General features: G+C 51.0%; 1 protein-coding gene across 1 annotated transcript; it reads right to left on the bottom strand.

The window, feature by feature from the left end:
• Positions 1–22,217: 22,217 nt before the first annotated feature.
• Positions 22,218–65,640, bottom strand: ADCYAP1R1 (ADCYAP receptor type I; the record flags this gene model as incomplete). The annotated part of the gene is made up of 13 exons (XM_080818784.1): positions 22,218–22,650; positions 24,168–24,209; positions 25,567–25,696; positions 35,936–36,027; positions 40,297–40,366; positions 40,899–40,959; positions 41,380–41,533; positions 42,498–42,630; positions 43,113–43,210; positions 43,869–43,981; positions 49,762–49,869; positions 64,586–64,691; positions 65,590–65,640. 13 exons carry the CDS (start codon positions 65,638–65,640, stop codon positions 22,462–22,464), a joined length of 1,347 nt encoding a protein of 448 aa, XP_080674910.1. The 3' UTR covers positions 22,218–22,461.
• Positions 65,641–71,607: the final 5,967 nt, after the last annotated feature.

Raw genomic sequence — 71,607 nt, 5'->3', positions numbered from 1 at the left:
TATTATCAAATATCTATATAACTCTCAAGAGATTTGTATACAGAAAATATTTTTAAAACATTTCCAAATCAATACAAAAAAAGACTGTCAACTCAATAGAAAAACGGACAAGAGATTTTAGCAGGCACTTGACAAAAGAGAATATCCAAATGTCCTAGTAAACCTGTAAGATGCTCAGTGTCATTATTTAACAGAGGAATAAATACTGAAACCATAATGTAATACACGGTTCCACATTCACAAGAATAACTAAAATTTAAGAGATTGATAGTACCCACTCTTGGTGAGGAAACAAAGCAGCTTTAAATTTCATACAAAACCAGGGGAAGCATAAAGTTATACAGTAAGCACTTTTGGAAAAGCTTTTGGCCCCATCTCCTAAAGCTTAACATAATAAGGATCAACTGAGCACTGTGGTCCAGTCATGTTGACGCATTAATCATCACACTTCCTAGTTGTAAAAAAAAAATCCTAACATTTTTGGAATAAATCTGTATTAGTTGTTGAATATTATTGGCACAAATCTGCTACTGAATTCTCTTTACTCTTTTGTTTCCCAATATTCGAAATAAAAATCAGTCTATAATTTTCACTTTTATCTTTGACAGTCTTGATACTGAAACTTTTCACATCATAAAATAAATGTGGAGATTTTCTTGTTTCCTATTCTAGAAGTTTAAACAACATTGGAGTTTCAAGTTCTTCAAAGATACAGTAAACTATTTCCATGAACCCATCTGGGTCTGGAGCTTTTTGTGGGAACTGATAGTACCCCTTTGGGAAATTTCTCTATTTCTTCTATTGTACATGAGCTATATATTCTCCTTCTAGGATTGGCTTTGTTACTAGATATGTTTCTAGAATATCAACTAATTTCATATCACTGCTCAAATGTAGTTCCATAATATTAAGCAAAAATAGTATTCTTCTGATTCTTTTAATTTCCTCTGGTTTTGCAATTAGTACTACCTTATCTTTTCTAATATGTGATTTTATGTTCTCTTTTTTAAAAATTAGATTGTTTAACAGTTTATCTATGTCTCTAGTTTTTCAAATAACAAAATTTAGAATTTCCAAAGATTTTTGTATTCCAATTTATTAATTTCTGCTTTTAATTATTTTTTTCTGCTTTTCTTGGGTTTTATCATTTCCTGACTTTTGAAACAATGCTTAACTCATTTGTTCTCATCATTTATTTTGAAGACCATAAGTGTTTGGGGTATGTGAAATTTTTTCCCAATTCTTTTAAGATATTAATGGATTATAGTATTTAAAAATAAATACACATATGCAAAGTTGTCCAAGAAAGAACATGAAACCCGTGTGTTATTTTTCAAGACTACTGGAAATATACAAAAGGTGAATGACTACTGACTTCTCATTTCTCTTTGGAAATATGGCAAAATCGTACAATGACAACATAACTTCTGGTTAAGAACCTGAACTGTGTCTTGCAGCTCTGGGTGAAAATCTTGAACTTACTACCAACCTGCTATGTGACATTTGGAAGATGATTTATCCTCTCACGGCTTCTGTGTTCCAGTCTGAAAAAAAGCAAGGATTTAAAAGCAAAATTTACAAGGTCCTTATTGTATAAGGGTGTTGGGAGGATAAAAGGTAAAAACCTTTATGAAACTTAGAACAGTGCTTTAATATATAAATTCAATTCATCTATTTGTTTAGTGAAATAAATGAATATAATTACTTCCAGTTTACTTCAGAAGGATCATGGCATTCCAATATTTATTCTACAGAAGTCTGGACAAGGATGCCTTGTTGACACCAGTGACTGAAACTGTGCCTTTTCATTCACTATTTCCAAGGCTCCAGTGGCTCTCAATGACCCTTAGAATAAAGTGTGTGGCTCCAGTAGCTGTAGGGAGTCTCTGGTCTTCTGAGGACAGAGTCTACACTCCTGAGTGCAACTCTGCACACTCAGGTCACTAGCTGTATCTCCCCACCCTGCCTTCCCACCATAACAAGACTATCTAGTTCCTCAAAAAACAAGCCATATTCCCTCACTCCTGTGCTGCTTCCTCTGGGGGAGTTCCTCAACCCAGCACTATTGACATTTGGGGCCTGAATAATTCTTCATTGTGGGGGTTGTCCTGGGTGCTGTGGGATATTTACCAGCCTTCCTGGACTCTACCCACTGGATCCCAGTACACCTACCCCTGGTTGTAACAACCAAAAGTGTCTACAGACATTGCCAAAAGTCCCCTGCGGGCAAAATCCAGGGGCCCCGGGTTAGGAACCACTGTTCTGTGGAGAATGTTTTTACCTGGCTAACTTCAACTCACCCCTAAGATTTTTCTTTTCTTTCTTTCTTTCTTTCTTTCTTTCTTTCTTTTTTTTAAGATTTTATTTAATTATTTGACAGAGAGAGAGAGAGATCACAAGTAGGCAGAGAGGCAGGCAGAGAGAGAGAGAGGAGGAAGCAGGCTCCCCGCTGAGCAGAGAGCCTGATGCGGGGCTCGATCCCCAGACTCTGGGATCATGACCTGAGCCAAAGGCTGAGCCACCCAGGCGCCCAGCCCACCCTTAAGATTTCAGGTTAAATGTCGCTGCTGTGGCCCCAGTGTCAACACCACTGCTATGTTCCAATACGCCGCTGTGTTGGGGCACAGGGACGGGAACGGAAGGACGGCACAGGTAGCCGTCAAGTGGGTACGCATTAACCGGACCGGGAAAGCTAGATAGGCCGCTGGACGGCTTTTCGGGGCAATGACTGGGTTACACGGCTGTAATGAAGGAGGAGGGGCCTCCACAAAGAAAGAGCAGACGGGGGTGCGACAGGAGGGAGAGAAGGAAGGAATGGGTTCAGACTCTGAAATGGTAGTAAGCTAAGGTGCCTGCGGGGCAGCCCCAGGGGGACACTCGAGAGAGAAGAGGAAGCAGTTGCCGTACCTTCTTTCTCGCCCGGAGTTAAAGCTGTGCCTTCAGAGAGGCCGTCCAAAGATCTGGTGGACCCTGCAGATCCCCTCTCCCTCCCCACTCTGCGCCATTCCACACCAAACACGCACGCACGCGCGCGCGCGCGCGCACGCACGCGCGCACTTGTTTCCTCTGCTTCGAAATCACGCGTGCACAAGCTGCTGCCGGGAGAAAGGATTTTCTTCATGGGGTGGGGAATAGGTGAGAAAGTGGAGAGAGAGGGAAGTGGGAGACTGAGAAGGACAGTGGCAGAACGGAGAAGCCACCCTCAGACCTTGCGTTCTCAGCTAGGACCTGCGGAGCTAGCGAAGGAAAGCACTGGAATCTGAGCAGCTGGCGCCATCTAGTGGCTGATTCTTATAACGCGTGGAACTATGGTCTGCGGTGAGGACCAAAGCCAGCACAAGCAGACAGAGGGGAGGAGTGGGGGAGTTAGGGACGCAAGGGAAGGAGAGAGAGAATGATTGAAAAGGCACATGCAACCTGTCCTTCTGGGACCCAGGAATCACAAATCCGGCTTGGAACAGGGCACCTGAACTACATTCAGGCTGCCCGTTGGCGGTCCTCCATCTGCAGGAGCCCCTCTCCTGGGAGGCTGGCTTCTCAGAACCATATCATTCCCCCTACAATCCTCTCCAGATCCTGGCCCCTTTTCTTGGGCTGACCAGAAGATCCCTCACGTCTGGTTAATGTCGTCCCTTGCTGACGTTTTTCTCCTAATTATTAGCAGTCTTTATTGCTAGTGCCGTATATAGTATTTCTTATTTGGAAATCCAACAAGCTTTTAATTAGAGAAGCGACAGGAAGAGATATTAAGCTGTATTAATGCATCTGAAAACCCAGCACAGTTAAAAGAAAGACAATCTCATAGATAACAGCACTATTGAAAATTACAGGAACAGCTTCCAGTAAATAACTAAATGGAAAATCCCAGAGAGGGTCAATTGCTGTTAGTTAATATTTGTAGCAAAGTACAGCACTTAATAATGCGGCTGTTTCTTATCCTTATGGGAGGCAAATAACAAGAATTGGGATTTCCACATTAGATTGTAATTCTGGCTCATTTTTAAGGGCCCCAGATTTTGCAATAATGAATCCAATGAAAGTTGGTTTTAGAAATAATCCCTTCACCTTCAACTCTCAGACAAAGGGTCTCTAAAAATGCTTTTCTTTCCAAAAAAATTGACAAAATGACCCTAGGTCGGGTCAGAAGACAGACTCTGAAATAGCTTGTAAAAACGGCCACAATTACTCTCCTCCCTGCATTTACTCCTTGAATGGCCTGGGTTTGACTTGTTTTTCTTTTTTGTTTTTGTTTTTTCCCTAATAAAATGCAATGGAAAACACTTACCAATTCTGAGCCTGGATCCCAAGAGACCTTGCATACTTCAGCTCAATCTCTTGGAACACTGCCAGCTGCCAACAGCCCTAAGCAAACAACCCCAAACCAGCCTTGTGGAACATGCAAGGACATATGGAGCAGAGACACCATTGTAGCAGGGCACTGAGAGATGAGGGAGAGCCCAACCGAGATAAGCAAAGCCAGCCACAGAGGTGTGAGAGGACCCAGCGGGAACCGCAAGAACCACCCAGCTGATCCCAGCCCATACTGCTGGTCTTCCCAATCATGAGCTAAATAAAATCTAAGTTTTGGGTTGGTTTGTGATACAGTAATAGGTAACCGATATAAACATCATGGTTAAAACACATATAGAAAATATATTTCCTGACTGCATAGGAAATCATGATACAAAAAAAAGAGGAGGAGGGGGAGTACATTTGAGCGACAAGTCTGATGGAATTAAGAAGGACATTGATCCTTCTCATGTTGCCAGTCAGAGGACTCGATCTCCTTCTGGACGATCTAACCCGGACTGAAACTAACTCTGTTCCATCATTAGTACATTCTAGTTAAGCAGAGGTGAAATTTTAATAAACTGCAATTCCGTTACCACATTGCTTAAGTCCTCATTTATTTCACACCTTATTTATTATAACAGCTGGTTTTTCTTACTCTAAATTTATTTCTACTCTGATTCATATTGTTGTCTTCAATCGGATCAAATGGTTTTTTTTTATCTTTTTCTATATGTTGCTCCCCTGCTCGAAATGCTTCAAAATCTTTCTGTTTCTTATTGCCTAAAAAGTCTCTGAAAACAGAAGTAGCAAAATAAATTTTGAAAAATTAAAAAAATGATAAATCAAAACTTATAAAAATTTTTAAAAGTCTGTTCTTCTACTGACACTGTTAAGAAAATGAAGACGAGTTGCAGACTAGGAGAAAATACGTGTCAAACACACATCCGGTGAAGAACTTGTATGAAGATTCTTTTCAAGAAACTCTCAGAACTCAATAGGAAGGAAAAAAAATCACCCAATTGTTTTTGAAAAATGGGTTACATGAGCAGGCATTTAACTGAAGCAATGATACGAGTGGCAAATAAACACGTGAAAAAAATATTCATCAACATAATTCATTAGGAAAATACAGATTAAAACTGCAACTTTAGTTGCACTACGTGCCTATTAGAAAGACTCAAAAAGGAAAAAAAACTATCACATGCTGGTGAGGATGGAGGGCAACTAGAACTCCCATCGGTTCCCACTGGCTATGCAAAAGAGCCCAGAGCCTTTGGAAAACAGTTTGATGATTTCTTACAAAGGGTAGGGAGAATTATGACCTAAACTTCAGCATATTTGCACCTTAAAATTGCACACAGCTTTTTAAAAAAACTAATCACAAAAGCTAATATGAAATATTCTTTTTAAAAATGCTGAAGACAGATCAAGCATAAAAATCTATGATCATATTTATTTACACAGAACAAGTACAGCTTAAGTTGAGTAAAGTTAAGAAAAACTAAGCTTCTACTATTTCCATTTATTGGTAGTAGTAGTAGTAGTTAAGCTTGAATTTACAGATCCACCCAAATATGTCTGATCAAATGTAGTCAAAGCTACTTAGAGCAATGTTTCTCTTTTATAGTGGTGTTTCATTTTTTAACTTAAAAAAAAAGTTTTATTGAGATGTAAGGCACATACCAAGTAATTCACCTATTTAAAGTGTACCATTCAGTGATTTTTTTAGTGTATTGACAGACATTTGCAACAATCACTACAGTTTTAGAACATTTGCCTCGTTTCAAACAAACAAACACCTCCAAGTGTTTTCACTATCGTCCTTCTGTGCTCGCAATCCTTCCCCAGCCCCAAAAGTAAGCATCATCTCTTTATGTCCCCACAGATTTCTGTGTTCTGGACATCTCATATGAATGGAGCCAGGTCATCTGGGTCTTTTGTGATTGGCTTCTTTCACTGGGCATGTTTTCAAGGTCCATCCACATTGTAGCATGTATCAGTACTTCATTCCTTTCTAAGGCCAAATAAGGTCCCATGATATGGTTATACCACATTTTGTTTACCTATTCATCAGTTGCTGAACATTTTGGGGGGGGATGTCCATCTTTTTGTGGTTGTAAATAACGTTGCTAGAAACAATCACGTATAAGGCTTTTTAAATCTGCTCTTTCTCAATATAGAAATTTATAGCGATAAGTTCTCTAAGCCTTGCTTAGCTGCATAATATAAGTTTTTGGCATTTTGTATCTTCGTTTTCATTCATCTCGAAGTAGTTTCTGACTTCTTTTGATTTCTTCTTTGACCCATAGGTTATCTAGGAGTATGCTGTTGAATTTCCACAAATTTGTGAGTTTCCCAATTGTTTTCCTGCTATTGATTTCTGATTTCATTCCACCAGTGGCTGGAGAGCACCCTTTGTACTATTTCTCTCTTTTTACATTTATTGAGGTGTATTTGATGGCCTAACAGATGGTGTCCTGTGCACTTGAAGAGAATGTATATTCTCTTGTGTGGTGGAGGGTTCTATACATGTTAGGTCTAGTTTGGTTTATTGTGTCATTCAAGTCTTCCATTCCCTTATTGATCTTCTGTCTAGTTGCTCTGTCCATTATTGAAAGTAGGGTATTGGGGCGCCTTGGTGGCTCAGTGGGTTAAAACATCTGCCTTAGACTCAGGTCATGATCCCAGAGTCCTGAGATCCAGCCCCGCATCCGGCTTTCTGCTCAGTGGGGAGCCTGCTTCCCTTCCTCTCTCTCTGTCTGCCACTCTTTCTACTTGGGACCTCGCTCTCTGTCAAATAAATAAATAAAATCTTAAAAAAAAAAAAAAAAAGAAGAAAGAAAGAAAGTAGGGGTATTGACGTCTCCAACTATTGTTGTTGAAATATTTCTCTCTGCATTTCAGTCCTTTCTACCTCAGGCCTTTTAGTGTTCTACTGTTAGATGCATATCTTCTTGATCAATAGACCCTTGTATCATTATAAAACCTTTATGTCCATGTTGTCTGATATCAACAGAGCCACTCCAGCTTTCCCGTGGTAGCTGCTCACATGACGTCCCTTTGCTCATCGTTTACTTCCCATCTACTTATTGCCTAGAATCTGAAGTGTCTCCAGGAGGCAGAATAGAGCTGGATCATGTTTTTTAATCCAATCTGTTAACCTCTGCCTTTTGATGGAATTGTTTATTCTGACTTTTTTATTGTAAGATAAATACAGATACAGAAATGATACAAAAATGTACAAATTATAAGGTGAAAACTCTCATTGCCACCACCCAGAACTTTTCTTAGCTTCTTCAGAAGCACCCCCCCCCACCATGTGGCATTCCAATCACGGTCTTGTCCCTGCCCCCCAAATTAATGACTATCTTGACTTTTATAGTAATCGTTTCCCTGACTTCTTTAAAGTTTTATTACACCGATGTATATCCACAGATACTATAGTTTAGCTTCTGTTTCTTTTCATCTGGTAAGTTTCTTCTTGAAAGCTATACGCTTTGGTTCAAGCTGGCCTATCTGAATGAGAATGGAAGCAGGATTCAGCCTTGTTAAGAGGAATCAGAGAATCAAACACCTTGTAGAACCACAAAAGCTAAATGTCTGCCACGTGTATACTAAATCCTGTTTGAACAGAGGCAGAAAATTGAAAAGTGGCAGAAGGAAAGATTCAGGCCAGGGAAGAATCCAAGAAATGGGGGACACGATATTCTCAGTCCCCTCCTGCCCCCTGCTGTCCGCCTGAGGTAATGCCTGTTGCCATCTGGGAGCACCCGCTGGAAATGGGGTCTGGAGGCGGGAACGGATGGGTTCTACTCTCCCCCACAACCCACAAACATATTTCCTAACCTTTGGGGGCAGAGATCAGGAAAGTAGCCACCAAGCTGAGACCTAACACAGAGCGAGAGCCTGTGCTGGGAGACAGGAACCCGACAAGATGCTGAGTGGGGGCCACTGTCCATGATTTAGGACATTGGAGAGCAGAGCACAGCCTTTCCAAGAATCAGATGGTCCATCAGCCTTTCATCAGTTCCCCAAAACTGGTAAATGGGGGTCAGGGATTACTAATCCCCAAGACCATCAGACAAAGCATTTACTATCTAATTACAGTGAAAGGAAAAAAGGTGCATCTCCTATCCCCCCTTTCCTTCTTTTGGCTCGTTCTCTTCCTCCTGACACCCAGCGGCCCTGGCAGAGGAGAATCCTCCCGGAGCTTGCTTTCCAAGGTAGCTGTGGAAAGCAAAGCAGGAGGGAAATCCTTCCAGGGTGAAGATGAGGACAGGGGAATGGAGAATGGTGGGTCGGGAAAGGAGGGCACAGAGAACCACAAGAATCCGGGAGCACCATAATTTCCAGAAGAGCTGAGAGCATGTGCTGCCTGCAGTGGATGTGAACAGCTAGTTTCCGCTCAGCCGGTCCCACCCAAGTACTACTATCTCCTGCACCAAGGCTGGACCATTCAATACTGGGAAGGCACTGGAATGGGGTAAAAATGCCAGACAGCCTCCTGGGAGGTGTGGAAATGAGTAAAAGGCCCGGATGTTCCAGGAACGTCCCTGGCATTTGGCGGTGCTGGCCAGGAAGTTATGGCGTACCCAGCCCTCTGGGCAGCAGTGTGCTGCCCTATGACCCCGTTCCTAGTGCTGCCGTTAGACAGAGTCCTGGAAGATCTGGCCCTAGGAGCAGTCCTTCAGTATGCGCTAATAAGAAAAACTCAGTTTAACAGAATCAGCTTTAGAAAATCAACTCAACGGAGTCAGCAAGCTACCCTTGATCTATCTCAGTGCTGGGTGGTATTAGGTCACCTGAAGAAGTTAGAGCAGGATCCTTCTTTAGAAAGACAGGAGAGCTTTCAAGGAAGGAAAAACCCAGTCTTGAAGTCTACTTTGGAAATTTCAGGGGGCATTTTTGATCATCACGATGATGAGAGCTGGAGTACAACCGGCACCGCTTGGGCAGGGGCCAAGAACAGCCCTGGGATATACAGGGCTGGTCCACACCCTGAACCCCTGCCCCACACTCCTCAGAGCTTTCCAACATCCTAACAGGCCTTTGTGTAGGCAAAACATGCAGGTTTTTACTTAAAACCTGGGCCAAAAGAGTTTGACATCTAAACCTGGACTGAGAACTCAACTCCTGTTTATACTTACACTTAAATGAAAAGTATTAGGGATATAGTTTTAAAATATGTTGCATTTCCTGGAAATTTTTTTAATCAAGGGAGAAGTAAACCCTTGTCAAAAACCCTACTGAGACTGGGGCACCTGGGTGGCTCAGTCATTTAAGCGTCTGACTCTTGATTTCAGCTCAGGTCACAATCTTGGGGCCCTGGGAAGGAACCCCCAGTTGGGCTCTGTGCTCAGCTGGAAATCTGCTTGATGATTTCTCTTCCTCTGCCCCTTCCCCTGCTTGTGCTTGTCAAGCACACAATCTCTCTCTAAAAACAAAACAACAAAACAAAACAAAACAAAAACCCTACCGAGATGCATTCCTAATCTTAGATAATCTTGCAATGGCTGTATTCTACTTTTGTACGACTGCTAGTGTTGTCAGCTAAGGGCATTTGCTTATTGAATATATATCATTACACTTCAGTGCCCCTTTCTTTCTTCTTTATATAGCAGTTAGACCATTCTATTGCTTCTTAAAAATGTAAGTAAATATAGATGCACAAACATATAGACATATACATACTATGGATTTCATTTTAGGAAAGTAAACTGCATCCATCAGTCATAACACACTTATTAGGCCACAGAAATCAACAACGCTGTGCTAATCTCTGCGATTTAAAACAACCAAGGTTTCTTTCTGGCACAAAGGGCGTGTCCACATTGATCTTCCCTCCAGCAGAGGGAACAAGAACATGACAAATCCCCCACGGCTCTTGAATGCTTCAGGAGCAAAGTGGCCCAGCTCAGTTGTGTTCATGGGTCGTTGGCTAGTGCGTGTCACATGGCCATGCCTGACGTCAAGGACTGGGGTGAAAGCCATCCATTTTCTTTTCCATAAAGAGAAGGATCAAAATATTTAGGAAAGCCTTAATAGCCCCCCAAAGCATGACGAGAAAAGAATGTTGGATTTCATAGGATTGGTAACCGCTGCATTAGGGAGATCCTATCCCATGCAAATTATAGAAGACGAGAAAACAATTAGTTCTAAGATCAGTCTGCCATCCCAACGATCATGAGAACCTCTGTGGAAGAGGTGACACTGGAAAGGTGGGTGCCTTTTGGTTATTGGGAACAGAGGAGAATATTTCAAAAGCAGACTGGGTGGAAGATGGGAGCTGGAGAAAGAAATATGTCAAGATCTACTCCGTACAGACAAGAGTGGGACGCTCTATTTAAGATTCCTGTGTAGAAGCCATTTGCCCTAAGTCACATGCTCTGGGAATCCAGTGCAGGCCAGAGGTAATTCCCCAGGCAGCCACTGAACGGGAGAACAGGTTGAGCAAAGGCATCGTGCTGGAAAGGCCATGGGACTTGTCAAATGGAGAAAGGACTGTAATCTGGCCTTTGGGAATCATGAGTCAGGCAGGCAAGCAGGGATTAAAAAGTGTCCTGGATGTCACTTAGTTCCACGAATGTCAGTGGTTAACTCCTGTGCAGTAAGATTTGTTTTGTGCCCATCAGGCATAGAAAGATGATTGAAACACACCCTGCCTGGGAGAGCTTCCAAGCCAGTAGGAGATTTTAGCTCCTAAGTCTATGTGTTTATGGAATGAATGGTCATCTCTAACGTGCTTGACTTTAACCTAACCTTCCAGGCACGTTTTCCTGATCCAGAGAACAGACATCGTCTTTCCTGAGCCTTTATGATGGCCTCTGTTTTTCTCTGGATTCTATAAAAGCAGAGCCTAAAATGGAGAATCTGGAGCAAGTAATTTATCAAGGGGGTACCCTCGGAGAAATCGTAGGGGAATGAGGAAAGCAGGGAGCAGCAGAGGAAGGGGCTGGGCAGAGATGTCTTTTCAGCTGAATCGGTCTCCTCCCACTCCTGCAGGGAGCTCTGGCATGTACCCCACCCCACGGAGCTTGTCCCACCCAGAGGTTAGGGGCTCGTGCTCTCCTACCCCTCCATCAGTAGGTCGCTGGCCATAGGCCACCCTAGATGGGAAGTGTGGAGGGAGGGTGATGTTACCCCTTGGGTATCCCTCAACGATCATCTGGGGAAGGGGGCAGATGAGCGCCATGAACAGCCCACACCTGCAGCTGCTGAACCTGGGTAGGCAGAAATAACACCTGCGCAGGGCACATCTCCCTGGGTGCCTTCCTCCGGCAGATTTATTAACTTCCTCACAACCAGCAAGCTCCTAGCAGTCAGAGTCCTTATCTCTTTCACGCTGGTGTCCTTGAGGGACGACGTAGCAAACACCTCAGTGGCAATCTGAGGAACGGATGAATGAGTAAATGAGTACATTCATGTTTACGACTGAGTGTGAAAACCCTCAGGCCCATATTCACTTCCTAAGGGACACCAAACGTATGTTTCTTATATTTATGTGGTTTTCAGAAATAAACTTTCTGTATGATGGGGAGTGGGCGGGGGGTTGGGGGGTAGACGGGGGCGTGGGGGTAAGCTAATACTTCACAACTGAAAATGCAAAAGGCGAAACCCACTGCCAAATCTTCTTTGGGCTACATTCTCTCCACAGGCGATTTAAGATGTAAGTTTTTCCGCCTGATGTTAATTATAGTAAATATTTTAGCTTGCTCTTGCCCCTCATTATCTCATTTATGAGTCACTGTGTGGAAACAAGCCGGGATGACTGAGAAATAGGCGCTGGGAAGGGTTCCTGCAAGTTCCAAAAGGGAGCACTGCGCTGCCTTGTTGATAATTGAGTGACCAGCAGGGGGCAGTGCAGACCCACGCACTGATTTTCCCCTCGCCATTTTGGCTGGAAGAGTTGGTTCTCAGTGCCTGGACTTTTTATATTTGCTGTTGCCTCACCTGCTCATTCAGGACATGACAGGTTGGGTCATAACTTGTTTTAAGTATTTCTCTATTCGAGATGCAGACATATGAGGAGGCAGGGCCACCCACCGGGCCATTTGTAGAGCCCAGGACACCTATCTTCTGTGCTCTGTGCTTCCATGTTGCCCGCTCTGTAGGCCAGGGCCCAGTCTTGGATTCTGTTGTTGCTGGGGGGGGGGGGGCTCAGTCCAGCCTGGATCTCACTCTTCCAGCCTTTCCAATGGTTCTATGAGCCTCTAATGCCCCCTGTTAAAACTCCTCATGCTTGTAATACCCACAATAGCTTCTCTTTTCCTGGCTCCCAAACAATGGCCAGTGACATTAAAAGTTGACCCTTCCGTACAAGAACTCTTCAAGACTCCTCCCCAGTCTGCCCACCGGTCCTCCTCATCTCCATGAATGGCAACCCCACCCCAGCCATTGCTCCAGCCAAGAACCTGATCATTGTCTTTCCCTCATCATGCCCAACCCAAAAGCAACTCCCGTCGGTTTGAGCTCTGAATGCCCCGATTCAGTCGTTTCTCACCGTGTCCAGCGTTACAGCTCCACTCCAAACTACAAGATCATCCTTTGCATCTGGACAATGGCAGCAAGACTCTGGATCAGCCCACATTCCGTTCTCTACAAGGCATCCAGAGTGATTTGAACATATAAACTGCACAACCTAACTCTCCAGCTTAAAACTCTCTCAAGACACTCCATTGCACTTAAGAAATATTCCAGATTTTTTTTTTTTTATCATGGTCTACAAGATGCTACTTGACCTGGTCACTGCCTGCTTCTCAAACAGCATGACCCTCCCCCTGACTTGCTGTACTCGTTGCTTTATCTTTTAGATCTCTCCTTATTTCCATCACGTGGAGATCTCCTTTTCTTATATTGGTTCTGCTAGATTTCTAAAGATACACATATGCGTGTGTGTGTGTGTGTGTGTGTGTGTGTATAATATAACACAATTCATCCAGAATTTCTATGTATTTGAAATTGAAGTTTGCTTAACAGTCTTTTTGACCAGACATTCTAGCCACACATTCTTTTTTCTGTTTCTAGAAACACCACTTATTCTGCACCTACATCAGGATTTTTGCACCTTTCAGAATATTGCTCTTTTGATATTTGAATGACCATATCCTTGCCTTTATGTCTCAACTCAAATGTCACCTTCTTGAGAGGCCTATCTGGAGCATCCTATTAAAATCTTCTCTATCCCATTACCTTCTTTTGTTTTCTATATGCTATATAGAAATTATTTTATTTTTTGGCTTATAGACTTTCTGCTTTCCTGATTAGGATGTATTCCCTGCAAAAACAAATCTTATTCTTCACTCACGGTTTTATCCCAGGCATCTAAAGCACATCGAATTTAACAGGCTTGCCATTAATATTTCTCGCATGAGTGCTCAAAGTCAGTGTGACTTCAGTACAAAATTCTATGAGAAGGGGCGCCTGGGTGGCTCAGTGGGTTAAGCCTCTGCCTTTGGCTCAGGTCATGATCTCAGGGTCCTGGGATCGAGTCCTGCATCGGGCTCTCTGCTCTGCGGGGAGCCTGCTTCCTCCTCTCTCTCTCTTTGCCTGCCTCTCTGCCTACTTGTGATCTCTGTCTGTCAAATAAATAAAAAATATATATATATTCAAAATTCTATGAGAAATTATCAGAGAGGCATTTCACCAGATTTGGGATCATGGGAAGCTTTCAGAAGAAAGTGAAGCAGTCTTTGCTAATACTATTTTCTCTGCTTCTAATGGCTTCCCCCCACCCCCCACTCTCTCTTCATAGCCATTTGTTTGTCAATACTTGGGCTTAAGAGCAATTCTTTTGGAAAAGTTTACTTACCAAACCCCTCCCCCAACTATTATCAGGTGCCTCTAACAGTCAAGATAATATATGTTACAAAAGACGGAAAACCTGACACCATCTCACATATTGGGGAGACTGTGAGAATTTGGGGGATCTAGCTAAAGGCAAGTTAGGTTAGAGATACATTCAGTTTGGCTTACAATTAAGTAGCATATTGTTGCTTCATTATATAGATTATTACTAAGTCATCTAGGAATGTTCCTATATTTCATTCAGCATTACATGTAAAAACAGAGGACTAGAGATCACATCATAATATGAAAGTGTCTGGCATTGTGATTAATTGTGGAGAAACAAAGTTTGACATGTATGGAGCCAGGCACTAGTCTATGAAAGTAATCTTCCAATTATCAGGTATGTAAAATTTAAAGTGGGAGATTCTGTTCTCATTGGTACTGAGTACAAATTATCAATACGAAAACACAAATTTTGATGAACCATGTGACTGAATTATATTTCAATTATCTGTATAGAGAATGATAGAAAAAATTATTATCCAATAAAGACAGAATCAAAGAGTGAATCGCCAAAAAAAAAAAAAAAGACAGAAGGTCATAGAGTAATTAATACATATATTATAAAAATTTTTTTGGATTTTGAAACATTTGTGATAGTTGTCAACTTTTCTCATTCTCAAAAGAAAAAGTCATTTTTATACCAGTTTTAATTTAAATCTTTGTATTTTTTTCTTTTTTATTTTTTAATTAACATATAATGTATTATTTGCCCCAGGGGTACAGGTCTATGAATCATCAAAAATCTTTGCATTTTTTATTAAAGAGGACCCCCTCCCCAAAATTTTGTGTGTTTCACACCCTATAAATCCTAGATCTGCCTTTGTTCAAGTTGGATAAATTGGCCACGCAAAGATTTGGCTCTCAAGTAGGTATTGTATCTTGGAACTGTCTGCAGTGCTGGACCTGAGGTTCACTCAGCTTTCCCCATGGTACTTATTGCACAAACCCTGCCCTCCTCCCCTGTCCCCCACAGGCCTATGCCAATAGATTGTGCCTGGAAATGAAGAATCAGGACTATCAACTGAGGTCATGGTTAATGAATATGATGAGTGCTTTTGCCCATGGAGAGAGTGTCTAAAAATAAGAGGGTTGAGGAGGAAACCACAGATGACTCTCAAGTGTCAAGGAAACACAAAGGACCAAAGGACAGGGACACCAAGAGGGTTATCAGGTCAAGGAAAACACTGAGCACCAAGCCATGCCTGAATCTAGATCAAGGGCAGAGAGGAGGGACCCAGAGTGAAGGAAAAGTAAAGAGAATAGAATCAATCAGGGGTTGGACTATCTGGAAGGGGAACAAGAGAGTGACTGAGAGGGGTGGCCTGAGAGAAAGCCTGGAAGGCCAGAACAAAGACCTTTTCCAATGAGTTGGTGGGACTTCACTCCCAAATCTCCATGTGGAGGTCTGTAGGAGTTGGAATAGATGTAAATGATGGTTTTGTACATGTCTTCTGGCATCCATGAGTATGTGTAGCTGACTATCAGAATATTTTTTCAGTTTGCCTTTGCTTCTGCTTTGGAAAGGAGACTCAGTGTCTTTGGATTCTGGGGTTATTTGGAGAATGAAAGAAGGTCAATGTCTAGCCTTCCTCAATGGATTTCATCCAGCTTTACCTGCTGAGACTGGGCCCCCTAAGCATTTGGATGCTGCTGTGGGAATTGTGATCTGGAAGGCAGAGGAATCCTAGAAGCCAGCCAATTTCCACGGGGAAACATGAGAAATGCTCAAAAAAGGACCAGACCAGGGCTGGCTGGGCCAGCACTGATGCACTTTTATTACAGTGGCCTGGGAAGAAAAGACAATGGCCTGGGAAGAAAAGTCAATTAAAGCTTATGGTGCTGATGTCTGTGCTTGTCCCCCCACCCCCCTTAGGAAGTTAATCATTGTCCAACTCCAAGGTTCACAAAAAGAGACTGCGATGTCCAGCCAGTGTCCTCAGTAGAATATCCAGAACAGCGGTTCCTAAAGTATTGTCTCCAGACCAAAACAGTCACAGCAGCAGCACCTGGGAACTTTTTAGAAACGCAAATTATCAGGCAGGCCTTACCTCAGACCTACTGGACCAGAAATTTTGGTCCAGCAATCTGTGTTTTAACCACACCTCGGTGATTCTCACGCACCCTAATGCTTGCGAACCACAGGGAACCCGAGAGGGATTGCTCACACGACCATTAGCAAAGAGCATCATCAGGAGTAACCAGGGTTGAAGGCATTCTTTTAGGAGGCTTGGGAGAAAAGGGGACTGGCATAGTTGAGAGACGTGGTGGAAGGGATAAGATAGGATTTAGTAAGTGTTCATAGACTGAGCAGTTTGATAACCTTCACAGCTGCAGGTGCCAAGAAATTCAAGTCTAATACAGAATTCAAGGCTTTCAGCTTGCTTTTGGCTCCTTACCTTTGCTTCTTGAATGGGACCTCCCTCTAAGAATGAAACCTATGGAACCTCAATGCATCATGGTCAAACCAGTGAGGATATTTTTCTAGACACTAGAGAAGTCTTCCGCCTGAGCAGTCAGCCGTCTGACACGCAGAGAGATCAGTTTCCCCCTGTTGAGGGTAGGTTCCATTTTGGAAGCAGCTCAAGGTACCTGCTAACTGAGTTGAGTGATATAGCTGGTAATAGCCTTTAGGGTTCAAAGAAGAGGTGGTCCTGGAGAGGAAAGAGCAGGGGCAATCGCAGGAAAGAGAAACACCTGGGGAACAGCCCCACTAGACACCTGGTGCCTTTGGCAAGTGGCCTATCAAGTTGTAGGGCTCCCATGTTATCTGGTTGGGATTTATCTTTTCATTGGCTTGACTTTGTCCTCGTGGCCCACCTGATCACGGGTGGGAGCTGGCTCTACAACAGGCCTGCTGGGACAGGCGTTTGTCATTTTAAGGCTTTTTAGTACTATTGTTAAGTTCCGAACATCTCCAGATTTAGGAGCCTGACTTCCCCATGGTAGAATCTGGAAATGTCAAATTTGTAGCCTCCTTGGCAACCAGAACACAGCTAACCTAACGGACTCGTGTGGGCTGCTGGCCGCAGCAGACAATAGCTTCGTCACCAGCTCTGCAGCATGCTCGGGCTTGAGCCACCTTTGCTGGTTTCTGCAGCCCTGAGAGAGTTCTAGGAGATGTCCAGCATCTTTCCCCTAAACCCCATCTTTGCTCTGTCAGCCAAAATTACCTTCTGTTGCTAGCAATTGTAAATTCCGATGAATACAAGAATGGGCACTGGAGGTTACGACCATCAGTAGAAACTCGAGGAAATGGAGGTTACCTGGAATTGGTTAACTGGTCTGGCATGGGCTGATGGCTCAGAATATCCAGATGACGGGGTGGGACTCTGGCAGCCAAGATACATCTGTGCTTACCTGGGATGAAGTTCTCACTGTAGATCAGCTCCGAGATATCTTGTAACCATGCTCATAAACAACATCAGGCCATAGGGCATCGAAAACCTGGGATGAGCTACTTCCATTTCTAGGAACTCAAAACATCCAACAGGCCTTGTTTCCACTCAGTTTGCATGAGGCTTGGAGGTCCTTTTGAGGCCACGACTTTGCTTTTCCAAGCCCATAGTTCTAAGCTCATTCGTGCTTGTTCTCACACCTCTCCCTCGGAATCCAGAAAGCCACAGGACTGTGTGGACTGGATCACTTGGGGTGATCAGATTTCCTCCCCTTCCACCTCCTCTCCTCCCTGCCCTCCACTTCTGCCAAGTTACAGCCACCAGGAAAAATGAAAAGACATTTATTGAGTCATCTACAGCACGGTGACATCCTTAAAATCCTGGACAAGATCGTGAGCACAGCGTTAACGGCAGCAGCAGTAGCAGTGAGGTCTTCGGGGCTTATCTTTATTGTGGGAGATGAAATATGGGAGCGGGGGTCTGGTTCCATAAGTGAGCCTAGAGCCACATCTGGGATGCTGGGGACTGGCCCACTTCAGCCCTCGGCAGGGGCAAACCACACAACACAGACATAAGACAAGACACAAATGGCCAAGCACAGACACATCCCAGGACCTCACATTTAGGGAAAGAATAAAAGAGCCGATAGCCCACTTGAGGAATGTCCCAGATCCTTGAAGGATTCCCATGGAGGTGACAGGGAAGTCACCACCCACGTGAAATATTCCCCATCCTAAGCCCAAGAGCAAACTGAATCCGTTGACAGAGATAAGCCTGGAACCCTGTGTCTCTCACAGCCCACTGGCCTCCCTCTTGCCCCCAGTGCTGGTGGTTTTACAAATGGGGCAAAGGTTAACCCAGGATGGCTCAAAGCAGTTGACAAATAGCGCAGGGTCCCTTTCAGGGGTCTTCACCCCAGCACCAGCCCATAGCTGTGTAGTTTCCAAAGCCATTTTACACACAAGAATGTCTCACTTCAACCTCATCTCTGGGCTGGGGAGTAGACTGCAAATCATGTCCTCCCATTTCTCGGATTAGAAAGCAGAGGCTCAGAGAGGCTGTCTTGGGACACAAGACTCCAAGAAAACCCCAGGCTAGAACACGGTTCTTCCCATCCCACACTGACTCTATTGCTTTTCCTGCGATTTGAAATCCTAAACACTTCGGTAGCCAGAGCCACTTTCTTGCACGTGACTGAATGTTTTCTGTATGGATGCTCTCGGACTTACATGCAGGGCTGGGCACATGCTGGTGGGCCCCTTGCCTCGTTCAGGCTTGTGAAGCATCTTGGATCCCAGCACAGTGCAGGCACTGTGCTAAGCCTGCCAGTAAGAGATTTCTCATCAGCCCAATGGGGAGGTTTGACCTGCAGATCTCTGTTTTTCTTCCCAGCTCTAGTGCTTTGTGAGTCTCCCTAAAGAAATATGGGGAAGGGGTCAAGGCCAAACTGGAGGTCACTGGCAAAGCTGAGAGAAGTCCAGGTTCCCCACTCCTTGCTCAGAGACCTCCTGGCAGGCTTCCATGGTCACTGAGCTCAAGGAGGAATCTATGATGGCAAAGCACTCACTGCTTTCACTTTGGAGTGGTCTTGAGGGGATCAAGGGTACTCACAGAATCACAAAGGAAGCTTCTGCTAGCTTTCCTTTCTGGAAGAGCAATGGTCAGAGGGAGGAGGTGAGTCAGAACACTTGGTGGGTGATGATGTGTATTTCAAGCCTTGGGCCCGGCTCCAGCTCCCTGGCCCTGTTCCCCGAAGAAGCTGGTTTGGGGAGGGGTGAGGGTAAGAAGAGGAATCACTGCAGACCACTGGACAGGTCAAGGAGAGTCACAGGGCCACCCACTGAGACAGAAAATGTGGGCTAGCCTCACGTATGGTAGGGAGTTAAGAAGTCCCCAGTGCGGGGACCACCAAGAAGCTACTGAACCCCCTCCCACCCCCAAATCGCACACTCTGTCCTCTCACAGGTTCCTTGGCAGCCTCAGCATCCCTAACTTGGATTCCCACTTCCCCCGGGGTTGGAGACTCTCTTCTAACATGGCCTGTCCCATGGCAGAGCATTCATAGAAAATCTGAAAAATCTCTTCATTCCAAGAAGAACTCAGCCTCCCCTGGGTGACTGTTGACCTTTAGGATTGCATAAAACTAGAAAAAACCCCTCCTGGTAATGATCTTCTAGAGTCATGAAGATGGAGAACTCTGTTCCTCTCCATCATGACCATTCCCGAAGACCTCAAACCCCTCCCAGCTCACAACTCTTTCTTACCCCTTCCCAGGGAGGCAAATGTAACTCTGCCTGGAGCCCATTCCCAGTAAGTAGATGGCTGGTGTTTAGACAGAGAATTCCAGAGATGCAATGGGCTCTACAGATCACCTAGTCCTACTGCCCATTTTACAGATTTGAAAACAAAGACTCAGAGAGGGAAAGGTTTTGTCCAGACCTTATGCTATCCATCCCCCCTCACCCACTGCCTATGACCCTGCAGGCCAGCTGCTTAACCTTCTGGAACATTCAAAATACATGGGGTATATCTGTTCACAAGATGGACAGTATTTCGTTCAGATAGAAAAATAAACCAACAAACCAACAGGAACCCGGACCTCTACAAGGATGCACCCCAGGGCTCAGGTGGCAACACAGCCCATAGGATTCTAAGCTGATGATATCTTTGCTGTTTTGTGAGGATATCTGTATAAAATCAAAGTCTCTTTTTCCACAGTGAAGCAGAGCTACTGGCGGGGACTGGGACGAAGAAATGAGGTCCACTCAGGGCACCGCTCCTAGGATCTGGAGGTAGCCACTGTCCAAGCAGCCTTGGCACCCTGCCCAGGCTAGGGACACGGCTGGATCTACACATCATGCCCGAGGCCCCTGTCCAACTGTCCCTGGCATGATCCCTCCCTCCAGCCCACCAGCTTCCACTATGGTGTCCCAGTGGAAGAGACAGATGTTTCCTTTCTAAGAAAGGGAAAATAAACGGTGTTCTCCTCTCCCACCACATATACACGAACACATACACTTAAAAGCCTTAGATGATACATATTAACAATGATGCATGCCCTTTTATCTGCTTAGCTTTGAAAGCAACAATTGCTGAAGTACACAGCTTGGAGAAGCTTTTGAAGCCACTGCATCTCACATATGGAACAACTGAGACCCTGAACAGGGAGCTCTGTGTCCATAGTCTGAGCAGTAGAGGCCCAGTGGGGGGCAGATTCTAGGTTTGCCAAAGACCCAGGGGTCTACAGTGCTTCACTGGCCAAGGACACAGGGCTCATCTCTAAACCATGCAACTAAGTCCTTTTCCAGTCATCTAGAGGATCTCTCCAAACACGGACCCCCAGGCCCCCCAGACCCTGTGCTCTTTATAAAAACAAGTTAAGCAACATTCCCTCTCCACCCAAGTTCCCCAAGCATTCCAGAACATGATCACGAAACAAGTCTGCAAACACACTTGGACAGGAACAACACCAAAAGTTGACATGGAATGAAATGGGCCCCCCACATGGGCCACAGCACTCTAGCACTTTCTCCCACCTTCCCTCACAATCTGGTTCTATACCATTTTGAATTCTTAGACTGTGGCCAAGCAACTTGCAACTGGAGAACCACAACAGGAGCTGGGGAGCTGCCATGCCTTCCATCTGCGGCTTCTTCTAATAGGCATGGTGGGTGTGGTTCTCCTCCCAACATCCTAGGCCACTCTAGCATCTGTGGTGATTCAATGTCAAGAATACACAGAGGGAAGTCTTTGCAAAGGTCTCAGAGATAGTTCAGTAGCTGAGCCCAAGCCCAAGGAGCTGATGGCCAGAGCTCCTTATTGTCCATGAGGGTGGGGGGAAGGGGAGTTATGAGGGCCCTGACTCGGGCACAAGGAAGTAAGGTGATTCAGGATTCATTGACATCACAGGAAGGCGGCTGGTTCATCCTATTCATGGCTTTGACTCGAGAAGAAATGAGGAGGGGGAGGGCTTAGGGGCTCCTTGTGGTAGGTGGGGGTGGGGAGCAGTCTCTCTGAGGCATGAGTCTCTCACTTCCCGCAGCTAATGCCTAGGGATGAGAAGGGTAGAAGGGAGGCTACCCGAGGAACCCCCGCCCACCTCGAGTCGGGAGCGAAGTAATGGAGCCAGTGAAGGTCTTCTTCCACAGGCCCCCAAACTCTTTCCATCTCCTTTCCCATCACATCCACATCGCTGGATCTTGGCAATTTTTCTTCTACCAAATGAAGAGCACCAGAACATGCCGGGACCCTGAGCCCCACACCCAAAATGAAGTCTCTGACTGGAAGAGCCCTGGAGCTGTCCACTGCCCTGACACCCAGGAGCTGGGCACCTGGACACCGAGATGCTGGGGGCGGAGGATGGGGGAGTCTCGGCTCAGGTCTCACTAAAGGATGCTCAGAGCACCGAAGCCGGATCTCTGGCAGGCCTCAGGGGCTGGGCCAGGCCTGAGAAGAGCCTCAGGTGGTGAGCAGACTCAAGGAGTCCACACTGAAAGTCAGACACCGTGGGGGCTCTCGGGCAGGCCCCTCCCCAATCCCCCCTCCAAGCAAGGTTGTCAGCCTCAGTTCACAAGGGCAAGGAGATCACTAAGGCTGGTGGAAACAGGATAGGGTGAAGCTGGGGACTTGCCTGAGGTGAGCAGGGACAGGGGGTCAAGGGGTAGGGATAAGACGACTTTTCAAAATTGGTGGAGTATTTACAGGTTGGGATCAGGGCCCAGGGGCCCATTGGGGTGGGGGGACAGTGCCAGATGGGGAGGGGCAATACCCGGGTTCGCCCTGCATCCTTCTCCCACCTCGGGGAGCCCGGCCTCCAGCCCAGGGCCTGCCCGAAGTGAGAAAAGGAGCTGAACATGCGTGGGCCGGCGCCCGCCTGCGGCCCCAGCCTGTGTACTACGGAGGAGAGAAGGAGGGGAGGACGGGCTCAGGTGGCCAGGTTGTCAGCCGGGAGTCCGGACATGCGGATCTGGGAGCTGCTCTTGCTCAGGATGGAGAGTTGGGTGCCCCCGTTCACCCCGCTGCTGGCCAGGGACGGGTGCCGGTGCTTGAAGTCCACGGCGAAGTAGCGGTTCACCTTCCAGCTCCGCCACTTACGCTTGATCTCCGCCTGCACCTGCAGGGAGCAACTGGGATGGTCACTTCCAGACAGCCTCTTCTACCTGACTGCTCTGCCGGGGCCCTTCCCTGGCACCCACGGCCGCCTCCTGCAATACCCACAGACTCAGACGAAGGCTTGCAGCCCTCCAGGCCAGCAGCGGGGAAAGGAATGCCTCTGAGGAGCTGACTTGAGCTCCTTTCCCAAGGCACTGCCTGAGCAAGACGCTCGAATGGCTACTTGTTCTCTGTGGGCTTCTAGTCCTGGGCCTTGGCATTCCCCAGGCCGTCGCAGGCTCACAGGGTCTTTCAGGGAATCTTAAAAAGCAGTCACTTGGGGCAGACAGACCAGGGAAGGAGCCCCTCTCTCTCAGACCAGTAACAGTAGGCTGCGCATCAGAATTACCCAGAGAGCTTTACAAATCCAGATGCCGCGACCACAGCCCAAAACGACAACATCAAAATCTCTGGGGTAAGGCATCTGTATGTTGTAAAGTTCCCCAGGGATTCCAATATGCAGTCAGGCTCAAGAACCCCTAACTAAGGTGCTGAGTGAACACACCCCCCATGTTGCCCCTAGCCTGGTATGCACAGGGCATGGCCAGCTTCAGCCTCTCTACGCCCTCCCCAGTTCAGCACCTCTGTGTGGAGCACAGACTGCACGCCTGCAAGTGAGTGGTCCCAGCACCCAGCCCTCCAGTTCCAGCTCCCACCTTCCCCACCGGTCTCCTGGTCAGCTCCCTGTGCTCCCTGCCTCCCCTAGCCGCTTGCTGCCGGGCGCTGTGGCCTCTCCTTATCTGACCTTGCCGGAGGCTGTCTTGGCAATCTCCGAACCCAATCTTCGTGTTTCTCAGGTGCAAAAAGGGGAAGAGCCTGCTGTGCTGAGCCAAGAACCAAGCACAGGTACAATGACTCCTGGTCACTCCACACACCCATCCCACCCATTCAGCCCCCATTCCTGTCCCCGTACCTCTGTTCTGGGCTCTGTTCAAAAGCATCACCTTAACAAACTGGAGCAGGAGGCCCTGAGACCATAGCTCTGGAAATGACATGCTATGAGAAGGTTCCAGGCCTCTCCCAGGGTTTCTCGCAAGTTCCCAGAGTCCCCACTCTACGGGGGATGGGTTTGGGCAGGCAGGCAGGCCTGCTGGGGGCAGTGCTGAACTTTGGGTAGCTCCCCACTTGGCACCCCTGCCTGACACAGCCTCATAAACTATAGGTACCATTTTTTGCGCCTTCCTCTTTCCATTTCTCTTTACTAAGGTGTGTCTTATAAGCAGGGTTGTGCTCAGCAGGGGACGCCTTTACAAGTTCAGATGATGCCTTGCACAGAAGGCGAAGTGAGAGATATTCTGGCTCAGGACAGAGGCTTCCAGGAAACTCTAGCACCACTGCCTTCCCCCTCCTCCAGGTGCTGGGAGCCTGGCATGGCCTTGGTCAGGAGCATCAGCTCTGGTGGGCTGCAGGCTATGCCCCTGTCTGCTCCCCAGCAATTCCCACCTGCATTGCTAAGAAGCCAGAGGGCCAGAATCTTACCTCCCCATTCAGAAAACAGTAGAGAACAGCCACCACAAAGCCCTATGGAGAGAAAGGAAAGATAACCTGAGAATGCTAACAAGGGATCTTGGGCACAGCGAGCGTAGGAGGCAGCAGAAATGTGGAATGACCCCAGGAAGCAGAAACATACAATGACCAGGATGGGGGCCCCTTGCCCAGGAATCTGAGGTAAGATGGGAGAGGTTCTGCTGCACCATGATGGCCATGCCCAGGAGGCCAAGTGGCTACAACCTGGCTTTGGATCTCACATTCCCTAGGTCAGATCCTTCCCATTCCCAACGGCCAGCTCCATGCCATATGCTGCAAGAAGCCTTTCATGGATGTCCCCACGATGTTCTCGGGGTCCCTAACCAGCCTGCAGGACCCTGAGGGTGGCACCCCTCCAGGATAGAACGGACCCATGTCTTCATCCCCACCCCCTCCCCATCCCACACTTCTTGGCCAGATACTCTTAACAGCACACAAAACACCATGACTAATTGCCAGACACAGAGGAGGCAGCCGGCTACCCTGCATATGGCCTTTACATGTACTCTTTGCATTTAGAATTCCTGTGCTAAGACGGGTACCCTGGGCTCTGACTCCGAGGCTGGGGCTGCGACCACACAGCTCCCAGCCACGCCAGGCTAAGAACCATTAACAGGGAAAATGTCCTTGAATTAAAACTGGGGGAGGGAGAGATTAAGTCAGATGCACAGAGTAAGCTCCTGACCCTCAAGAAGCTGGGGCAAACAGCTGGTTAGGGCGAGGTGCTTTATCGGGGGACACTCAAGTTTGCCCCTGGCACACCTTCACGGACCCACTTGTGCAGCCGTCCATTAATTTACTCACTAGGCATCTTCACACCCACTCGCTCCCTCCTTCATTCACACGTTGACAACCCCATCCACTTATGCCTTCAGGGATGGAGTCATGGTCCCTCTCTCACTATTCTCTGGATATCTGTATCTCTCTTTGCTCATCCACCTCTTTGGTTCTCTTTGGCCAGGTCCTGTGCTGGGGACACCAGAGTAGGTAAGACAGAGCTCCAGGGCTCCTAAGAGGCGTGGTCTACAGGCTGGAGTCAGGGTGTGGACACAGAGGTCTCTGGAGAGCACCCCGCTCCCCCCATCAGGCTGAAGGGGAGGGATGGGGTACCCAAGGGAGGCCTTGCTCAGAACCCCCAGATGCAGCCGCGGGAAGATACCAGCACCTGTTCTCACAGGAGCCCACAGGTAGACAGCAGAACGGGCTCTCCCAGCTCCCTTCTTTCTACTGCTATTCTAGACATGGAAACACAAGGCTGAATCTAGGTTACAGAACTTAGAACCACCAGCAGATTAGAGACCAGGGCCCTGGCTCCCCACAAGCCCCCACCTGCCCTACCCACCACACCTACCTGGAAGGAGCCCAGCCCCAGCTCAAACACAAGTCTCTCCCTCTTGCTGACATTCTCCGGGGAGAAGGCGAATACCGTGTAGTGGATTCCAAACAGTGGGATGAGCAGCAGGGTGGACCGGGCTAGCCGTCTGTCGGGAGAGAGCGAGAGAGTGCTCTTAGGGTGGCCAGGTCTTGACACTGGAGCCACGGAAGGCAGAGACGCTAAGTCCCAGCTCCCTGCTCTCCCCCAGAGCTGGGGCTCCTGTCCACAGACTCTCTCAGGATTCTCTCCCAGTGCATGGGGGCCTGGGGGAGAGGGTGGCCAACCCAGCAGGGCTTCCAGAACCCCCTGAGACGTTCTGGGCGGACATCCCATTCTTCTAGGCCATGTCAGAGTCCTATAGAACCACTAAATATCCACATGTGAGTGTGGGGTTTAGTGACACCCCTTGTGGGAGGTACAAAACCCTTGGTAAAAGGGAGATGGGGACCAATGCGGGATTCGGAAGTTTTGTGACGTCATGGACCCTCAAGCAAAGCCAACTGTCCCCTGCTCTGGATGGAAGCTCCACGTGCTTGGAAAGAGCAGCCCCTGGGGGGCCATGGAGGCAGCAGGCTTTTCTGAGCCTGGGGTTGCCACACGCATGGGGAGTGATGGGGAAGTGCTGATGAGGGACGGGGTGGGGGGCACCGGCGGTGGACCACAGAAGGAGAGACCCAGGAGGGATCCAAGGAAGGACTGACTGCCTCTGGGAATAAGCAAGCACCGGCTAAGCCGGAGGAATCCACCACCTGGGCAACAGTCAAGGGGGAGGAGGCTGCCTGCTTGGAACTTGAGGGGGAAGAGAGAGATGGAGCCCAAGGGCCCTCCTTGCATCCTGAGGCTGCTCTTCTGGGATTCCTCTGCTTGCCACTGGTTACTAGGCCCAGTGAGGTGGGGCTCTGCTCTGAGGGGCAGGGGCACAGAAGCCACAATATGATGTCCAAAGGGTCCACACTGCATGTACTTGTGGGTCCTATTCTGTCAGAAGGAGTGTTCCCAGAGGGTATCCAAGTGGGACCCCAGCTTTGCCCACCGCCGGGTACTGGCTCCCTCTGGATCTCCTGGATGACCCAGCCCTGCCCTTGTTAGGTGTGGTCTGCCCCCTGAGCCATCAGAGTGGGGGTGGTAAGTGGGAGGTCTGGCTCCCCTCCCTCTCAGTTCCTGTCCACAGGGGAGGACATTGGGGGGTGAGGAGGGTAGCCCTTTGATTTGGGGGCATTGCATGTGCCCTGCCCTCTTCCCCATCCCAGACTTTCTGGGAGAAAATGTTCTGTTGAATGTGGGGGCTCCAGATTTCAGGAGGTGAATCCATGGGGCCTTGGCTTCCCAACTAAGAAGGAAGGAGGGAGAGGGAAGGGAAGAAAGAGAAGCAGAGAAGGAGACACAGAGGAAGGGGGGGAGTACCCTGAGAAAACCTTCCGGTGGACAAAGGCTGAGCCATGGAAGCAAGAAGCCCCACGCGTGCAGATGCCCAACCCGTCCACCCCTGGCCATAGGCAGCCAGTTCTGCAGGGCCCGGGTGCCCTGGACCAGAGCTGGTGCCAACAGGATGGGAGTAGGTCCCACCCTGAGCCCAGGTGTCCTCGAGTGGACTGTCCTCTCTCAGACTGTGGATCCTTGAAGATGCTCTTGGCGCTTCCCTTATCAGTTAGCTTCCGTGGCCAGCTCGTGCCAGGCTGGGGGCTCACACTCAGAAGGTTCCTGCCCAGGAAGGGACAAACGAACACACAGGCCATGGGAAAGCCTCAGAGTTCTGAAACCTGAATGCGACCTGGGGCTCAGGTCCTGCTCATCTCTGTGTCCCCCGTGGTAAGGGGCGACACATGGCTGAAGGACAAAAGCCTGAAAAGAAGTGGCAGGTAGCCTGGAAACTCAGGCACGTGGGCACTTGTGGGCCCCTTTATGACCCTGCCCAAAGTGGGGGTACCTCACAAGCAAAGTTTAAGTGAAGGGGCTTGGGAGGAAAGGTGGCCCTCAGACATACCTGTGGTTTGTGCCCTCTTCCTCCCTCCCTCCGTGGGCCTGTTTGCAGGAATTCATCCCTGCAGTTTGAAAGTTCTTAGAAACCAAAAGGCCAAACCTCTTCCGCTTTCACATGGCAGTGGTTGGATGGTTCCATGTGTGAGAAGCAGGGACCTTCCAGACATGAGCTCAGGCCCTTCCCAGTCCCTGGCCAGGTGGCAAATGGCAGCAAGGGTGACACTGGTGGCCCAGCAGCACCCCTGCAATGGTTGGGGACTTCCGCCAGGGCAGATGATCACCCTTTTGGTAGAGAGAGAAGTGGGGCACAGACAAGGAGGCCACGAGGGCCCAAAGTTCTGGGACCTCTATACTTCAGAGTAGACCAGAGGCCTTGGAACGGGGACACATGGTGTGAGCCTAGGGAACCCTCTGAAGACAGTCACAGAATCACCCTATCTGATTAAGCCACAGAGACTGTGACACAAGCCTCAGCCTCTGTCCTTCTGCCCCCAAGGGGGCATCGATGGACAGAAGATCCCTAAAAAAAACACAAGGAACAATTTCTAATGGTCAGAGCTGCCCAAATTACGGTGGGCTCCCCCACATCAAGGGATTTCCAAAGGAAGACTGATCTTCAGTTAGAAATGCCCTGGGGCCTTCGTGCTGAGGACTCCCTGGGTTCAAACCCTCACCCTACCAGGGATGGGAACTTGAGTGAGTACTTCCCCTCTCTGTGTTCAGTTCTCTCATCTGTAAAATGAGGTTATTACAAGGACCCACCTCATAGGGTCACTGTGGGGATTAAGCCTCTTAGCACAGGAAGTGTGAGCAAGGTTCCTCGGGGGTGAGGGTCCAGTGTATAGGAACTCAGGCTCTAAGACTCTTAGAACTAATTTGGCGGGTGCAAAGACTGAAGCCCAGAAGAGTGGGGGATTCAAGGGAAAACCACGTACCGTGGCAGCAGCAAGGAGGCTCCTCCCACAGGGCCCACAGCTCCGTCCCCACAGCACCCCCCCCACCCGCCCCGATGGCTTGAGGTTGCAGAGAATTCACAAGACACATAGACACCAACATGCAACAGCGGAGAAACCGCTGGGCTGGAGGCACAGGCTCGCTCTCCATCCTCGGCCAGCCAGCAGGTGCAAAGCTCCGGGCGGCAGCGGCAGCATGCGGCCCCCTCCCCTCCGGGACCCCCGGCCGCAGCCACGCCGCGCACACTTACAGAGTTATGGTGGACAGTTCTGACATCTTGCAGGAGTGCTGCTGAGCCCGCTGTGGCTTGCAGTAGCATTTCTGCACGCAGCTGCTGGGTGTGACAAGATCAGCACTTCTGTCAGCTGGGGGCATTGGGCAATGAAGGAACTGAGGGGAACCTAGAGCGACGCGCGGCTCAAGGGAGGGCAGAGGAGCCCAGGTGCAGAGCCAGGGTGGGGGCAGTGGCACGGAAGAGAATGAGGAAGCCAGGGGCCAAGATGTGGTCAGCTCTGGACATAGAAAGGCATGCCCAGACGTGGACAGGTGTGTGCACGGAGACATACACACACAACGAGCACTCACACCAGGTCCGCAGCAGGTGAGGGGAGCTGGAGGGCATGGGTGTTCTGAAGGCGGGGGCGGGCCTGGATCTCAAGCAGGGCCCCCCACCCCAGAAGCTGTCTGCTGAGTCAGCGCCAGGCCCGGAGCACGGCCTTGCCAGAGGTCACGCAGCAAGACAGACAGCTGGAAACCCATGCTGTGGACCTCGTGCCGCCCAGCCTGGGCCGACCCAGCCCAAATCAGGCCCGTTCTGGGCTTGGGTGTCCACTGGTCTTCTTCCTCTACACCTCTCCCTCTTCTGCCTGGACCTCCTCCTCTCTGAGCTCCCGGGCAGCTCGGCGTGGGCATACAGGGGCAACAGAAGTGGGATGGATGGAAGAGACGGCTAATTAACCTAACTCTGCACTATCCAAAAGGACAGCCATGACCCATCTGCAGCTATTTGAATTAAAATTAAATCAAGCTAGAAATCCACCTTCCTCAGTTACTCTAGCCATCTCGCAAGGGCTCAAGAGCCACACGTAGCTAGTGCCTCCCATATTCCACAGCATAGTCCAGGGCATGTCCACTCCTGCTGAGGGTTTCACAGCACAATGCTGGGCTAGGCTTCCTGATCAAAGTTCCGCAGGCAGGGGCTGAAGGCTGGAGGGGCATCTTTTGGGCACTTGCCCACGGCCTGCAGAAACAAGTCATCTTAAAGGAGGCGTCCACAGGGGAGCCCTGGGGGTCAGGTTTGCTCTATATTTTGCTGGGTAGGGCACAGAATTTCCACCTTCTCAGAGAGGTCAGGCTGAATTTCCTTCTGTCCCAGCTCTTTACGGTCCCACTTGCACTTGGGTGGGGACAAGCCTTAGGCACTTCTTTTCCTTCTCTGATAAACATATAAGACTCAGGTCAAGCACTGTGTCACCTCATCAGACAGCAAAAGAGGGGCCTCCTCCACAAACCCTCCTCAGGCACCACATGGCACGGAGCCCCTAGTACCTGCCGGTGACCTGAGCTGAGGGGCTCTGATGCACATGAGAACAGAGACACATGACAAGACCAGACCTTGGGCATTCACCGATTCATAATTTGTGATTCCAGCTCCTTGAGAGGAAGTCTAAAGGTCCTTGACCTGAGCAGACATGTCATTTTGCTGAGGCAAGAATCAGAGTCACATACTTAAAAGATAAGGCAAGCCGAGGTCACCCCAGGACACTTGCCTCTGTCAGGTGTGTGGTTCTCATTTAATAACCAGCACCTCTCGGTCCACACCACATGGCAGGGTGGAAACCACCACTGGCCCACCTGACAGACGTGGGATGTGAGGGACGGCACAATGCTCGGTGCTGCCCAGACCAGTGGCATCAGCATCGCCTGCAAGCTTCTTAGAGATGCAGAATCTTAGGTGCCCCCCCCCACCCCCAGCACTGCTGGCTCAGAATCTGCCTTTTCACAAGACCTGGAGGTGATCCACAGACAGCTCAAAGCCTGAGAAGCACTGTCGTGAGGAAGTCATGTATTTGAGAAGTTTCTTCATGTGTCCTCAGTGAATGTCAAAGGTCTGCTTCGTATACATACAAAGAGACGGATAGACACACAGAGGTATGTTTTTCTCACAACTTAAAAGAGCTTAATTGGACATTCAGGAATGGGAGCCCTCCTCATCTCCAGATTTATCTCTGCCTGGCCCAGACTGGAAGGCTAGCTACTTTCTCCTACAGCCAGTGGCCTGGTTGGTGCCCAGGAGCCTGAGAGCCCAAACCTCAGATGTGGCCCCCTACGTGCCCGTCTTAAGCCCTCACCCCGAATTCTAAAGCTTCAGCTGCTCTCCTCTGAGACCACTCCTCCTTGAACTCCCAAAGGGTTATGCCCTTCGTGGGTCCTGGCCACAGTAAATACAGACTCCTCGGATTTCTCCTTCTCCGATTTCTTACACTAAAGGCCACTTAGTGGCAAGTTAGCTGGGATCTCAGACCCCTGGTCAAGATGTGGGTCTCTGCTGGGAGGGGCAGAACAAAGTGGGGGGGCCTGATGCCTGGGAGGGCTCTCAGGAGAAGAATCTAGGGACAAAACTAAGTGTCTTTCTTCCCAAACACCATGTTTCCCAAAACCTCCCTGGTTCTGCACAAAAGGACCCATGGAAAAGCATATGAAAGGGTGGCAGAAAAGCCAGAGACAGGTGTGAGAAAGAAAGAGATGTCACAACCTCTCAGGAGTTACTACAGTTGGTGAAAAAGGGGAAAGGAATCAAGAGGAAGATGTAACCCCAGACTGGCTGGTGAGCTCAGTTCTGATTTGGACCTGAAGGAAGATAAGAGACGGGCCAGGGTGCCGGGTAGGAATGGATCAGAAGGCTGGAGAGCCCCATAGCAGGTACAGGGTCCACGCCTCTTTCTGGAAACCAGGGAGCCCTGGCCTATAACTCAGGGAGGCAGCACATGGATTTTGGAGGCCTGCTGTGGTCACAGGCTAATCTCCATGGAAGCTCTGGTGCCTTTGTGTGCAGTGTGCCCTGGGCTATGCGGCCCCAGGGAACACCCCACAGAAAGCTGGAGTCCCCCCCACCCCCAAGGGCAGCACCATGTCTATTCCACCCTGCTCCTGGCCAGCAGTGTGGTGCTGGGTCACTGGGCAGGCCCGTGGAACATCTCAGCCTGAGCCAAACACTCTCCATAGTGTCCCTCGTGGCCCTGAGATGCCATATCCCCCCGGAACCCTGGCCCAGCACCTGGAGAAGCACTGCACACCACGCCCGCACTCCAGCCAGAAGCTCAGCTCAGCAGATCTTGGAGCTCCCCTGCCTGCTCCTACCTTCTTCCCCATCACTGAGGACAAGGTCAGGCTCTGTGCCCCTCCCCAGCCTGGGGGGCAGGCAGGGAGTGAGGGCTCCTGAGCCCAAGGCTTTGTCTAGACAGTGACTTGCTGGGTGGTCTCAGGCCTCAGTTTCTCCATCTGCAAAATGGGAGTAACCATTCCCGCTGTTGATCCTTAACAGGAATTATGAGGAGGGGGTGCTCCCCGATAGGGAAGGGGTGCTTTGGATGTGGAAAATGGACCTCCATGTGAACTGGGAGCCTTAGGCTGTGGGCTGAGTTCCTGGGCTGACGGCTTCCTGGTTGCATTTCTACCATGACAGAGCCTGTCTTTAGAGTCGGTGCCATCCTTCAGACACTGGGTATGACACAGCCCTGCTGACTAGCAACATCACTAGTGACAACCTCCTTCCTTTACCTCAAGAGGCCATGCAGACTGGCTCTGCGAGGTCCCCAAGGGAAGTACGTGTGGGGTTTTCCTCCCCCACCTCAGACCTGAGAGGCAGCTTCTAACACCCGCTGGGAGCAGACCTGTGGAGCCCGCTGGGAGGACAGCCAGCTCCTGGAGGCGGTCTCAGCACAACTGGTGCCTGTGCGGGGACCTCACCCTTCCCTTTCTGAGCCAGCTGGCACCTCACAGAGCTCAGGGCAGGAAAAGGCAGACTAACCTTGACCCCAGCCTCAGGCTGAGCCCTAGCCCCAACCCCAGACCAAAGGGAACCAGAGCACATGCCAAGCCTGACCCAGGCCCACACTCCACGCCTGGCCATTGCCCAAGGTCTGAGGCCAGCCCCTCATTCCATCAGAAGCCTCAGGTGAGAGTGTGGGTGGCTCAGTGTCGCCGCCCTCTGCGGGCCTCCAAGCCCCCAACAGAAGCCATGTCTCAAACCCTTATCATCTGAGCAGCTGGAACCAACCTACAGGAAAGGGAGTGAATGCTGGTCTGAGGGCACAGGCAGGGGGTCCTCTTGGGCTTTCTTGGGGACTCTCAGGCTTAAATTTGTTCTGGAAACAGAGGAAAAAACCGGAAAGCTGTTGTGGGCAGATCGGAAGGGGCTTCTCAGCCCCACTCATACCTCTGGTGGACCAAGGGGACTCGGGCACAGCCCTGAAATCTCCTCTCCCACCAGGTCCTGGCCCTTCCCCTCCCTCCGCCACCCCCGTAGTCTCCCCTCCCCAACAGCAGACACCTCCCGGGCCCAAAGCACTCCAGGTGGGGATGTTCTCTACAAGGCTAGATCCCACTGGGGCCTCTTCTTCCAGGAACCCTTGTTTATCCCCTTATTTAGGGACCATCTCTCGTCTGTAACTTCCTGGAGAACAGGACAGACAGTGCAGTCAAGCTTAGAGTCAAGGGCCCCTGCTGTCCCAGAGCCATGGCTCCACTCGTTTCTACTGGATTCATTTCACTTCACTGACAACTATTTCCCTCAGCTGTAAAATGCAGATTATTCTGAACAGCTGGCAACTCAGCCCATCACGTTCACTGGGTGTCTGTGAGCATGAATTGTGCATGGTCAGAGCAGCAAGTGTTGCTAGGAGCTCTGCAGTCCCCAGCAGCACCGTCACTTTGCTTGTCCCTCCCTGGGTCTCCCTGACCCTGCAAATGCTCAGAAATGTTGCTAAATTTCATAGGATCAAACTGATCCCTTATCCCGCGTCAGCTTGCAGACCACATCTGAGTTTTCCATCTCTGGGGCTGGAGATGAGTATAGGTTTTCTCTAAGAAGAGGATGTATGGAGATAGCAAGAGGATTTTTTTTTTTTTTCCAGAACGGAAGCAAACCAACCAGCTGGTTCTTTCAACATGGGCACTTAAATGTAGAAACCACTTTGAGAAACAGTCATCTACACATCAGGAAGGCCCAAAGACTATAGCTCCCAGTCTGTGGTAACTTGAGGGCTCCCCCCAGCCCCACCTTTCTCTCCACCAGACCCTGGGGCTTCCTACTGCCTGGGACAAGAGGTCTGAGCTGAAGTGTGGGGTTGGGGTCCGTGGAGTGTCCTTATTTAGGCTGCAGCTGGGCCCTTGTGTGCGTCCCTGCACAGGCAGGGTGAGGGGAAGTGGGGAGAGCCTCCCAGAGAAGAGATCCCAGGAACCGAAGAAGGGAAAACACTTCCTACCAGGAAGCAAAGTGGGGGGAATGAAAGATACAGCTCAAAGGAGAGAAGAGGCCCCCTTCACTACTGCTAGCCTCCTATGTCTGAAATAACCGTGTGAGAGCAGACACGAGGGCATGGGTGCCGACAGCAGAGGGGAGGTGAGGGGAGCAGGAGGGCCCTGTTTTGTGGGTCCTGGAGACTAAGACAGGGATGACCCCTCAAGGGCACTTAGTTGCAGGGAGCCAGCCCCACAGACGATCCCCCAGTACAAGGCCTTAGAAACTTTATGATTTATGTATAATTTTTGACGACATAACACATACACATAAGCATGGGTTGGCAAAAACATGAAAAAAAAAAAGACAGTAAATGCATAGCAAAAAAAAAAAAAAAGGGGGGGGGTCTTTTCTAATGTAATGTAATCATCCTAAACGCAGGGAAAACAAGGCTGACAAACTCAGGCCCTGGGCAGAGCCCCCACCCCCACAGGAAGGACTTCCACAAGGTGAAGTGCCCAAGTTAAACCTACAGACCAAGGGCAAGCTCCACCTCCCCGGGGAAGCCCCAAGGAGCGGAAGGATCTGGGGCTGGTCTCTGGGTAGTTCCTGCCTCCCCTTCTATGCAGGACAATGGTCAGCTGCGGAGAACCCTCTACTGGGTCTCTCTGTGCTGTCCCACTTGTCCACTGGTAGCCATCAGGGTTCTGAGCCTGGGGTTGGGGTGGCTGATGAAGGCAGGACCAATCCCCCACCGATGCCCTGAGAAGACCTCGGCTCCTTCTAACTTGCCCTCTTCTTAAAAAACCAAGGAGGCAACACATTTTCTACCTTGCCTATGGACAGACCATTAGACTGCCCTCCAATGTTCTGTGCCCATCTGGCCCTTCCAGCCAACCACAGGGGATCGACCTTCCTCATCAGCATCAGAAATGTCCCCAAACCCCATACACCCAGCTGGTCAGTCTCGGGATCATCAGGCAAGATGGGTGAAATAGAAGATGTTTAGGGGCGCCTGGGTGGCTCAGTGGGTTAAGCCCCTGCCTTCGACTCAGGTCATGATCTCAGGGTCCTGGGATCGAGCCCCACATTGGGCTCTCTGTTCAGCAGGGAGCCTGCTTCCCTCTCTCTCTCTCTCTGCCTGCCTCTCTGCTACTTGTGATCTCTGTCAAATAAATAAATAAAATCTTAAAAAAAAAAAAAAAAGAAGAAGAAGATGCTTAGACTCAGAGCAGGTGGCGGAAGGCTGGGGGAAGGCTGACAGAACAAGTGAGACAAGCTGTTAGTGACTCCAAAAATACCTGTAGAAAGCAAGCCAAATGGCCATGGAAGTGGAGAAAACCCATGCTCAATGGTAAGGGTTGCCCCCAACCCCCCTAGGTCTCAAACGTATCAGTGTACCTCTGCTCAGGGATGGGGAGGGGGAGCTGCAGAAGGAAGACCAGACCCAGAGATAAAGCTGCCCTGAAAGAAGGTAGAGAAAAGAAAGGACTCCCCCGCTTCCAATACCCAGACCAGCAAAAATGTCCACCCGGCTCGCTAGTCAGGCATGAGCAACTTGCACACACTGGGCTGGTGGTGGGGACATCAGGCAACGGTGCATCCAGCGGCGTTCATGAACTTCCCACAGACCCCAGATCCCCACAGGAAATCCAACTGCTAAACAACGAAGACCCTAATTACCCTAAGGAATCTGGTGTTTTCCACCTTGATTTTCCTAGTGTGACACAGGATCTGACCATCTCATCCTCTCTTTCTTCCCTCCCACCACGCAGATTAGCAGCTGGGTTGGCTGAAGGATAGGCAGGCAACTACATTTTAATGGCACTTTAATCAGAAAGAAATCTTGCAAATACCGTGTCAGCAAAACCTAGGCCTTCTCCTGTGACTCGCATGCAGGGCCCACACAGCTGTTGGAAGTGACAATGGCATTCACATGAAGGTACTTACAAGTAGATGCTAGACTCATTGCCTCCCATGTCCGGAGACTGAAGTTTCTGCACAAGGATAACGATGATGCCAATGAAGAGAACAAAGTTAACCTGAAGAGCAAAAGAAAAACAGAACTGATTCCGGGCCAAGACTTTCCACAGCCCTGCCTCTGCATGGCCCGTTACAGCCCCAACCCTCCCTGATCCAGTCAAAATCCCATCTAGACTTATAACTCAAGATGATGGCAGGAGAACACGCATTTACCTCACCACTTACTAGTGCTAAAATGACAGAAAAGATCGAAGAGCAAGAATTTCATAGGAATCATGAGGAATAGGAAAGATTATCTGGAGTGAGCCAGAAAAGCAGGCAATGTCTGGTAGAGAAAGAGCAAACAGGATCAGGGTGATGGAAAACAACACCCAACAGATAGAGAAGAGGCTCCTGCAGAGGTGGGAACTGTCCTCTGGAGAAACTCCAAGTTCAAAGAATGGAACATGGGGAACCAGAATGGACGGCCATAAGCATTATTAATTAAAGGGATGCCCGGGAATAGCAATAATAGCCTTTACCTTCAGAGAAAGATCAGGCACAAAAATCTCTCTAAACGGTGAGAAAGCGGTGGGGGTGTGCGGGGAGCAAATAGATGGAAACAAGACACAAAGAGAGGATCACAACAGCCTCTGAAAGTAGCCAAAGCAGCTACAGCCGGAGAAAAAAAATGTAGAGCTTGACACTAAAAAATGTAGAGCTTGACATTATCTTAACACTAACTTGACACTAAAAATAATAAATACTGAAGATAAAATAATTAAACATTCAAATCAAAAGCTAAAGGGAAAGTGCCATACTTTTAACTGATACAAGAAGGAAATTAATAAAGATAAAAATTCATTATAAAAAGTTGGGGAAAAGTAGACTTGATCAATAAAAACTTTATTTGGGGGTCTGGTTTTGTTGGTTTGTTTCCACCTTCTCCACGAAGGTAGTTCTCTCAGTCTTCTCCCCAACTCCAAGCCCAGGGCCCCAACAGTCCTGGGAATTCAGCACAGAACCTGCTGCTCCCTGCAAAGGTTAGTCAGTCCAGAAGGAGAAAATACAAGTAAACAAATTTAGGGATGAGGAGGACAAGACAACAGATGTATAGAATATTTTGAATCGTAAGAGAAAATCAGACAAAATGGGAAAGTAGAAAATAACAAAATCAAATCAAGGAGGTGTAGAAAATCTGAGTAGAGAAATGACCTGAGGAGAAATTTTAAAAAGTAATCAAAGACATAAGCATTAAAAGACTTTGGGGCCAGCTAACTTTACAGACCAGTTTCATAATACCTTTAGGGAAGATGTCATTTACAGACCATGTCATTGTTTAAAAGCAAATAAAAAGACAACCTCACAAGTTGCTTATTAGGCTAACAAAACTCCACTACAAATCCCAGACAACGGGGCCCCTCAGTGGCTCAGTAGTCAAGCATCTGACTTTGGCTCAGGTCATGATCTCAGGGTCCCGGGATTGAGCCCCGCATCAGGCTCCCTGTTCAGTGGGAAGCCTGCTTCTCCCCCTCCTACTCCCCCTCCTGTGTTCCCTCTCTCGCTGTGTCTCCTTCTATCAAATACATAAAATCTTACAAAATACAAAAAACAAATACAAAATACAAAAAAACAAAACAAAACAAAAAAACAAATCCCAGACAACAAAGAAAGCATACAGATACACACACACACACACACACACACACACACACACAGACCCAGAGAACTTACAAAGAGTAATGCAAAAACTATAAATAAGATACTAACAAATAGAATTTATCATTGCATTAAAAGAACAAACAGATCATGGCCTAAAGGTTTTATACCAGAAATGCAAAAAAACTCAAAAAACAAAACCAAAAAAGTCAAAATCTACTAATATTTCTTACATTAACAGATTAAAACAATAAGCTACCCTTATTCCCCGTAAGACTGGTGAATAGTTCAATGATCAAAACATCAACAAAGACATGAGAAATGAGCAATCTTGGATTCTGCTCATTTGATATCTATGAAAAAATTTTTTTAAGATTTATTTATTTATTTATTTGAGAGAGAGAGAGAGATCACAAGTAGGCAGAGAGGCAGGCAGAGAGAGGGGGAAGCAGGCTCCCTGCCGAGCCCGATGTGGGGCTCAATCCCAGGACCCTGGGATCATGACCTGAACCGAAGGCAGAAGCTTAACACACTGAGCCACCCAGGCGCCCCATCTATGAAAATGTTAAACATACATACCCTTTGTCCCAGAAATTCCACTCCTAGAGATTTATTCTAAAGACATATTCACACACTCAGATATGCACAAATATATCCATCGTGGTATTGTTCATAAGAAGAAAAACTGGAATATTGTAAAAATCCATCACTAAGGGAAGAGACCACTTTAAGAAATGTTTCCAAAACACATTGGATTTCCTGATTTTTTAAAAATACACACTAAAATAAGCCAGAAATGGAAACTTTCCTAATTCAATGAAGAAAAACTGCTCAAAACTATAGAGCAAACACCATCCTTGTCCAGAACAAGGAACAGGGATGCTTGCATGGCTCAGTCAATTAAGCCTCTGCCTTCAGCTCAGGTCATGATCTCAGGGTCCTGGGATCGAGCCCTGCATCAGGCTTCTTGCTCGGCAGGAGGCCTGCTTTCCCTCTTTCACTCACCCTGCTTGTGTTCCTGCTCTCTCTCTGTCAAATAAATAAATTAAATCTTAAAAAAGAAAGAAAGAAAAGTAACCAAGAAAAGAAAAAATACACAAAAACAAACTGCTTCCTTATGCACCAGCTATAACCCACTAGAACATACGATGACAGAACGAGTCCCAGACACAATACAAACCCAAACTGGAAAACACTCTAAGATTTTATTTATTTATTTGACAGACAGAGATAACAAGCAGGCAGAGAGGCAGGCAGAGAGGGGGAGGGAAGCAGGCTCCCTGCTGAGCAGAGAGCCCGATGCGGGACTCGATCCCAGGACCCTGGGATCATGACCTGAGCTAAAGGCAGAGGCTTTAACCCACTGAGCCACCCAGGTGCCCCTGGAAAACACTCTAGAGCTAAATTGAACAAGACAGTGGAAAAGCTGTACAAAATGACTCCATGGGAAAGACTGAATCAATGGAGAAGGATCAGGCCATGTTCTTGGAGAGGAAGACTCCATATTTTAAGAAAATCACTTCTCCAAATTAATTTATAGATTTAATGCAATTTCTCTAAACATCTCCACCACACTCTTTTTGCAGCTTGACAAGGATATTTGACAGTTCACCTGAAAGAGTGAATGTGTAAGAAAATTTTGAAGGAAAAAAAGAATGAAGAAGAGGATATTATAACATATTTGATTTAGACATAAAAACCTGCTACCAGGTTATAATAACTACCACAAGGAGGCATTCACTGCAGAAACAGCCAAACAGATTAGTAACATAGCACTGAATACCAGTAGAATATACCGAATATTCATGATAAAAGGACATTTCAACATAATTGAAAAACGATGGTCTATTTAATAAAAAGATGAGAGGGTAGAATATCTATCCACTGGGAGAAAAAAAAAACTAAAGACAATTAGATATCATTTCAGATGAAAGAAATAAAAATTCAGCCAGATTCGGGACAAATATATAAAAATCCAACCCATAAAAATGTTATAAAACAACTAAGAATACTTCTATGTCTTAGGATGGGAAAAGGCTCCCATAATAAGATACAAGTTTCAGAACTTATGAAGACAAATCTTGACAGTTTGTATAAAATTATGCAAACTTGGAAATATATTTACAACATACTCAACAAATTAAGCATTACTATCTTTGAAACAATTAGGAAGACAACTGAGCAAAGCAACCAAAAGAGAAATGAGCGAGAGAAATAAACAGGTAATGACCAGAATAAAAGCAAATTGTCAATAAATGTCTGGGGAAAAGTACCTCACTGCACTAGCAATATGGAGAAATTCACATTAAAACAATGAGCTACCATTATTCCCCAGGAGCCAGTGCAAAAATTTAAATAATTGATATTGTAAGCACTGACAAAGATAAGAGGTACTCTTTCCCACCCAACAATTCCATTTCTAGAGATTTAGTCTAAAGAAATACTCATGTTCAAAATTATGTACAGAATTGCTCCTAGTAGCATTTTTTCATTATGAGGAAAAAATGAGAAAATATAAATGTCCAATACTAGGGGACTAGCTACATAACTCGTGTCTCCATGTTGCCAAATATAATGTAGCCAGGAAAAAGGAGAAGGCTGGCTTGTGCAGTGGCCTCTGTATTTGCCCCCTTCTCCTGCTTTCTGTCCAGGCCCCTGTCTCTTCCCCATCCTTGCCCAAGGATACTCACCATTATGGAGCCAACCACAGGGCCTTTGATCACCCACCACAGAGCTGTGTTGTCATTCATATCCCAGCAGCTGAAAGACAGACAGAAAGATGGGAGATTAAGCTCAGTGCTGGGATGCCTACAAGCCAATGCTGACAGCTCCACTGTGGCCCTTTTCCCTTGCAGCTGTCTGAGGACGGGCTGGCTGGAAAAAGAGTTTTCAGGCATGCTCTAGACCGGAGCCCAGCTCTGGTTCTTCTAGTGTCCTGGTCCTTCCCTCTTAGAATCACCAGTGGGCTCCTGGGCAAGGGTCATGTTCCCCCTTCAGGATTGTGAAGGTGCGACCTCACCCTCAACAGCCTTCCTCCCCTCCCTGAAAGGAAAACAGGACACTCAGAGCTGGGCCCAGCCATGGAGAGGGCCTCTGAAACCTTGCACATTCTCACTAGGATCTGGCTGAGATGTGGCTGAGTAGGTCCACCCGTGGTACGATCAGGGTACAGTCGGGGGCAAGGGATTGGGGTGCAGTCAGGGCTATTAATGTGAAGTCAGGGGAGCCACTGAGGCCCATCTGTAAGGACCTTCTCGGGGCTCTGGGCCCTGGCTCTTGGGCACATACTCACCCTGTGTCATCGAAGTAGAGCCTCAGCATAGCCCACACAGACACACACACAGTTGGGGTCCCTGGAAGAACAAGAAAAGAAGCCTGGTGACAACTAGAAAACCAACAGCCCCTGGGGTCCCCTCAGATTTGGGCTCCCAGGGGGTTTCTGACCCATGGGGCAGGTCTCTCTTTCAGACCTGGAGTCTTGGGGACCCTAACTGTCCCTCACACCTCTGCCTCTGCGGGTCCACGTATCCCTCAGACCTTTGTCTATCTTACTTCTCAGAAGGACTCCTATGCATACCATGTCTTTCAGACAGTGGGCTTTCAATGGGCAGGAAGAGCAAGAAAGGATCCAAGAACCAGAGATGCCATCAGCTGCGGACAGGGCAACGCCTCCCTTCCCTGACCTAACATTCCCTGACAGCAGGACCAAGGACATACCTGGCCATGAGGCCTGAGCCATGTGGCCTGAGCACTGGCCACAGTTAGTGACCTACCCCAGCCTATGATGGTGTACCAGTAGAAGTATCTCCTCTCAGGAAAAAAGGTCTCCACTAGCAGGGTGAAGAGGTACAGACCCTCGATGAACAGCCAGAAGTAGTTCGACACGACACAGTAGTGGAAGAAAACCATTATAGCCTTGCATTCCACCTGCAAAGAGGGTGGGGAGGGTGAGGGAGGCCTGGAGCCCCCACTGCTGGCTCCCACCCAGCCCTGAAAACCCAGCCCAGCAGGAGCACGGAGAATCCTGGGGGTCCTTCTGCTCAGGCATGCTTGGGCTCAAGCATCCCACAGATCTGCAAGACTCAACGTTCCTGGATTTGAAGAGTTAAAAATGGCAGCATCCTATGATTCTGAGTTGAAGCTGTCTGTCCACAGAGGCAACTCTAGGCGTGTCAGAAAAGAATGGGGGGAGGGCGAGCAGGGGGCCCGCTCCTCTCCCTGGGTTCATTCTCCCCCAACCTTCCTGCTCCTTCTCCAGCCCCTCTGCTTTTTCAACCCTGCATCCTCGTCAGTAAGGGAGTACAGAGGACCCTGCAGGAGGCTTCTTAGTCAAATGAAGTTTTTAGACATCAATGGGGAGACTCCTGGTCCCCCGAAATCTCGGAAGAGGGGCCCACCCCGGCCCCTCCAAGTGTGCTGTCTTGGGTCAAGCCCCTGTGCCCTGGGCTGTTCTTTCCATCTTATTCCACCAAAACCTATATCCTCTGCTTACCTCCAAAGGTATGAGAACTGGGGAGATGGTCTGGAGAGATCCCAACCAAGCAGCCCCTCGGCTCTGTCACCAGTTAGTGAAATGACCAGAGGCCAGGCAAACCCTCTCTTCTTGGGCCACCGAGACCCAGTGTTTCCACCCAACCCTCCACATCGGCTCTGCCATGTGTGCCAAGTACACTGTGTGTCAAGTACACACATAGACTGAGGGACAGGAAATGACATCGAGCTGGGGTCTTGCTGGTTGCTAGCAACTCACCATCCTTCCTGGATTTCTGCGTTCCCTGGGACAGTCACTGTCCCAGCAGGAAAGCATCTGGATGGCAGAGGGGGTGGGGCGGGAGGGTCACAGGGAAGGGAGCCCTGGAAGGGCTTTCCTGCCAGGGTTCCACACACTCACGGTGGAGATGAAGCAGTGGTTGCTGTCCTGCTCTGCGTAGAGGATCCAGTCTTTGATGAAGACAGAGATGGCCCTCAGCATGAACGACACGAACAGGTTCATGTGGATGAAATTGCGGGTGCAGTGCAGCTTCCTACACCAGCAGGCCGGGGGGAGAAGAGGTCTTGAGGTGAGGATCCCCATGGCATCCCCTCCTCCGCTCCAAGCTCTGCTCTGGGCCAGCTCCACGGCTCTGACTCGGGGGCTCCCCACCTTTCCACCTCTCTACATCCTCCCTCACACCCAGGCCTTTGTTGCCTTGCTCCATGACTCTGAGACACCAGACTTTCCCCTCCTGTGGCCTCTGTCCCTTTGGACCAGGAAGATAAAAGTGAGGCATGGGGGTCTCCTGCCCAGGTTCCCCTTGCTGTGTGGCCCTGGACACATCAGTTGCCCTCTCTTGGATGGAGTTTCCCACCTGTTAGCATAGGGGTGGGGGAAACACCTTCTAAGGGCCCTCCAGGGCTGACATCCAGGGGAGAGGGTAGGGTGGGTGGGACAGAGCCAGGGCTCTGAGCTATGGTGCTGCTACTCTGAATGCTGCTGGGGTGTGGGTGGCAGGGGGTGGGGTCTTACCGGAAACGACAAAGGATGACCATGGCAGTGGTGAGGGTGACAAGGGATGTGCTGTAGCCAACTGTGTACAGGGCCTTGACCGACAAGTAGTAATAATCCTGGAGCAAAGCACAAAACATCCAGGGCTCCGCACGGAAGCTGCCCCAGCCCCCAGCTCCCTCAGGCCAGGGCCTGCCTACCCTGGGGGCCCACCACCCAGCTCCACCTTCCTTTCTTCACCTCTAGCTGATCTCATCTCCTCTCCACCTCCACCACCCCCCACCCGGGCCCCGGCAGGGCCTCGACTACCCTGTCCTCCACCCTCTCCCCCACAAGCTTCCTCCTCCCCTCCACAGGGTCTCTACTCTGTCAATGCTCAGTAAATGCTTGCTGAGTGCAGGGGCACTGACCCACCAGAACCGGCATCAACCTTGGCCTGGAGAAGTGTCCAGGAGGCCCCCTGCTGGGCCCAGCTTCAACCCTTTGGTTGCTGGGCCACAGGAAGGATGAGCGGCCTGGAAGAGTAGCCAGGGAGGTAGGGGACATGTGGTGGGGGCTGGGGGAACTCAGGAAGAAAAGCAGATGCTTCTTGGCCCAGAACGAATGAACAAAGGCCTTGCCCTCTGTGTGTCTGGCTTGGGTATGCAGCAGGTGCCCCCGTGCTGCCCAGGGAGAGACCTGTAGGCCCAACAGGAGCCAAGGTCTTTGGTGGGGACACCTGGTCACCAGCCTCCGCAGCCCGACCCCTGACACCTCCACATAGAGACAGCCACTCACCTGGTCCCCGGGCTCGTACTCATCATAGTCATCAAACCCACACGCATCTACGTAATGAGGGAAGGGCTCTGACCATCCATCCTCTGTGCAGTTCCGGCTCACCACCCTCATGTCTGCAGCAGAAGAAACACTCAGTGAGGCACGGGAATGATTAAGGAGACCCTGCAATTCTTACTTGAAAATTACTTCTTAAGTGGGAATTTCTAGAAACCGCATATGCACATCTGGGAAGCATGGTGGTTGAAGGTTCGTGAAATTTTCCACTGTCTGAGGGAACATAGTGCTTGCTAGCGACCTCTAGCTCAGCCTGGACATGAAGGACACAGGGGAGGACAAGGCACAGCTGATCTCTTAACAAGGGCCAAGAGGACCGAGCCTTCCTCTCTTCTGGACCTGGGAAGTGCCCCTGGCCCCTTCCCCAGGCCATGGGTCAGCACTTGTCAAACGTCAGTGAACAGAAAAGAATGACGTGAGATCACCATTGCAGACTCCAGCAGCCACCACTCCCCAACCCAGGTATTCTGGTCCAGGAATCAGCTCAAGTGACCTTGGGGTAGGAGTGCCCCTCAGACATTGGGAGCTCTGTGCTTTACAGCAGCTCCAGAACTCCCGCACCAAGCCATGTATGGCTTGCTTGATTAACAAGGACCAGACTTCCATTAACCTAGTGCCAGATCTTATTAAGATATGTATTTAGGTTTAAAAAAAAAAACAAAAAAAAAAAACTTTTGTCTTCCCAGGTTTAGAGGTCTGTTTCCTCTCACTAATGTACTTTAATTTCCTTTTGATAGACTTTAAAGGCCATTTTGTAGGACACCAAAGGGGAAAGAGTCATTTACGGTCTGCAGGGTGGAATTTAGATTGGTTTTTGCCCCGCCTGGGGCCTTTTAGCCTTTAATGATTGCTCATCTCATCTTCCCCTCTCCCGATTGTCTGCAAGGGTGAACCACAGATGTTCCATGGAGGGGAGAAGGTCAGCAGCCCCCTATTACTCCAGCCTTGGACTCTGGCCCCAACCAACCCTGGTTCCCAGACTGGCTTCCTGGGAGTTTACCTGGTATATTACGACACGTGGCAATGGTTCTTTTTTCACAGGATTCAGGGGCCAGGAACTTGTGTACAAGACACTTCCACAGAAGAGGGGCTCCAGCACCCATGTTGCTGGACAGTTCCCCCTGCTGGGCCAAGGCCACCTCTGGGGAGGTCAGGAAGGAGGCAAGGGCAGAGGCCAAGACAGGAAACCCCTCTGCTTTTCCAACCCTGCATCCTCGCCAGTAAAGTTGGAAGAAATGAGGCCAATTCTTTTTTGCCAAGAGAGTCAAAAACACACTTGCTGGGACTCTGCGAAGAAGCGGAGGGTGAATGACCCTGCCACAGAAGACAGCTCTGCCCAGAGTGGGGAGACTACCGGTCTCCATCGCTTCTCGAATTCGAAGTCCTATGACACAGGACAAGGAGGATGCCTGGAAGGCCCAGGGAGAGGAGTTGCTTCCATCCCCCATTTTGATGCCAAATTCCTCCTTCTTCCAGCAAATCCATGTCAAGCTGTTACTGGCGACCTCCTTCCCAGTCCTCTGAAAGTCTTCATGCCCCAGGGGAGTCATGGCCTTGGCCATGGGCCTCCTCTCCTCTGTGCTTTGCCCACAGCAAGGTGGTGGGAAGAGGAAAGGGAAGCTGCTTTGAAAAAGCAATTATTTAAAAGTGTCCCAGAGGTAGAAGCCATTTCCTTTCTTTTATTTTTCTCCTTTCTCCGTTTCTTTTTATAAGATAGTGTGGGCACAGAACCGTATAAACCTTTTTGTTCAGAACTATTCCACGAATTTGTCACACTATTGTTCTGATGGAAATCTCTAGAAGATGGAGTACTCTCTAGATTGTCAAAACCTTACAGTGACTGCACCCACTTCGCCAGATTATTTTGCCCCAGCAATTTCATAGGAGCACAGGATTTTAGGGCGTTGGTTCTCAAAATGGGCACCCTACCCAGACAGGCCCCTCAGCAGCACTGGGAAGACAGGCTGGAAATGCACATTCTCAGCGCCTCCCCGCCCCAGGCCAGCTAAATCGGAGACTCTAGGGGCAGGGAATCAGAGTTTTAATGAGCCCCCTAGGTGACTGAGGTCACGGTTGAAGTTGGAGAACCACCGTTGCCCCTGAGGGAGTTCCAAAATATTAGGGGCCCTTGAATCTAGGGTGTCTGTATTTGGAGTCCGTAGTGTGGCTTTGAGAGATCTGTGCTCCCAGAAATCATACACGCAATGCTCTGTCTGGGCCCACGAGTGCAAGTTTCCATGGAGAAAATCCACACCTTCTACAGAGAAGGAAAAGGACCCACTAAAGATCCCACAGCCACGGAAGCCCCCACCTGCCCTGGACCTGGGACCCTCAAGCTCCCGTGCCAGCACGTGCCCTCCCTCCAGCCAGCCCGTGGCGGGCCGCAGTTGATGCCCTCACCTGAGAGATCCAAGGAGTTACTGTCAGGGAAATCGAACTCTCCTGCAAAGCACAGAAGCGGGTGTGAGTCAGCACGCGCGGTCCTCGGTGTGCCAGAGCTGTGCGTGGCACACTCTCTACCCTGGGCCGTCCCTGGTCTGAAGGACAGAGGTGGGGTCTCGGCCAAAAGGCTGCAGCGCACACAGCAGCCGTACCCCTCTCTGACACAGCGTGCCCTCCAGCATCAATCCCATTTGCTTTGTACTTCAGTGATGCTAAGGACGGCCCATGACTCAGGTCTCCCCACTGGGCCACAGGAAGTGGAAGTGGCATAGAGTCAGGGAGGCGGGAGGGCCTCGGGACTGGGAGAGGAATGCAAAAGGATGACTGGGCCTCTTCCAGAAAAAAGCAGGAACAGCAACACGGGTCCTGGGCTTGGGTTTCTTCTTGGGTCCGAGGCCTCCAACTCAGCCCCAACCTGTCTCATCCGGGGAGCCCAGGACTTCATCCACGGACATTTTTTCTCCTCTCTCCTGACTCTTTATTCCACCTCCATCCTTTTCTTATGATAAAGCCCCTGCAAGCAATGAGCCCTCGTTTCCATTCCACTTCTGAAAACCCTATTTCCAACACATCACTGACCTGCCACCCCCTACCCCCAGGAAGCCTCTCCTGACCTTTCATTATCCTGCCTACATGCTGCACAGCTAGGTATCTCCTGTTCTCAAGCTTGCCCTCCATTCCTACATCAAGGCCACCGAGGATGTCCGTATCTACATGGGCTCACACACACATTCAGGGCTGTACCATGCCCATTTTCTATCCCCTCCACGAGTGTGTCTCATCCTCCCAAATCAGTGCTGAGCGCCCCAAAACCAAGGGCTGTGTCTTCCATGTGCCTGTGTCCCCCACCTCCTTGGATGGCTAAAGGCAGGGGGTGGGGGTGGGGGGAATCTGGTCCCTGAGGAGCCTCTCATTCCACCCCCATCCATTCCCAGCAGTCAGAACTGGGCTCCCACTGGATGGACAGATGGACAGATGATCAGCGGTCTCTCCTCTCCAAGGTTCCTCTTACCAAAGGTTTCTAGCTTCCACACTGAAACAGAGAAAGAGAGAACCCATAGGTGAACCAGGGAGCTAATGTTGGGTCTGCTCTCACTGGGTCCTACTGATTTCCTCCTTCCCCCACTCCCCACGCCCAAGCTCTGCTGGGAACCCAGGGGCATGAGGACTGTAGGCTGTGGGTGGGCCAGACACAGGAGACTTCGACCTCTCCCTTCGGAATGGGACCCAGCGAAGGAGAGATGAGCCGAGGCGTTTGAGAGAAAGAGGGATCAGTTCCCCCCCTATCTTCCGTAGCCTAGGAAGCAATAACTACTATAGTGAGCAGATTCAGCCCTGGGAGCCATAAACTAGAATAAGAAATGCCATTCTCAACTTTCTAAGCAAGTCTCACTAACCAGCTTTGTGAACGGAGACGCTAAAGGGCCCTGCCTTAATGAGCCATTAAGAATCAGGTGTAAATAACACATTCACGGTGCAATTGTCAGAGGGAGGGGACACAGTGTGAAGGAAAGATTTCCTTGGCATCTTAGTTCACCACTGATTCATTCTGCCTTTTTGTTGTTGTTGAAAAGCAGCCGTCTTGCCATGGTACCTGACCCAAAGCAGACGTTCAAGAGACCTCAGGTAAATGATGAATGAGAGGAGTACTTGAACAAAGGAAGTGAGGAAGGCGGTTTCCACAGGAATGCAGCAGCGATGTGGCTGAGTCACCGGCTGCCACCACACCGATGTCCCCTGTGCACACTCTACCCCGCACTCCTGCACTGCTTTGCCTCTAATTCCAAATTCGCTTCCTGTCTGGCTCTGGGGCACACCCAGTCCCCCAGCTGTCAGGATGGGAGAGCCCGGGGCGTCCTCTTTCTGGGCTGGGGGGTCTGGAGGCAGGAGGTGTGGCTGAACACCCCATAAGGAGAAGTAACAGGGAGGGGGAGCTAAACCCTGCCTTCCTTGGTCTTCAGATGGGGTGCCACACCGCAGCATACGGCCACTCTCCTCTCGGCTACCTCCCACAAGCACCTGCCCCTCCAGGCAGGGTCACAGTTGCTGGCGTTCCGGAAGTGAAATAGAATGTGCCTCTGCCTCTCATAGACGGGTCAGAGGTTGGAGGTAGGCAGGACTCCATAATGGAGTTGAGCTCAGAAGTTCTCCAGTTCTAGAAGGACCCTGGTCTAAGCCTTAGGCAGGCGGCCTCAGGAAGCTGAGGGCCAGGTGGCAAGGTCATGTGCATGAGCACACAGGTCACTCAGATGCCTCTAACCCCCTCAAGAGGCCCTGCCCTCCATCCTCCCCTAAACAAGGCCCCATCCCTGTGCTCAGCAGTCAGTGGGCATGTTCTCAGGACATCACCTGCCTAGGGCCCAGTCCAGCCTAACTTGGTGTCCTGCTTCCCTCCACAGCCACAGGAGTGGGGTGGAGGACGAGGGCAGGGCTCTAGGCCCTACCCAGAGCTCGGCAGCCTGGCTAGAGAGCAACCTTTCTCAGGAGTCTACAAGGTCCCAGCTGAAAGGTGGAACTGGCCTAGAGAGCCCAGTGGACTCACACCCGAAGCAGAGATCAGCATGAACCCATCTTAGACCCCTCCCCTTGGAGATGCGGTCAGTAAAGCCTTCTGCCTTTGTGAGGAGCACCGCCCCCTCGCGTGTGCCCCCGTTCCTACATCCTGAGCCACACAGCTCAGCCACTGCCCAACCCTAGGACTCTCAAATGGGTCTGGGCCCCTGAATATCTCCACAGCTCATCAGTGCTCCACCCCCCCCCCCGAGACCTCAAACACAGACATGTCCCAAGCAGAGCTCTTTGTGATACCATACCCAGTTTCTGAGTGGGTATGTGAGTGTGGACATGGGGGAGTGTCTTGTGTCCAACTGCCAGAGAGCGTCTCCCTGTGTGTCCATCTCTGGGTGTCTCTCTGGGCCTCTGAGCATCCCTGTATGTGTGCTATGGACAGTAACATCACCTACACTACTGACCACTGCCATGTGCCTAGGCCTGGGCTGCCGTGTGCATTTCTCCACACAACTCCCCAGTCACTATGCCACACTGCCATTTGACAGACCAGGGAATGGGGAGCAGGGGACAGAGGGGTGAACTGCCTCATTCAAGGTCCGAGTTGGGTAAGAGTCGGAGCCCACATCCAAGAGCACAGCCTGGCCTCACCCACAAGGCCCCATCTCCAGGGCATCCTAGGAGCCATGTCTGCGGGAGCTTCCACGTCCCTGTGCGGACCAGGGGTCTGTACTCTCATGTTCCTGCTAGCATGGGAGCCCTGGAATGGGGAACATGGCTGCAGGGGGTCCCAGGTCCTGGGTACTTGTATCCCAGGAAGTCTTGGGGCCACGTGTGGGGAGAAGGCTAGATCAATCATGGCCTAGGGAAGTCCCAGGGGGAAACTCACCTTGGTCTGGGTTGAAGATTCGGAAGAATTCAGGGCAGCTGACCAGGACCATCTCACCCACGTGGGCAGGCTTCCAACACGTGAGGTTGTCCCACATCCCAGGGCAGCCTATGGAGGAGAGAACCATAGTGAGAGGGGGCCCAGCCCCACCACACCAACCACACTCACCACACTCATGCAGGCGGGCACACACACACACCCTGGTGAGTTCGGCCCCTGCAGGGGGAGGAAACAGTTTCAGGGAGAGAAGGTGAGACTCACTGTGTGAGGCAGGGCTCAGCCTCATCCCTGGAAGACCCCTCAAAGAGGAGCTGGGACATTTCAGGGGCTCCTGAGGTGAAGAGGGAGCTCTCACCTGATTTTTCATCTCTCACAGCCCCATGGTGCCAGGAGGACTATGGGGAAGGGAGAAGCAGGCCTATAGTAGGCCAGGGCGGGATCACCAAGCACAAGATGCTGGGGGGGTCCTTGGAGCACCCCACTATCTCTCCACACCAGCTCCCCTAGTCCTCCCAGCCTCCAGCATCACGATGGAGTCCAGCTTTAGCTCAGCCTCCTCGGTGGGCCCTCTCTGCCTTTAGGGGAGTTCCGGGAACTGGGTGGCCTCAGGGTGCTGCTCCAGGCCTGCCCCTGCCTTCCAGAGCTCGAGCTCTGAGACTTGGAGGGGGTGCAGCAAGCGGTCTGACGAGGAAGAGGGCAAAGCTGGCCAGGCAGAGGCCTGCGTGGCCAAGGCCTGGGACTGTGAAGGGACTTAGAGCCCAAAGACAGAAGAAGCCAGTGCAGTAGTGGCACAGGCCCAACTCAGGCGAATGCTGAGGGCTGGAGCGGGAGCAAGGGCAGACCAAGGGGTGTTTAGGAATCACCCAGACTTGGTGCGTCGCCAGACACATGCTGCCAGGAACAAGAGAAAGATGGCAAGCTTGATGACCAGGTACTAATTTGGGGGCTCAGCGGACCCTCCTGCCCCTCTGCCCACCCTGTACCCTCTGTGTCTCTCTCCTTCCACCCCTGCCAGCCTTTCCTGGGAGGTCTCTGTAGCCCCATGGCTGCTCCCTCACCTCCTGTCAGCTCCACCCCTTCCTCTGACGTCATCCCTCCTCTCCGATGAGGTCCCTCTGGCCACCAGCTGCCCACGTCTTCACCCTCCTGATGGGGACCACCTTGCCCACCTTAACTGAACGCAGATATACCTGGCCACCCTGCCCCCGGAGCCTCACTCCTCCCACCCTGGACAAGATCACTGGCTCATGGACTTAGGGACAGAGCTACACACAGACAACCCCGGATCCTGAGACCTGCACTCCCTGAAAACAGGCTGGATATCCCCACCATGAAAGGCCCCGGGTAATCCAAACCCAGCCTGTCCAAGACTCCACTCAGCATTTCCCACTACAGCCCTGTTTCCTGTCTCAGCCCCAGCTAGACAGACTTGAAGCCACTTCAGCCCGTCTGGCCAACCTAGTCATCTTCAGACTTTAGCAAGCACCCTCAACCCACGTGATTAACTAAACCTTTCTTTGTACACCTAGAGATGATGCATTCTTTCCTAGAAAAGAACACAGCCCTTCTGCACCAGTCATTGGACCCTGCTGTAGGACCTGTGGGCACCCTGATAATGTCTGCAGCTGGCTTCTGCACACAATCAAGAAATGTTACAGACCACTGCCCTCCCGTAACTGCCCTAAACCCCTTTAAATAAATCTCTGGGCCAAGCAGTAACCTCGGAGTTGGCTTTTGGACAAGCCTGCCTTCTTCCCAAGTGGCAGGGGTCCTGAATAAAGCTCGTATTGCTTTCCAATCAAAACTCATCTCTCGAGTGTTGGCTTTTCAAACAAAGGGCAGCCGAAGTTGGGTTTCGGTAACAGACTGCCCTTGCTATGTCTCCTCCTCCTCCTTGTGCCATATCCAGAGGGCCACCATGTCTGGTTGGTCTGACTGCCAAATATTTGTGGACACTCGTGTCCTATTCTCCATCCCCTCAGCCCCACCGAGTTAAGGGGTAAGCTACCTTTCACTGACACCGTGTTCTCTTCACGCGACACCACAAGGCTGTGACAGTGACCTTTTTGAAAGGAAGATCTGGTCAGCACACCCAGCCCACCCGCAGTTGTGCAAACCTTTCAGAGGACCTACCACCTCAAGTCCTCAGCGTGGCTCCCAAGGTGTAGCCCTTGCTTCCCCCTCTGGCACACAGGGAGAGGGTGAGGCCCTGGGACGGCAGTTCCCCCAGGGAAAGGGCATGAAGTGTGAAGGGCATGGAGAAGGGCGCCCCAGGGAACTGCACATTTATCAGGTGGGCAGAGGAAGTGCGAGTGGTGACGTAATCCCCAAGAGCGGCAGCAAAGGTGGAGGAGGGAAGCGGCCACATGGAGGGTCTGACAGCAGAGTACAATTTCAGGAAGGGACCCACATCCTGCTCAGGGGTCTAGAAATATGGGCTTTGGAGAGGGCTTCTTTACCAGATCGAGGACAGTCAGAGGGTGACTGACAGTGTCCCACCGCCCAGAGCTGTCGTGAGGATTAATGAATTCATCCATGTAAAGCTCTCGGAGCTCCAGGCCCACTCAATGCATGTTCATTGCTGTTACTGGCATTAATTTCATTATTTCAATTAGGCGTCCCTGAGAAGCATTCCCCTGGGAGAGGCCCAGGCAAGGAGATGAAGCAGAGCCCCGCAAGGTGAGGAGAAATTCCAGTGGAGTGTCACGGAGGACGCCTGGGCAGGCACTAGGCCGGGCAAGGGGGCCTAGGGCAGACCTCATGGGCTCCCAGCCTCTCTGTTGGGGTCCACAACGGACTTAGCCTTTGGACAAAAAGGTACCCAAAGCTTCCAAATGCAGAAAACCTGGTCTCTCAGAATCCAAACCTGACCACTTTGGAATTCACACCCAGTCACATTGGCCTAAGGTCTCTTGGCTCCTGGGATGACCGAGTTTGGGAGCTGGAAGCCCCACAGAAAATTCTGAGGGAAACAAACCAGAAAGACTAGGTCCCTAGGGCCACGTGAGGGGAGCAGGGTCCCAGGTCTCCTAGCTGTAGCCAGTTATTGCTGATTCCTGCCCACCGTTCACAGCAGGAAACCAGCCGGCACGTGGCTGGTTATGACATCATGTCCTTGAAAGAGACCCAGCAGCGTTATCTTTGGCTGCCACGGCCCACGCGGGTCACGGAACGGCCGTGGAGCACGGCTGTGCCTGGCCCATGCCCTAGCAGCCCCAGCCAACAGATGTTCCCTTAATGTGGAACATGAGGCCCTGGCCCAGCCAGCTGCGACAGCCAGCGGTTGCTCCTGAGGTCTCAGGGCCCTTCAAATAAACAGAGCTTGCTCCCGAGGGTTGAGGAGCAGGGCAGGATGCAGAGCCCCAGGCAGCCATGCCATGAGGGGCGGTGTGGGCTCCCAGGTTGGAGTCGGAGGCCTAGAGGCCTGGTTGGGGAATTCGTCCTGCCCCACCTCCCATACCCATCAGGCCCAGGGCTACAGAGGAACAGGAAACAAATTGAGAAGGTTGCATGGGAGGGCAGAGGAAGCAGAAAGGCCCCTGCACGGCAGCCTTAAGACTTGAATTTGGTTGACTTCTGCCAAGGGCTCCCTTCATGACGCTGGCAAGTCTCTACCCACTCCACCCGGACTCAATTTCCCTGTGTGCACTGCCAGGGCGGAGAGTCTCTGAGCGTATGCCCAACTCTGGATGACCAGACCTCAAATTAGGAACAGAGATTCACTCACAATCTGCTGGTGCCCAGAAGGCTGGCCGGGGCGGCCGGGGCTGCCCTCTGGGGCCCCATTGCCAGGGCAAGCATCTGCCAGGATCTACGCGCCACGGTGCCCCACCCTACCCCATGGCCTGCCACACTATCGAAGCCTTCCCGGTGCCCTACTTAGGTTCCTGGCCTGGTTCCCCTCCAGGGACTAAGGTTCCCAGGGGCAATTCCTACAGTACCAGGGCAGGTGGAAAGACTATAATGGAAATCCGTAACTCGAGGGCCCAATCCCAGTGTCTGGGTTTAGGGAACCGTATTATCACCACTTGGTAAGAATTAGGTATTTGGTCTTAGTCGCAGCTTCCAGGCAAAGCATGTAAACCTGTGGAATTTCCTGATAAGGGAAAGGGGAGTGTCCAGTTATTCATAAGGCTCTTCTGGCCACACCTGAATTTATGCCAATGAGGTGACTCTGGGGCAATGAAGGCTGGTTGCCAGCGGGTACTTTCAGCTCCACCCACCCACATGGGCCTAATCACCAAAGGCTAACGATTTAGGGGATCATACCTACATAAAAGAACTTCCATAAAAACCCTAAACAATGGGGTTCAAAGAGTTTCTAGGTGGATGAACACATCCACATACTAGCAGAGAGGTGAACCCCGAACTGCACAAGGACAGAAGCTCCTGCGCTCCTTCTGGACCTCATTCTATGACCCCCTTATTCTGGCTGTTCATTATATCCTTTATGGTAAACTGGTGAACGTGTTTCCCTGAATTCTGGGAGCCATTACTGCAAATTATTGAAACTGAGGAGAAGGCAGGACATGGGAACCTCCAATTTGTAGTCAAGTCAGACAGAAGCGTGGATAACATGGGGACCCATGATTTGCAATTGGCATCTGAAGTGGGGGAGGGGAGAGTCTTCAGACCGAGCTCTTAGCCAAAGGGTCTGTGCTAACTGCAGACAGTTAGTGTCAGAACTGAATGAAATTGTAGGGACACCAGTCGAGTGTTCACAGAAGCCTGGAAAACCCATACATTCGATGTCAGAAATGCTGCGAGTAGAAAAATAGCTTTCCTTTAGGGGACAATGTCCCTGACCCCACTGGGAGCTCACAGCCCTCTGCCCACCCTCCTGCCCTGCATCACAGGGTTTGCAGGAGACCGAGAAGGCCACCTTGGGGCTTCCCAGGATGCTCCAGAGGTGGCGTGGGCTCTAGCTTGTCTCCCCTCCTTGATGGAGCCTGCTCTGAATCCCCCCCAGAAACCCCTTCCAGGAAGATGAGAAGGACAGGGAAAAGCCTTGGGTTTCTCTAACTGAGGACAGCAACTCATTTTCCTTCCACCCCCACAGAACACATCCAGTCCTCTATCCCCATCTGTTTCAGACTCTAGTCCCAACAAAGCTTAGTGTTGTTGGGACTGGAGGATTTCAAGACGCCTTTTCTCCTTCTCCTCCCCCTCCTCCTTTTACCCTATTTTTCTCACTCTCCCTTATCCTCCCTCTTATTCACACATTTATTCAAGAAATTCTGTGTCAGTTATGAGTCCAATGCTGCAGAGCAATACAAGAGTGAAGAAAACAGCCCCAGTCTCTGCCTGTACAGCGCTTACAGCCCGGTGGTCTAGGGGAAGATCTTGCTCTTTAGGCTGAATGCTAAGAGAAGCCCTTAGATGATGAATTACCTTCCTACTGCTATTGCAACAAAGCCAACTCAGTGGCTTAAATGCCACAATGTCTCATTTTGCAGTTCTGGAGGTCAGAAAGTCTGAAACTGACCTCCCTGGGCTTAAATCCAGACGTTTGCTGGCCTGCATTTCTTCTGGAGGATCTAGCGTGAATCCATTTCCTTATCTCTTCCAGATTCAAGACATTCCTTGCCGGTGGCCCCTTTCACCACCTTCAAAGCCAAGAGCATAGCGTCCTCAACTCTCTCCTTCTCTGACCCTCCTGCCTCCATCCTTCCGTTATGAGGACTCTTGTGATTACACTGGATTCACCTGAATAATCCAGGATCCTCTCCCCATCTTAAGATCCTTAACCCAATTACACCTGCCAAGAACATTTTGCCATGTAAGGTAACGCATTCTCGGGGTGGGGGATGAGGAGGGGGCCACCACTGCTTTGCCTCCCTTAGATGCGTTTCAAGACAAGGTGTCCCCTAATCCTCCTATACTGTTGGTAGGAATGCAAGCTGAGGCAGCCACTCTGGAAAACAGTATGGAGGTTCCTCAAAAAGTTGAAAATAGAGCTACCCTACGAGCCAGCAATTGCACTACTGGGTATTTACCCTTAAGATACAAATGTAAGTGATCTGAAGGGGCGCGTGCACCCGAACGTTTATAGCAGCCATGTCCACAATAGCCAAACTATGGAAAGAATCTAGGTGTTCATCAACAGCTGAATGGATAAGGAAGATGTGATATATATATATATATATATATATATATATATATATATATATATAATGGAATATTACGCAGCCATCAAAAGAAATGAAATCTTGCCATTTGCAATGACGTGGATGGAACTAGAGGGTATTATGTTGAGCAAAGTAAGTCAATCAGAGACAGACAATTATCATATGATCTCTCTGATATGAGGAATTTGAGAGGCAGGGTGGGGGGCTTGGGGGATAGGGAAGGAAAAAATGAAACAAGATGGGATCGGGAGGGAGACAAACCATAAGAGACTCTTAATCTCACGAAACAAACTGAGGATTGTTGGGGGTTGGGGGGGTAGGGATAGGGTGGTTGGGTTATAAACATTGGGGAGGGTATGTGCTATGGTGAGTGCTGTGAATTGTGTAAGCCTGACAATTCACAGACCTGTATCCCTGGGGCAAAAATACATTATATGCTAATAAAAATAATTTAAAAAAAAAAGACCAGGAGTCCCCTGATCTGATTCCATAGGAATTCCATAGGAATCAGATCACGTGTGGGAAGGTAGTACATTTCAAGAGCAGTCAATCAAACACAGAGACATATCTGTTAGGATAGGGCAGAAGTGCAGGGGAGGGCAGAGGGGCTGGATTGGAGCCAGGACAGCCAGGAAGGAAAGGTACGTTGTGTAGGGAGGTGTGGAGGCAGGACTGAAGGGCCCGGCGACAGACCAGCTGTGGCCAGCAAGCCTGCCAGCGACTGTTGGGGGCTCACCGACATCACATTACGGAGTTCACACAAAGGTAAGTGGAGGTTATGGACTGCTCTCAGAGGCATCCCTCACAGGCTCCATGCCCTTTCGCTCCCTCTCCCCTCTCTACAGCATCCTTGGAGGTGCCAGGTTGAGGCTGGCAGTGTTCTAAGATGGAAGGAGCCCGGGGCTCTGAATGATGGTGCAGAGTCAAGCTCTGAGTCCCGCATCTGCCAACCATGCCGCCCTGTGACCTGCGTAAACAATAAAGGCTGCTGGCCTGCATCTCTGAAACTTTAAGGTCTTTTGTTGCTGTTGTTACTGCAGCGAAATCTAAGCTACCTGACTGATGCAGGGAAAGGGAGGCTGGTACCAGAGATGGCACCTGGGTTTCTGGCTTGAAATGTCGGTATGGCTGGAAGGGTCAGCCGTTCCCCACAGTGGAAAGAACCTGGATGAGAAGCAAATGGTGGTGGGCACGAGGCAGGCTGGAGCTCAAGGGTTTCGTCTGGAGTGTGTTCAGTTTGAGATGGTGCCAAGAGCCAAGTGGAGGTGGATTTCCCACAGGCAGTTAGATCAAAGTCCGGAGTGCAGATGGGGAGTGGGGAACTGGGGCAGGAGAACAGGAGTGGTCAGCACAGGGAACAAGGAGTGCTCAGCACAGGGATGCTAGGTAGGGCCACGGACCTGGACAGTGGGTCTAGTGAGAGGGTGTGCGCCAAAGAGAAGAGAAGAGGGTAAGACCTGGTCCTGACAGAAGGAGGAATGCAGCATCAGAAGAGGGTCTGGCAAAGAAGGCTGAGGAGGGGAGGCCGGAAACCGGGGACACCCAGGCCAGGTTAGCAACACAGCAGACAGGAAAGCATGCTTCAAGGAGGACATGGTCAAGTATATCAGTTCCTGTTCCCCTCCTCTCTGCGAGTCAAAAATCAGAATGGTCTCTCTCCCCCTGGGAGAACTCTCTCCCCAGTTCTACATGAGGCCCCTCTCTGCCCTCCTGGCTCAGTCTGTTCCCCACCCCCACCCCCCCGAAAACCTGAAAGGCTCTATGGAACCTTGTCCAAGGAATCCAGGTGCTTCAGGGATCCTGCTTGGGGCAGAGCACCGTGCACACTCGGCATTGGGGGGTGGGTGTGGCTGCTGCTCATACCAAGACACTAAGACACAAAGCAGCCAAGGAGACACAGTGCCTTGTGACAGCAGGAGGGGAAAAGACCATTTGGGCACACTGAACAGCGAGAGAATACAAGGACCATTAGCCTCGACTGGAACAAAATAAGGAGCTAATCGTAGGTTGTCATGGTGATGATTTTGTCCAGTTCCACACAGTGTTCAAAACCCATGAGACCAGGGGCACCAAAGGGACTCAGACAAAGACGCAGTCCTCCCTTTGAGGATGCTCGGGTAGTGTTAGAACAAGCCGCTCATTTTAGCACAATTCAAGGGTAAAAAAAAAAATGATTCCATTTACTGTAATTGACTTTCCAGCCAATATTTCTGATCCATAAAATGGGAAGCAGCCATGAGCTCAGTGCTGGGTGGTGGGGAGGTTGTTGGGGAAAGAAGAAGATGCAGTCCTCCCCTCTGGAAGTCAGTGGCCCTCAAAGCGGGGACCCCAGACCAGGAAAACCACAGGGAACTTGCCAGAGATGCAGCTGTTCAGGTCCCACCCAGACGCACTGAGTCAGAAACTCTGGGGCTGGGTCCAGGAATTCTGCATTTTAACAGCCTTCCAGGAGGTTCTGAGGCAGGCTGGAGTCTGAGAACTACGGGGCAAAAGGAAAACCAGTTTGGACAGAAATGGAACCTTTTGACAGAAGTGAGGGTCCCCATGGACCCCCTCCCCAGCCCATGTTGAACGCCGGTTCCGTCTCAGGGCAGCTGGGAGATGTGGTCAAGAAGGGCTGGGGAGCCTGGGCCCGGCCCTCCTCCAGGCCTCTCCTTGTGTGGTGAGAGTGGAGGTGGGAGCTGGGGCAAAGCACTCGGCACCCCGGACAGGCCTCAGAGGCTGGGGCAGAATAGCAATGAGCAGGCTTCCTCATCTTCCTGCCAAATCTCCCTCCTGCCCCAGCCAAAGCCACCGCAGGCCTCTTTCATCTTCTCCAGAATACGGGGACCCCCAAGGAGACCACACCCAAGCAGCCCCACTGAAACGCAGGGAAGACCTCCAGGCTGACGGAAGCCCGCAGCCCTGCAAAGCGGAGGTGCTGACCGGACCTACCTCGCACAGGCAGGCCCCTTGGGCTGAGCACAGGGAACAAAGAGGGCCGTGCCTGTAACTTGTGGGCCCGGCACCTCTTCAGAGTAGAGATCCCGTTCCCACGCACAGGACTCCTTTCTCCTCTCTGGGCACAAGAGCACTGCCACACAAAAGCACCCCCCGGCTGGGATGGCAGACCTGGGTCCTGTCCCAGAGCTGGCTCCGGCGCTCCGTGTGACTGAGCCAGTGACGGCCATCTCCAGCCTCAACCTCTCTCTGGGTCACATGACAGAGCTGGACTCGGTGTTGTCTCAAGTCCCATTTAGCATTCAGGGGCTTGGGATGAGGTTCAAAACCGCCAAACAGATCACCTCAGTAACAGTCCCGAGAAACATCTTTAAACATACCCAGGATGTTGTGAACAAACCCCGCAGTCAGCAAGCCTGCTTTCACTCTGCTGGCCTCACCTGGCTTTTCTACCCTCTTCAGCTGGCTGCCGAGCGCTGGCCCCACTCCGCACCCCCATCCGGCATCTCCCTGCCCCTTGGCTTCCACCCCGAAGGCCACTCTGGGCATTACCATCCCATGTTCTCTCTGGGGTGTTCCAGTGACAGACAAGAGTTGGGGAGCAAACAGTTACCTTCCTGGGAGCCCTTCACCCGCCAGCCTGCCCCCGCCACACACACTGTAGCGTGGACACACCTCAACCCAACAGATCGGTGTTCCCATTCCAATGCACTTGCTTCACTGGATTTAAAAGATTATAGGAAATATACGAAATACATAGAAATATATTTTTCAAATACAGCAAAGCATGACCGTGAATTTATAACTCATGGTTACTAGAGCAAGAAGAGAGTTTTACTTTTTTGTCTTTCAAGTGCACTTCGAGGGCATCGGCCGACCTCTGGCCAGAGTTCCATGTGTGGTGCATGTGCTTAGGGGCAGAAGGGGCAGGAGAGGGGCAAAGAAGGGGTGCAGGGGGAGGCCTGGCCTCCCAGGTCACCCCAGCGCAGACCGGCAACACCATGCCAGTCGCCAATTCTCCGTGACATTCATGTTTGACTCTTGGCTAGGAACGAGCCCCCAGCCTGGCTTACCTGAATGCTGGGGGTGCTCTCTTGTCCAAGATGACACAAGCATCAGTGGCTGCTGTCCTCTGGCCACAATAATGGCTCTCAAACTTGGATATACTTTAGAATCATCTGAAGGCTTTTACCACAGACCTCCCCACCAAATGCTGATTGCATTCGTCTGGGAAGGGCCTGGCTCTCAGCATCTTTAAGTGCTCCTGGGGGTTCTAAGACGCCTCGAAGAGCAAGGAGATCAACTGTTGCCTGGATTTCACAAGCAGGTTTAATACGCAGCCAAGAAGCCTGGCTCGACGGCAATGACAAGGACTCTCCCAAGGACCTGAGGCTCATACGGAGCATGTGGGGAAAACAAAGGCCCTAGCAAACTCTCCCCTGTCTGCTGACAGCAAGATCAGTGCTCCCCCAGAACTTGGCACTGGAAAGATGCCCAGAGGCCACCTCCCCTGAGACCCCCAAGGGGTTCTTCTAACCTCAGCTTGTACAGAAAAGCCCCTGATGACCACTGGACACTCCCAGGCCTCCCCCCTGCCCAGCCCTGCCTCCTTCCACAGCACGGAGCTGGGGCCTCACACCCTTAGAAACACAGATGCCCTTTAGCCTTTCCGTAGCCAAGTGAAGTGCAGGCTTCTGGGGGGTGCACTGAAGGCCACCCCCCCGCTCCTACTTATCTCTCCAGCCTCATTGCAACTTCCTCTGCCAAGTGATATTTCACTGCACAAGGGGGAAGGGTGCAGTGGATGGTCTTGCTCTGCTCCTCCTCTGAGCCACAGTGCAGTGGTCAGCAGCAAGGGCTACGGAACCATCAAATGCATGTCCCAGCTCCTCCCTCCCTGGCTGTGTGACTTAACCAAGTAACGGGCTCGCAACCTGATTTCTGTGAGTCTGAGAAGCAGCAGCTATAAAACGGAAGGGAAAACTCTGCCCAGCCCGTAGGTCGGTGAGGTTTCATGAGCCACCCTGGGCAGCTCCATGGAGGGGAAGATTCAGAAACTGTCCGTAACGAGCTGCTACGGTCCCCGTCTCCCATACTCATGGCTCCCTTCCTCCCTCTATCAGGTCGTCCCCCACCTGGAGCTCTTGCTCTCCTTCCCATGCTTCTCCATCTGCCCTCTGCAGCCTGGTCTGGTTCCCAGCCCCTCCTCGGGTCTTCCAGAAAGCCCTTCCAGATTGTCCCAAACTGCAGTTTCCTGCAGAGAACTCCACAGTTCCCCAGAGCTCTGATCTAATGGAAGACGGAGACCCTAGAGGCACTCCACGCCCTAACACGACAACTTTAATTTACTCTAACATCTTTGTTGAGTACTTAGCAAATGCCACATAACATAACACCCTTAGCCTTTCCCATGATTGGAATTTAATGCAATAATCCTACATGGTAGATATTATTTTTTAATCTTCCATTTTGCAGACAGAATAAATGAAGGGATTAAGTGCCCTTTGCAAGGTCATACAGCAGGTGAGGGGGGCTAGGGGCTCAGTGTCTCATATCCTTTTTCCAAGGCAGTGGATCCCAGGAGTTGAGGGTACAGAGTACCCGAATACGAGTTTCACCTCTGCATATTATTTAACTGCCTCTAAGCAAGGGGCATAACCTCTGTGAGCATCAGTTTCCTCATCTACTAAATAGGGGTGATAATAGACCCCACACCTAAGGAACTGCAGTGGGAAAAAAAAAGCACTAGCACAGTGCTTGGTGCATGGTAAGTCTATATAAATATTGACTATTAATATGATCCATCTCCCCCGCTTAATTAATAGAGAAGGTTCTGAGGCACAGAGAAAGAAAGGGCCATGGAGGTGGCGATCCAGCTAGGCCCTCAGTCTCCTCTTCTTTTCCACCTGCTGGTTGCCTTTTGGCTCTGCTTTGTCCTACAGAGGTAACATCTCAGCTTTGTCCTATAGATCCCCACCCTATGACTCAGAGTAGGAAGATAGGAAGAGGTAGGGGAACCTCTCTTTAGGCAGACCTTGGGAGGGTGTAGACTCCTCTCTCCCCTGGGCACTCAGAGTTAGAGGAAAGCTTGCTTCCAGGAGACCCCTCCATACCCTGCCTCTTGCATGTCCGGCCTGAATGCCCCTTCCTCCTTGAAGCCCTCCCTGATTCCACCACATCCACTCACCCTACCCAGCACAAAGTACTTTCTCCTTCCACTGAATTCCCACAGCATCAGCTCCACCTCTGCCACTGGCATGACCTCTCTGAAGTAGCCAGGGCTAGCAGGGTGCAAACCTCTGTCTCTACAGACCCCTGCCTGTGGCCTTGCCCTATTCTACCCAGGCCAGACACTAAGATTCCAACTTGTCATATGAGTGAGCAAATGAGTGGGTGAGTGAATGAATGAGAGTGACTGAGAGTGCATGAATGGGTAAGTGACTGACTGAGTGAGTGAATGAGTGCGTAAGTGGATGAGTGACTGAGTGAATAAGTAAATGAGTGAATGGGTGAGTGAATGAATGAATGCGCGAGTGAATGAATGAATGCGTGAGTGAATGAATAAATGGGTGAATGAATGAATGAGTGAGCGAATGAATGAATGAGTGCGTGAGTGAATGAGTGAAAGAATGAGTATGTCAGTAGATGAGTGAATTTGTTCCATAGGCCTGGGGTCCCTCACCCAAATCCAGGTCTGAGGGGGACCTGTGGTCAGCCTTGACTCACAGGGCCCCTGGGACCCTCAGCCAGACCCTCTTGATAGCCCACCCCCACCCACCCTAATTCAGGGTTCCAGACACAGGGAGGTACCCTTTCCCCTCCCCACCTCTTACTGCTGGGGTTCCCTCAGCCTAGATTGTTCTCCCTGCTTGTCCATCCTTCAGCTCTCATCTGCCAGCAAGTGCCTGCTTATCCCTAAGCTTCGCTCAGGGGTTTCAGCCTAGCTTCTCATTGGAATGGCCTGAGGAGACTTCAAAGATCCTGACTATAAGGGACCTCGGTGCTGATTTAATGGGTTTGGATTGTGGCTTCAGCACATTTTTCTAAAAGCTCCTGGTGATTCTAATGCGCAGCCAGGTTTGAGAACCAAGGATCTGGTTTAAATACTACCTTTTCCGTGAATCCTTGCCCACCTTCCCCAAAGAGAAGTCCTTTCTTCCTCTTCTGAGCATTACTTGGTGGCGAGGACCCCCTCCCACCTCGCACTGTCCTGCCCCCTCCTGGGAGGTTGTCCAACCTTACATCCATCCCGCTCATGCCTCTGAGAGGACACCCCTATGGCCAGGCCCTTGTGTCCTCTCCCAACCCAGGCTCCCCAAACTGCTGTGCAATTAACCCACACGCAGCTCCCCAGGTCTGGTCCCCATCCCACCTCTACTCTTCCTTTCTGGATGCTTCTCACTACACAACCCCAAGTGTATCTGAGACCTGTGATGAAGGAGCCACGGCCCTGGGCTGGGAGGCAGGACACCTCAACCTGCCACTCACTCCAACCCCTGTGTGGTCTAACGAGTCACTGCTACCCAGGCTCCCCTCTTCCCATCCCCTCGACTAGAGGTTTGGACCAGGTACCCTTTTGGTGTCCTGCCACTGTGTGCTCATCTGGGGCCCCTGCTTCAACTTCCCTGGGTGGTGGGACCTAGAATCCACTTTCGGCCTCGGTTAGCACCGAGCCAAAGCTCGGCCCGGAGGGAGAGGCCAGCATGACCAGGAGCTTCATTACCAGTTAATGCTCACTGACTGTACGGGGAGCGCAGCCCGCAGGGACCGTTACATTTAACTGGGCTGCCGATTAATCAAGTATTTAAACAGATGGTGCTCAGAAGAGCTCCTCAGAAACGGGGAGGATCCAGAGGGAAAAGTCGAGCCCTCTAGTCAGGGAAGGGAGCCCCACCCTCCAGCAACTCAGGCACAGGTGAGGTTGGCAAGGCCACCAGGGAGGCCCCGGCCCCAACTCTGCAAGCTCCCCCACACCCCACTCTGTGGGCCTGAGCAGCCCATCTGCCCAGCGGGGAGTCTGCAGGAGAGGCCTTACACAGACCTCTGGTTCTTAGCCAGGGTCCCTGCCATGTCCTTGGGACACTTGGAAAAGGTGCGGAGGATTTGAGGTCATCAATGGGATTGGGGGTGTTCTGGGCATCTAATGGGGAGAGCTATGATTGCTAAGTGTGCTGCCGTGCATGGCCCCATCCAGCTCCAGGAAGCAGTATCCTCCCCTCTCCGCGTGCTAACAGCAGCCCCAGGAGAACATTGCACCCAGCAGGCTTAGGAATGGGGTTCCTGCTGCAGCCTTGTTCTCTGGCTTCTGGTGGAGTGAGCACAGGAAGAGGGAAATTACCCTGCAGTGCCTGCCCTGGGTTAACCAGGTGCTCTCCAACTCGGCCACTGGTGACAGCTGTGTCCCTGTTGCCACCAGGCCCAGGCTGCTTGCTAACAAGCTCTCTAATAGCCACTCCCCAGCCCAGACACCAGCCCGCTCCCAGCCCCCAGGGGATCAGAGGCGGCCACGTCCAGCCGCCCAGAACAGCCTCCTCCAGAATGAGGCATCCGGGGTAGGATGTCCCCAAGGAGAGCAACCCCAAGGTCACTGCCCAGAGCAGATCCAGGACTCCATCACCCTGCAGCGTTTTCAGAAGGACCCAGGTACCTGTACCCTCCACCACTCTCTACAAAACGGCCAGAGGCCCGGACGCCAGTTTCGAAAGCCTGGCCAGGCTGTGCTGGGAACTCGCTGACCTCCTCAGCACCCCACTCACCTGGGGAGGAGTCGTTCAAGCCCATCAGGTCATTCGCCCTCTGGATCTTCTCCAGGCACATGGCTTGCTCCTTCTTGAAGATGCAGTCAGAGTGCATGGCGGTGGCCTGCGAGGGACACATGGGACACATGGGATGGATGGGAGAAGCAGGCAGGAGGTTCACAGACAAACCCTGCTACCTAAGCCCTGGAGCGATGTGGGGTGTGGGGGTGGGGCAGAAGCAGAGAGAGGATAGTGCCAGAGAGATTTCGGGGCCAGCAGAGGCCCCAAATATCATGAGGGCTCTTCTGCTTCACCAATTCAACGTGTGGCCATCGGTGGCTTCCAGCCTTCCTTGGGTCTCAGTTTCCATGCGTTATAATAATATTAGCAAACACACATGCAGCACGGTCCTGTGCATGTGCATTATTCTGTCTTATACACACACACACACACACACACGCATATATATATACATACATATAGCTCAGGAGCTCTACAAAGTAGGTGCTTTTCATCATTCTCCATTCAACAGATGCGAATCCTAAGCACAGAGACGTTAGGTAACTTTCTCAAGATCACTTAGCTTAGCAGACTGTACAGCGAGGACCAGAACCTAGGCAGTCTGGCTCCAGAGACCAGGGGACTAGCACTGTACTTCAGGAGAGCAAGCAGGGATGGGAGAGAGAAGGGGCAAAGGGAGCTCATCCTCTCTCCCCTTTGGGGGCTCAGGAGGCATGCACCCCCAGGGGCTGTGGGCAGAGGAGCACTGGTTGAATTCAGCGGGACCTACGAGCTGCTCTCATTCCCTCCTGCCCCCATTTTACAAAAGCGGAAACCAAGACTCAGAAAATCACATGTTCCTGCCCAAGGTCACACGGCTGGTTAGTGGTGGGCACTGGATTTAAGCGTAGGACCAAGTAACTTCAAAGTCCACTAGAGCTGTGTTCTCGTGCTGGGGCAGGGACAATTCCTCGAGGGGACGTCTGTAAGCATGCCTGGAGGGGACAGTCTTGGGCCCTTACCATAGGCAGCAGGAGGAAAGCAGCCAGGGAGGCCTGCAAGATGCTGGCCATGATGCTTCTCAGTCCGGACGGAGACTCAGGCCAGCTCTGCCTGCCTCCCGCTCAGAGCAGCTGCTCGCCAGCCCCACGGTGTCTATGGGCTGGAGAGAAAGGAAGGCATGAGTCCTGTGGGTCCCCTGGCAGGGACAGGTCTTCCTCCTGACACCCCCCCTTATCTATAGCAAGGCTCTCAGCCTATCAGGGTAAGCCCCTCCCTGCCTTCGTCTACACGTTCCTTACTCCTCTAGCAAACAAATATCCACTGAACACCTACGTAGCGCTAGGCACTGGGGATACAATGCAGGGCACAGGGGCTCAGGCCCCCATCAGGCCACCAGAAGGGTCTGCATGGCTTTCTTCTCTGTAGCAGACAACTGTCTCCCCCAGCTCCCTCCACTGTGACAGAGTTTTTGCCAGCATGCCCACCTAGAGAGGACATTACTCGTTCCTTCCCGCTCGCAGGTGCGGGCTTGTGACACAGGCCCCACCTACGGAATACGGGTGGGAAGGACAGGTGCCACCTGCAGATCCCCTGTCCATGAGGCAGCACCCGTTCTCCACTTCTGCTCTTTCGCCCTGCCTGAATGCCAGAGCCAACCCCTGGGCCGTGGGAAGCCCCACACTGAGAGGAATGGGATCACCGCGAGCGCCCCACCAGCCTGGGAGACCTCCCTAGCTCCCGACTGCTACGTGAGAAAGAACTGCTCCTTGACTGCCGTGCCCACCACAGAGCATCGCTTCATTCCAGCTGCCGGGCCAGGGCTGCTTAGACGTAACCTCCTTTCACCCTTCCTCGGCCCACTGGGCCTCCAGGAGAAAGCAGTGGTTGCTGAAGAGCATGCTCCAAGGAGAGCAGGTCCCTGAGGACAGGGGCTGCCGGTGGGGACCCGACAGGGGACCGGAGTCCAGCGGGGAGGGTGTGGGGGCCCTGGCACATTCCTAAGGGGGAGAGTCTGGTCTGCTTCTAAAATTGATTGTTAGTACACATTCCCTTCACCCCAGCAATTCTGCATCTGAGTATTTACCGAGAAATACTTGCACTTGTCCGAGAAAAAAGCACGTGCAATGGCAGTCACTGCAGCATCACTTAAAATAGCATCCACAGCAGAAAAGGAAGCAACCCAGCATCCATCAAGCAGGCCCTGTTAACAGGCCCCAGCAGCCATGCAAGGGAACACCACACAGTAATTTAAAAATTATTATTCGCATTCCTATTAAATTATTATTAAAAGGATTCAGTCGGCCGGTGTCAGAGCCCCCACCACAGGTGCCTGGGCTCAGAGACCCATGGTGGGGGGTGCACCCCAGCCATTAGTCTCCACATACCCCACCCCCCTGGGCAGAGCTGCCGTGATCCTCATTCCTTTTGTGTCCCTGGCTTTTTGCCACCCGTGTGTCCTCCCTCCCTCTCCCCTAGCTTCTCTAACTTCACTTTGGTGACCAGCAAGTACCCAAAAAGGAGAAAGAAAACGAGCCGCAGGATAGCTCCACCAAAGGGGGACCCTGTCTTACCCACCTGTTGCTCTACTCCTCAGGGCCCACTCAGAGATGTTGAGGAAGTCCTTGGGTGTCCCCAAGAAATGCTCTGAGAAGCCCAGGGGTCCCTGAGGATCCTGATGCAGGCTTTCCCCTGCGGGTCAGGAAGGATGGGCAGGCTGGGGGAGCTCTGGCCCCAGCATCCCGGCACCCCGAGGCACCAGCTGTGCCAGACTCTCAGGCCTGGGTTTCTATACAGGACCCTCCACAACTCTACTGGTCACGGGCTGCTTCTGGCATGACCAGGCACTGCTGGTCCCCAGGGGGCTTGGTCAACCCCACTCTCCCTGAGGAGCCTAAAGCCCTGTGGGCTGAGGCCAGAGCTGACCCTCTGACGCACCTGGCTGGGGCAGAGGAATGCCTGGCCCCCTGCCCACAGCAGAACCTGCAGGCTGCCTCTCTTGGCCAACAGAGGGCTTGGAGAAGCCACTGCAAGGCATCGAAAGCCTGAGATCCGCAGCTGACTCCTCCGCACCTGGGACACTATCAGGCCAAAGGCCGGTGAGATGTGAAGTCAGGTGGGCCCCCACCCACGACCATGCCGGGTAGCTCTGGAACCTCCATCAGCCCATCTGGCAGGGCCACCAGCAGCCTCAGCCCGCAGGCGACACCTGGGCTCCGGACCCCGCACCCAGCCACAGTCTAGACCCTTGACTTGTGTGGGTCTCAGCTGTCTTAGCCAGGAGGAAGGTGACTCCTCCTCTCAGCTCCCTCCCGGCCAGCAGGGCCCAAACAAGAGCCAGAGAAGGAAAATGGGTACACAGCCTGTGTCACCAAGTGGACACAGTGCTCCTTCCTCAGGGGCCACCTCTCTTGTGCTCCCAGCAAGGTGCCACCAGAAATAGGGCCAGCAGCTGTCTCTGTCCCTTGGGGGAGACCTCTGCCCTGGGGCACAGAGCAAGGCTCCTGGAGAGAACACGTGGCAAGAACACGCAGCCATGAAATCAGGGCTCCCTGCTCTCAGCAGCACCCTGAGATGGCAATGGCACCACCTGCCTCCTTCAGGATGGGGACCCCGCGAATGGAGACTTGCCGCCCCCTCTCTGGCCTCTCTTAGCCCACACTCAGCCCGGACCACCCATCAGAACCACTGAGGAGCGTTTAAAGATACCCCCGCCCAACTGAACCACTGCCTCTGGGGTGGGGGTCCGGGTATCAATGCTGGTTTTGGCTCTCCTGGAAACTCTCACGGAGAGTGGGATTTTAAAGCCCCCGTTCTGACCTTTATTAGAACTCAAGAGAGCTGGCCCGGGAGAGCAAGCGGCTTCCACGCCTCTGGTTGCTCTAGGGACAAGTGGGGGCACCAAGCAGGCAGAGAACGAATCTGTGTTTGAGAGCTGGCTGATTTCTGATTATCTCCTCTCTCTCTCTTTCTCTCTCTCTCTCTCTCACACACACACACACACACAAATACACAAATACATAGAAACAGGTCCACAGAGAAGAGCACAAACATGCGTCAACCCCACAGAGTCAAAGAGAGACATTTATCCCCAGGGGGCATCAGTGCCCTGCCAGGCATGGAACACACAAAGGTAGAGACCCCTTCAGGGACCGACAGACAACTCTGCACACACTCACACACACGGCCCTTCACGGAAGCACAGATGCACACGCAAAACACAGAATAAAGACACAGATACAGATGCAATCAGACAGCGGTGCCGGGATTCACCTGTGTTTGTCCATCCCCGATCTATGTAGTAACACACACCCGAAGCTGCAAAGGCATTCAGACACACAGAGGCAATGAGATACGTCTGGACTCAGGCCCAGGCGCACACACACACATACGCACATACCCACGCGAGCACGCACACGCTCACGCACTCGCACGGGGACGCCAGACTCGCGGGATGCCCCTGCCTGCTCCCAGCAGGCCCGCTGCTCTGATGAAAAACAGGCCGAAACAGAGGCCCCCGCCCGACCATCCCCCAGCTCTGCTTTGTCACTAGGCTGCTTGGGCCATGAGGGGAAGCAGCCCAGTGACGCAGGGTGGAGGGGCTGGGGTAGGCTCAGCTCAGGGTCTCATCTGGAGCTAGACCCGGGCTCCCCATGCCTACTGTTGCCCTCTTTTTTTTTTTTTAATTAAGATACAATTGACATATAACGTTATCTTAGTTCCAGGCACACAATGTAAGGATTTGGCATTTGTATATATTATCACCATAATTAGCCAAGTCAACATCGTCCCCACACGGTAACATGATTATCAACATAAGAACTCTTAAGATCTAGTCCCTTAGCCCACTCTTGCCTCTCATTTGCTCTCCCCACCACTCCCCGGCCCACTGGACTCACCCGCGAGAGAGAGCGCGGGAGCTCTGGGGCCTTGATTTTTCCACGCCCCCACCTTAGCTGGGGACCTCAGGGGTCACCTTCTCTAGCTTCCCCAAGACGATAGTCTCCTCAGCCCCTTCTGGCACTTCTGCACCCCCCGCTGTCCATGCTCTGACACCTCCCGGCCCCATCCTAGTTGGACAGCGCCCAGAGTTTATGGCTGGAGGCCACCTACCCTCGAACCTGCTCCCCTTGTGAACAACAGGCATGTGCCCTGAATGCGTCCCCTGGGCCTGCCGCCTGCAGCCCAGTCAGTGGCTCCTCCTCCCCCTTGTCCTGACTGCCTTCCTCCTCAGCACTCCCCCAAAACGGCCAATGACCCTCGCACAGGACAAGGCTAGGCATGGCCACTGCAGCCTGTGGTTGGGCTCTCGCCTGCCTGAGGGTGAACACCTGGCCCTTTCAGCCCAGTCACACAGCTGGCACAGGACGACCTGGTCACCAATATTCTTAAGCTCACTGTCTTGGGTCGGGGCTCTGCTGGGGCAACTGGCTTTTACAACTGATCTGAGAACAATTAAACTCGACTCCCCGGCATTTATGGTGATGGGCGTAGAGACCATTCTGCTAGAGTTTTAAGCCTTAGCCCTTCAGACAAGCCAGTTTTTCCTGTGCCTCAATTTGACCGTCTGTAAAATGGAAATAACAGGAATGCCTATGTTGTGGAAGTAAACTACGGAGCACACAGCACAGCCTGGTTCCCAGTAGGGCATTCTGGGGATTAACTGTTCTGAATTTCTTACTACTGTGTTCAGGTTTTTGTACCTCTTGCTGTCATCTCCATCCCCATAGCCCTGTATCCCTTTCAAAATGGCAGCAGCAGGACCGCTGCGCCTTTATTTGCTCATGACTAACATTTATTAGACACTCAGTATGTGCCAGGCACTCTTTTAAGCAACCAATTTGCATTAACTCCTTTCACCTGCCCAAAACCTTGAAGCAGTTACTAGCATTATCCTCATTCTATAGCTAAGGTAACTAAGGCACAGAGAGCCCAAGTAACTTCTCCAAGGTCACACAGCAAATATGTGGTAGAGCTGGGAAGGGAACCCAAGCAGGCTGGCTCCAAAGCTTATACCCTCCATCCTTACACTCCTGCCATTCTCTGTCTCTCATAAAAGGAAGATCAGCTCAGAACTCATTGTATGTTATTAGTGATCCTTCTCACACCTTTGGGGATTGGTCAGACCTTCTGGTACCCCCTGCGCATACTTCTACATCTGAAATATCTTCCTTGGAAAGAGTTCATTATAGACACACCATTTCAAACCTGAGGCAGACTTTCAAGGCCATCTTCCATTATTTTTTTTTTTTTTTAAAGATTTTTATTTATTTGACAGACAGAGATCACAAGTAGAGAGGCAGGCAGAGAGAGGGGGAAGCAGGCTCCCCGCCGAGCAGAGAGCCCGATGCGGGGCTCGATCCCAGGACCCCGGGACCATGACCCGAGCCGAAAGCAGAGGCCTCAACCCACTGAGCCACCCAGGCGCACTACTGAGTTGCCTGTGGGGAGACTGAGGCCAGAGAGGGGAAGATAGATCCCAAGGTCACACTGCCCTGGGAGGGAGAGGAGGAAGTGGGGGGCAAGCCCAGAGGACGGGAGCCCTGCCTGGCAGGACGGGATGTGTGACAGATACTTGGTCTAGAGGGGAGTCTGCTCCCCTGTTTACACTCACGAGGCCCTCTTTGGGCCCCACCAGCCCAGTGACTGATGGCAGCAGGAACAGACAAGAGCAGCCGTGTCCTCCCGTGAGCCACTGCACCAAGCAGACAGGAAGACAGCATCATCAGTCAGCACACCGGAGCCAGCGGTGACTCACTGGGCTCCCAACTTTCCCCATGGAGTGGGAAGGGACTCTGACACCCTCCAGCCACTCCCCGGGCCCCACAACCTGCAGGACACTTTCTGCTGCATCCCAGCTAGGGATGGTCCCGCCCCTGGGATGGGGTGTCACCCCCCTCCAGCGGCTGGTCCAGGGCCCTCAAGGGAAAGCTCTGATATCTTTCCACCATGTCCTTCCGGGCCAGCTTTTTCTGGACACCCCTGCAGTGAGAAGGTAGCACTCCACCTTCCCTTTCCCTTGGGCCACATAGCTCTAGGTG

This window comes from Martes martes, assembly GCF_963455335.1.
Source record: "Martes martes genome assembly, chromosome: 11".
Taxonomy (NCBI): Eukaryota; Metazoa; Chordata; class Mammalia; order Carnivora; family Mustelidae; genus Martes; species Martes martes.
Note: the sequence above shows the minus strand (reverse complement) of the source record. Positions and strands in the feature narration are given on the sequence as shown.